General features: G+C 26.0%; 2 protein-coding genes across 2 annotated transcripts; both read right to left on the reverse strand.

The window, feature by feature from the left end:
• Positions 1-21,362: 21,362 nt before the first annotated feature.
• LOC145832607 (NAD-dependent protein deacetylase sirtuin-2-like) lies at positions 21,363-27,206 on the reverse strand. Its single transcript, XM_082939909.1, has 9 exons — positions 27,086-27,206; positions 25,736-25,777; positions 24,984-25,090; positions 24,379-24,504; positions 23,540-23,663; positions 23,192-23,257; positions 22,754-22,889; positions 21,943-22,056; positions 21,363-21,507 (listed from the first exon to the last, which is right to left on the reverse strand). Exons 1-9 carry the CDS (start codon positions 27,204-27,206, stop codon positions 21,363-21,365), a joined length of 981 nt encoding a protein of 326 aa, XP_082796035.1.
• A 4,239-nt stretch (positions 27,207-31,445) lies between these two features.
• Positions 31,446-33,122, reverse strand: LOC145831362 (katanin p60 ATPase-containing subunit A-like 2). Its single transcript, XM_082938601.1, has one exon. It carries the CDS (start codon positions 33,120-33,122, stop codon positions 31,446-31,448), a length of 1,677 nt encoding a protein of 558 aa, XP_082794727.1.
• Between the last annotated feature and the right edge of the window lie 38,967 nt (positions 33,123-72,089).

Here is a 72,089-nt window from a genome sequence, read left to right on the forward strand (position 1 = left end):
AAGGCTTAAGGACCAGCATTGTTTATTTTAATTACGAGAAGCCGAAAGAGTTTGTTGGTCAGGAAAGCATGAAAATAGTCCATGAAGAGGTTAAAAGTTTTTTTTATGAGATTGACGAAGAGAAGACACTAGAGGCAATTTTCCATAAGAAAATAGTTGACCGTAATTCGGAATTTATTGAAGCTTTTGGTTGCGCTCTTGATAAAAACATTATGCAAAAGAGACTAAAGGCTTTTATTGAAAATAAAGTAGATCCTTTGCGTATTAAAAACTTTCCAACTGTTAGATTTAGTAAAAAATTGAATGAAGGAAGTTGCAACATTTGTTTAAGTGACTTTAAAACGAATGAGAAACTGTTTAGAATGAAATGCGGCACCCTTTTGCATAGTAACTGTCTGAAAGACTGGTTAAAAAAATCTAACTTCTGTCCTTTTTGCAAAGAAATCCTTTCTTAGACGTTTCAAACTAGATAAAAAATACATTTTAATGAAAATATTGAAAACAGTTTCTCTTTTTTTTATTGCTATATTTATAGTTAAAAAGTTTTTGAAAATAAAGTCTTATACTAATATGTTGAGTATATTGTTCTAATGTGAACGTTACTATTAGTAATTCGTGAATAAACTTGTTAAAACTTAAACAAAAACGTTGTTGACTACATAAAAAAAGTTACTTTGAGTCTAATTAATGTTTGAAGATTGTAAAATGCTTAATGTAACAAAAAGTTATATGTGTTAAATACTTCAATTTGATGAAAACAAAACCTAAACGTATAATAATAGTTAATATTACAATGTATGTTCCAATTTACACATTCTAAGACTCTAAAATTTTATCCATCATGTCAAGTTTTAAGAAGGCTGTTTAAAATTAAATAAATATTTTGAACACCACGAAAATTTTTCAATGTCAAATTTTTAAAAGCGCTGTTTTTTGTCAAATCGTCACTTTTGCTTGAATGACAGTTTTGCAGATTTAACTTTTTAAAATTAAGGTATCTATTATATATCTAAGTTGACGAAACTTATTTAACTACCCTGAAAAATTTATTACTAAACCAAAATTGTGTTACTATCACATCGAAACAAAGTAATTAAACAAAGTAATTTGTAATTTAAGTAAATATATGTTTTGATTTTTATAAAAAAAATAATGAGATCTTAATTACTAGAGGAGAAATAGTGTATATTTTTATTCTTTCAAGACCTTATTAAGCAAACTAAGTTTCTTTCGAAGACCTTGTTAGTGCTTAAATGAAAAATCTATAAAAATATGTAACAGTCGTCGTAAACAGTACTTCAACAGTTAAATAGAAACTAATCTTTACTTAAAACAAAACAAATTAAGTTAAAGTTTTAAGATTCAGTTTATAGTAAAAATTAAATTTAAGTTAAGTTTTGAAATCAATGTAATAGTTAACCTATATGTTGGTTTCTTAAATTCTTTTAGTGAGTTTTTAAAATAAACATTGGTTGAATAAAAATTTAATTAATAGTAGTAAAAGAGTTTTAAGTTGAAATACATGAAAATACATTTTAATGTAGCTAATTTTGATTGTGACGGAACTTATTTGCTTGTATGAACTGGAAAAACCATAATTCTGCATGTATGCTTTTTATGAGTGATCTACCAAAACCAAGATTCGGACTCTGATATGGACGAATCTGACCTTTTTGGACTCGGATTCGGCGGAATTCCAGTTTCAAAATGAGATTCGGTTTCGAATCCGAGTCTTACTTTGAAATTTAGGATTCGGCCGAATCCTATTTTTTTGTCTGAAGTTAAATGAAATGTATTACTAGTTAATAAATTCACACTTGAGTGGAAAAAAAAATGGTTTCCACACTTATAAAAGCCTCATCAATTTTGATTTAGTGTTTTGCACACAGTATAAAAAATATAATAAATTATTTTTGTTAAACCCTCAAATAAATTAGGCACATAGTTAAGGCGTTTAATCTCATCTTTTTGCATAACCGCTCTTTTTATTCATCATATGTTTAGTTTTAATGTTTTATCGTTGTAATGAACTGGTGCATTAACTATTCAAAAGAAAAAATCAATTTAAATATACAACATTCAAGAACATGATTGCATACTTTAAGCTAATTACTTTTTTTTAATATTTTATTATTTATAAAATTGATAATTTTAATTTATGACTTATATGTTATAACCTCAAACATTTTAATATTTTATTTTAAAAACAACGTTCTAAATAAAAAAATAAATCTGTTAACAATAAAATATTAATTAATTTGTAATGATCTGCTGCAACTACTCGCATTATTCATTGCTGAACTCTGAATCTTAGGAGAATATTTAAAGCTGTTTGCAATTAAGAGAAATAAGGCTTAAAATCAACGATGCAAAATTCATCAAAAAAATTTTGTCTTTTAATTAAAGAAAGTTAAAAAAAATTTTTTAAGCAGCTTATATTTTTTGAGTCAGAAATTTTATAATATAGTGTTTGGTTCTTTTGTATAATAGATACACCGAGCTATCTTGTTTAATTTATATAAAGTAGTCTAGAATAGTCTTTAGTATTAATAGATAAGATTCACTGATACATTATAACAAGTTAATGTATAACGTTTTATATTTATTATGTCTAATTTAAATAATACAAATACCAAGTTACCCGCAGAGGATCCTAAGCACAAACATGCTAGAAAGTCACCCTGTCTGTAGAAAAATTATGGGAAAACGGGTCAGGTTTACAATCTACGAACAGGCAGTCAACCAGACCCAACTAAGACTTTAGATGTCGTTGGTAAATTTTTATTTTATTTAATAATGTATTTTTGGATTAAAAGATAGTTATGAAAACTAAATCTTAAAGTAATTGAAGTTATATCATTCTCTTCACAGGGTTACAAAATAACCTAGAACCTTTGAACTTGACATTTTAGACTAAAATTATGGAATCTGGAATTTGAGAAATTTTGAAATAAAAACCTGGAATTTTGTACAAAAATCACTAAAAAAACTAGAACTTTAAGCAATTTTAAATGTTAATAATAACACTTTGATTTGACACAATTGAATCGATCATATAGACAAAAAATTCAGTCATCATCACAGTTTTTTTTATTCAAAAACTATAGTGGCTTCTAGTTTCTTTTTAATGTTTTTATACTTTTTTTATAACCAATTTTGTTAATAACTTGATACTTATTGATGGTAAAAAGATGTTAAGTTTTTTCTAGGGATTTGAAAATTCTCGAGATGACTCAGGACAGTAAAAGGTTACTCAGAGCAGTTTTTTTGACTTAAAGAATGACAACCCTGACTAATGTAAATGTTGTTGGTAGTTTATTTATGATCAAGGTAAATTTTGATCACGCACGAAACAAAACAGAAAGCCTTGCTTCTTGTTCAAGATGTGATTACAAGGTGGAATTCAACATATCTTATGCTAGAAAGTCTAAAAAAGCTAAAATCAAGTGTCCAGTACTATGTGGCTAACTATGAAAAAGGTTAGGATTCGAATACTACACCTGAAGAATGGCAGCTGGTTAATGACATTATTCTACTGCTCGAACCTTTATATTTTGTAACAAAAGAGTGTAGTAAAAACAATGTATTGTTCTCAAGCGTAATCCCACATGCAAAATCACTGACAAAACTTGTTAACTTTTATGGAAATTCAGATTAAGTATTAAATGTTTCTAAAACTTGGCCAAAATATAGGAGAGTATTACGAAATAAGGTTCTATACCAATAACAACAGCTTAAACCTGGATGAAAACAAATTACTGATAGTCATCACAGCTGTTAATCCATCATAACGACTTTCAACTTTCACTTCTTACCTCAAAAATAATGTTTTAGAGCTGATAAAATTAGATGTTAGAAATCAAATCTGTTTCGAAGGTAATCAAGGTGGTAATTCTCCTATATTGCCACCAGAGAAACTAAACCCACAACACTCTGTAAATTTTGATCCGAATAAGTTTTCAGCATACTATTCTTTGTTTAAAATAGATTCAAACACAGCTACACAAGTGGACTAGCAACATGATTCTATTGATGAAGAAATATAGCTGAAATAAATGTTACCCAAATCTTGTCAGTTGTGCAAGAAAATATCGTGCTGCACCATCATCTTCTGTGTATGCTGAAAGATTAATTGCTGAATCTGGGAAGTTGTACGAGCATAAGCGCAATCGATTCCTTTCAAAGACCGGCTAAAAGTTTTTATTTATCTAACACAACTTGAAAAAACAAGAGTACTCTTTTGTAGTATAACAGAGACACCTTTAGCGATTGTAGTTCGTTTTATATATTTCAACAGTTGCTTAAGTTTCTCTGTATTTATTTTTAGTTACGGTAAAAGTTAAGTAAGGAAATTAAAAAAGTTTTACTACAAGTGTAATTCTTACTCTTTTTTCAGGCCTTTACTAGATTTGGTATAATATTTCAATTTATTACAACTCAATGTTTTCCAATTTCACTTTGTTTTATAATTATGAACACAAAATTTATGTTCTAATTCGTTCATGGACATAATAAGAACTAACTGTTAAGTTAAACGTAATTTGTTTTTTTTTTGTGATTCGTTTTCTGTTTTAAGCATTTATTTAAGCATAGAAAATTTATTTATTTTGCATAACAAAAGTACAACTAAATAGTTAATGATACTTGCATGGCCATAAAAATATTGAAACTATGTTTTTGTATGTAGCTTAATTTTTTTTTCCAGTAAAACAATATTTTTTTGTTCGCTTTTAAAATAAATTAGTCTAAATTAAAAATTTATTTATTTACTAACACGTTAAAAATATTGTTTAAACTGTTTTTACGAACTAAGTAATAAAATATTAAATAATCATCATTTATAAACATAAATATAACAAACAGATTAAGCTTTCGGATTACAACTGTTAAAACATTCGGACTCGGATTCGACCGGATCCAAATTTCAAAATTGAGATTCTGATTCGGCCGAATACCAGTTTGAAAATAAGATTCGGCCGAACCCTAACTTAAGTTTAAGACTCGGATTCGGATTCGGCCGAATCCAAAATTTTTTGATCACTACTTTTTATAAAGCCTTTTAGTTTAAAGAAAGTAGTAGCTATATTTAAACTTTTTAAGAGCATGCATAAAACCTATATTACAAACAGTTTAAGACTTAAGTTTTGAAATGTAGGTTTTGAAGTGCGAGAAGGAATGGAAGAGTTCGTACCGTTTATCTATGTCATCCTTTCTGTTGGCTTTGGCAATCGCGACATTTTCTAGTATGAAAGTACTGCAAATATTTTGTGGATTTTTGGCTTTGCCAATATGGTAGATTGTTTTCCAGCCTTTTTTATAATTAGTGTTGTTTTAAATTAGCAGATGTATTTTGATATTTCTGTGCCGTTTTCTTTGTTCTTTTACAATCACTGATATATTGAATTTTTTTTTTGAAAATCCCACCGGTTGAGCCCAAATAGTTTTTTGTTTTGTTTTCTGATCTGGTTGATACTTTTTATAAGAAATTTTTAATAAAGCATTTGTTATTGAGAGGACAAATATTTTTTGTTCGACAGTTACAAAGTGTTTGACTATTTTCTTGATACTACAAGTTTTTATATAAAGCATTCAAACAAAATTTTAATAGTTGTTACAAGCATTTAACTCTTTAAACTTTTAATAATTACGTCTCAATTAAAACTAGCTGCATTAAAAACTTTCTCAACTTAAATCTTATTTAAACTATTAACTATATCTTTATTTAAACAATGTTTGTTTTGAAAACTCACTAAAAGCATAAAGAAGCATACATATAAGTTTTTATTATAAATTTTATTATTATATTGATTTAGAAACTTAATTAAAACTTAAGCTTTACCATAAGTTCAACCTAAAGATTAAAATCTCATTTGTTTAGTTTATAAGTAAAATTGTTTGAATACTACTTCCTATGAATTCTACATATCTTTTTAGATTTTTTATTTAAGCACTCACGAAGTTTTTGACCGAAACTTAGTTCACAAAATAAAGTTTTAAAAAAGAAAGACATTGAATTGTATATATAGAATCGTTCGAAGAAAAAAATATTTATTTAAAATAAAACATAGTTTAAGTAAAATAGAAGACAACAAAATTTATTTGTTGAAAAAAACAAGTACTATTTTATTAATTGTTTTGTTTGACTTACGGTGCAATTAATCAGCTAAATTTAATGTTTTATAGACATACAAGCCTCGATACGTTTAAAAAATTAAAATACTTTATTTATTCTATTGCACATTAAACATCTACATACTTAAAGAAAATGATAACATTTAACATCATACATTATTAATAAAAAATTATAATTTCTCTTGGGTTCTTATACTTTGTAAAAGTCAAGAAGTAAATTTTTATTAAATATAAACTAATCTAAACACAAACAAAAAAAGTAGGTATTTAATCAAATATACATTAATCTTAAATAAAAAATATAACTATTCGCATTCTAAATTATACAATACATAACCGTAAAAGTTTAATGATTTCTAAAATTTTTAGTCTCATATTTCATTTATATTTATTTAAGTTTCCAAGTTACAGTCGAACTAAAATTCTGAGAACAATAAACCAAGACATTGTAACAACCACTCACTACATTTTATAATTCGTTTTGTCTATCATTTCAGAAGAGTTAAAGTTAAAGAATTTCAATGTTTTAAGTGACGTCACGATTCGTATTGATAAAAGAAAATTAGAAAAAGAAGCGTGAAATGAAATTGAGAGAAAGAGTTTGAAACTTAGCTTGCAGACGCGAGTCGGATTATTGACGGGGGAGAGAACGCACACAACGACGTGTTGACGATAGGATTGCGAAGCGTATGAAGAACAATCGGGTAGGGTTTTGTTGATTGAATGTGGATAGAAAGCTTTATCGTCGAGTCTGTTTTGTGTCGTGTCAACAAAGTCTAGTATTTAGTAAATGTGCTTACTAGGCTTTTTTTAGAAAAGATTGGTAACACTTTTACTTATTTCAATTATTTCACAACGTGTTTATCAACCTTGTATATAAAGTAAAAGCACTAATAACTAACTTTTTAGCATCATTTTTATAGTAAGTACTAGTATATAAAATTAAGCCGGTGTTCGTTCTGAACGTTTGTATTACTTTAAATAACCGTTATTAATATTCTTAATTAAGAGCAGCTTTATCCAAAACCTTACCTAACATTTTCGTTATTGAGGACGGTTACAACATAATCTTAATATATTTTATTAAAATTACCTTCAACGTAAAACTTTAGCTTAATAACAAAACAAAGCAAAAGTGAGCAATCTTATCTGTAGATATAATAAAAACTTTTTTATCTCTTCTATCGTTTTATTTTGTTTTAATTTTTCAGCAATTCTTCTATAACAGGGGTCGGCAAACTGCCGCCCGCGAGCACGTTTATTTTTTGAATGGAATGCGGCCCGCGAAAGAAAACTTTGTGGCCCGTGAGCATGTAAATGTGGCCCGCTGAGCAAAAATGTATTTTAATTTATTTATTTTTTGGTAATCTGGTTTAATTTGATAAATTTCGTTTTAAGTTCCTGTATAAAATTTTAAAATAGTTAATAGACTTTACTGCTATAGCTTAATATGTGAAAAAGACAAATTAGCAGTCTAACAAGGTTTATTTCTCAGTTTCAAAATAGCTTTTTTTTTACAACAGCAAGTAGTTATCTGAAAAAAAAAGTTTAAAGAGGGCTTTGTTTTAGTAAGTTAATTATATAAAACCTATTTAGTAAATAAATTTAATACAAATGATTTCCATCTGACATAAGTGATGCACAGTAATTAACAAAAGTTTTATTTCTTTACAATTAAGGTATTTTGTTAAACATTTATTTTATACCTAAGTTTCTTTTATAGATATCTCATCACTGTTAGTTAATCTTGAGTGTGCATAAAAACATTTAAAATGACAAAATTATAAGAAATAAAGTTTATTTTATTATAGTCTTGATACATTTTGATCTTTTAAAAGTTTTATTTGCACTTTAAATAAATTCCTATGTACACCAATGAACTAACATGCTCATGTTTAAACCTAAGTTAGATTAAATTTAGTATATAAGTTTGTTTAATTGTGATCATCGCCTTAGCGTGAAATAATTGTTAAGTAATAAACTCAATATAACTTTTGTCTTAATTCTAAGTTTAGTTTATGCATAACTTTCTAACATTATTGTTTCTACATGTAATGGCTAAGTGTGTACAGATACATTGAGAACAATGTGTATTACATAAATTAAAATAGTTTTTGTTAGGCATGCGTTTTTATTTTTCAAACAATGTTTTATGGCAAATTAAGTTAATTTGTTTGCGTTGCATATGCATACTAATATATACAATTGCGGTTTTTTGGAAATACCTGTTTAATAAAAACTAGTTTTAGGGATGGTAATTTTATTAAGTTTGTACATTGTTAAGAAATAAAATAGACATTCAAAACTATTTAAAAATTTCAAATCTCAGGCCAATTTAGTCTTTTTTTTTTTAAGAGTTTGGCTTGAACTACTTTTTGAATACAAAAATATCAGAATAGTTTTTTCTCAATCAGGCTGGCTTTTTTGCTTTAAAGCTTTAAAACAAATTAAACTTATGATTTATGTTTTGTTTAACTCACTGTGTGGCTTGAATTAAAATATATGTTAAATTTTAAATTTTGAAGCTGATATAATTTGAAATATTATTAACATTATTGTATACATTTAAGTTAGTAAAACTAAAATCCCAGAAAAGCTTGGAATTTGAAAATTTATGCTTAAAAAATCTGGAAAAAGCTTGAATTTGAAAATTTTTGAAAAAACCTGGAGTTTTAAACACTTTTTACATGTAAAGTAATGAAATCTCGATATGAAACAAAAAATTCACCATAAAAATGTTTTTTTCATTAAAAAACTTACTTAATTAGCTTAACTTTATCTTTTTGATACTGATATATTATATAAGGCAATTTAATTTTAACTTTTAATTTTATTTTATATTAAAAGCAGTATAAAAAATTGTACTTTTAAGAACTTTATATTGGTTCGTTGCACCTTTGCTTTTAAAATGTATTGTTGTGCTTTGCATTGGAATTAAACCTAGAGATTCATCTAAAATGTCAAAGTTAGTAAAAACACCTCTATATAAAATTCTTAGATAAGCAATATTTGTTGTATCAGTGCTCTCACCTTAAGAGACTAATTAAAGTCCTAATTTTATTTATTCAGCTTTAAAATATTCAGAATTTTTCTTAACACGACTTCTTATTTTCATTGATAAAAAACAAAAATATTTCATTACCAGAACACAAATTCTTTAAAAAATAAAGTTCTAAATGGTATATATATAAATAGTTTTGCTGCCTCATAGCTTGCCTTAACAGTTTCTTCAATCATTAGTTCTTGATGAAGATAATCATGTGTTTTGTTGGAACTGACTTTAGCGATTTTTTTTTTTTGGTTTCTCGCAATAACTCCTAACTAACGTTTTTTAATTCTTATAGTTTGTCTTATATTTATCATGTACGCTTTTAAAATGCAATATTTTTATCACAGAATAATTGCTATAATGCTCAATAAAATAAGTTTTTCTATTTCATTAATGGCTTAATAAACTTTTATACTTTTGTTAAAAATTTTTGATAAACCTATTTGTCCATTCAAACTAAATTATAATATTTATTTGCTATATATATTATTCACTGTTAATAAGTTCGTTATTTCTTTATTTCAAATAAAATTGCCAAACAAACAGGCATATTTAAAAATTTGAAAAACTCAGAATAGGCTAAATCTGTTTAAGACATTTTTTTAAAACTCAGGTTTGTGTCATACTTTTATTTTAAACACTTTGAATAAGTCTTCGAATTATCAGAGTAGTTTTTATGACTGTAATGTAAGATACTAGTTATAATTTTTTTTTTGTCATCTTAAATATTGTGAACTTTATTATAATGATGATAATTTAATTAGGTATTTAAGCTTGATTAACAGCAAGTTTTTAGCTTTTTGATCTTTTAATAAACTTATGATTGTTTAATATCACTTAAATATTTTTGCTTTTAAAGTGACAACCATATAACATAATAGTTTATTACTAACAAGATGTTTTATAAAGTATTCGAGAATTAGTTATGTTAATATACTTGTTTTAGCTTTCTACAATACAAATAGGTGTTATTTTTTTAGTTAGCTAATAAATAAGTTTTTTAAAGAGCGTAAGCTATTTGAGACCAAAAATAAATAAAAAAAATTTTAGAAATATGAAAAAAGGGTTAAAAATATAAAAATTGTATAAAAGTACCCATAAATGTTTTTCAAGCTCGGTTTCTATAGAGAACTAGGTTGTAAGTTAAATTACAAAAATATTAAGTTTAACTTAATAAGTCCTTTAAAAAGTACATAGTTTATTAAGACTTAGGGATATTAGTCAACGTGAGTTTTATTCTAATAATTCATATAATTCAAATAGGCATTATATGTAAAGCAAAAAGTTATTTAGAATAATAAAGTGATTAAAAGTAAAACTTTCTCTAGTTTTACTAAAACAAAATTATTATTCAAATGTCACTAAAACTAAAACTGCGGCCCGCAAAGACTTTGGAAATTTGAAATTTGGCCCGCGAGCACCAACTACCTGCCGACCCCTGTTCTATAATAATGTTCTATTAAAAGAAAAATTGAGAAATTGAAAATATAAGTATTAGAATACTACATAATTTTTTCATCATTTTTGATTTTGTTGATAAGTAAATAAATTATTTTTCATCAAATATGAACAGTTCAAATTAGTATTCAAAAGTAATTTACAATAAATATTTATGGTAAAAAATTAGAACAAAACTACATTTGTATCATAAAACGTTTCAAAGTAATACTTTCATTTAAACAAAAAAAAATGTTTAGAAAATTTTATGATAACTTAATAGAAACTGCTAAATAAACCAGACTAGGAAGAATGTATCTTATATAGCTTGACTCGCAGGATAACTAAAATAAAATTGTAAATGTCATTAATAAAAAAGTTTTTGAACTACTTAACAGTATATAAGAAGCAGGCGTATGAACAATTAGGTGAATAATTTTACAATGAGAAGATTGGCTTGAGTTATTTGTTAAAAATCACAATGTTGTCAAGAAGTTTGACTCCTACTGTTTTTTTCGTGGTTTGTATGTCTTGCATCTGTTCATTTCATTCAGCTTTTAAATATCGAGAAGACAGTTTAAGGTATGTTCACTTTTAAGTATGAGCTTACTAAATTCGTAAATTTTTGACAAAATTAAAACAATTATAGTTACTAAATTATTTTTTTATAGTTTTTGTAAAATAAATACTAGTGAAGTTTTATTTTGGCTTGTTTATAAGTTTTTAACAACTAAAGTGAAACAAATGTTTACAAAATACATAGATAATTTTTCCTATTAAAAGTAACTTTAATGAAAATATTTAACTAAGTATTGTTTAGCTTTTTTTAAAGTTATGTTAACCAAAATTGCTTATGTTACGTAAGTCTCACAATAGTTTTTGTTAAAATGACCATATTATTAAATTTTTGTTTTAAATTTCTTATATGTATTAGCAAAGTTTATATTTTAATTTGAAATAACAGTTTTTTATAGTACACTGCATACTTAATATATCAGAAGCTTAATCGTGTAAACAGTCAATTTTTATACTGATGATTTTATATAAAACAACTATTAGATACAAGATAAAGTGTCAAGGGGCACTGGAGAATGTTTGTGACCATATAGGATCTTACTGCCATGCAGAAATAACTTCATATGGAAAGAAAAGATCCGTATTTCATGGTAAGTTTTAAAACAGTAAAATTGCAAACGATAATAAAATACTTAATAGACCTTTTTTATGGATTAGGCTAATCTTTTAAGTGAAATATTATATCGTTACGAAAATGGCATTTTTTAAATGTTCTTACACAAGAAAAATATTACCTACAGTATAAGTAATATCCAATGAACGTTTTTATTCTCTTAAATATAAAGTAATACTTTCTTTTCAGGTGATAAACCAAGAAGATTGTCACACAAAAGGCGAATATTAGTATGGAGAAAATTGTTTTCCAACTACCACAGATGTGATGTCTGCGAAAAGTTATGCTGGACATGACGTCATAGATTATGATTAGTTTAAGAATTGCAAAGGGCGAACGTGCAATGACCTCATTTGCTTAATTATTATTATTATTTCATATCGGTCATAAAAATACGTTTTACATAAATTTTTCAAGCTTGTATGAATCCGTACTTCAAAGAGACTTTAATGAAAACTTTAGCTTACTGCTAAAAATTGTTTTTTGATACTTTTGTTTACGGTATGCCAAGTTGTAAGCGTTTAAAAAAAATATTTTATCATGTTTCTAAAAAGTTGGTAAAACTGTATTAAACGACTAACCGTACATGCTATAGTAGTATTTAAACTTTTTGTATTTGTATTTTTACTACAATGTTTTGTTATTTTATTTGAACACAAGGGACTATTCTATAGTTTTGTTTTGTTCACTTAGCTTAATGATTCTTTATTTTAAACGTTAATGTAAAGTTAAACTTGTTTACTACTTTTATATAGTAGGAGTTTCACCGTTTTTAATTTTTATTTGTTAGCTTTTAAACTTTTTAATTATATTTTAAGAATTACAATTTTTTGTTTTGTTTTATTAAAACACTAAATTTTAATAAAACAATTGTTTGTGTACAACACTTTTTATTTATATACTTTAATATACAGTTTTGTATACATGAAAATTAAATATTTACGAGAGCAAGTTTCTTCAAAACAGTACTTTAAAATTAAACTATTTTTTAAAAGCTACTAACTACTAACTACGTAAAATATTTTTTTTTGAATAACATTCAAGGTTCAGATTATCTTAGTTCACTATATTGGTATAGTATTTTTCAAAAAAAAGATTGATCAAATTTTTCTGACGTCTATGTTTATAACCATAATTCTCTTTGTTTCGAACAACAATTCTCTTTTAAAGTTTTAAACAAAGCAGTTACACTAAAAAAGCTGACCCACTTCAAATGATTTACAAAAACCGCTAAACCTTTTTTTTTTAGTTCTTCTGAATCATAAAATATTTTTGGTTTGTAGTTCAGTCAGAAAAAAAAACTATCAGCTTCAAGAGGAATCAAACTTTAATAAACACCACTGAAGGATTTATCTACTATTTCCGCATATAAATGAGCTGTTTTTGTTCTGTGTAGCTTACCTCAAATATAATTCAAAAAATTCGTGAAACAAAATATTCTTAAATATTTATAAAAAAAACATTACAATATCAAGTATATAGAAATAAAGAATAGTTTTAATGTAAGAAAATAATCAACGCTTAAAAATGAATTTAAACTTATCAAAATGTACATGTTTGAGAAAAACAGAGATAAAAATTCTTTTAAAAATAAACATCATTAAAAGGTTTAACTATTTTATTGTTCTTATAAAGTTTACCCCAAACTATTCAGTTTTGTTAGTTCATTAAAGTTTTCCATATCTTAGATAGTTAAAATATAATGTCTTTAAAAACTTTTATTTCAAAAGTTTAAACTTGACATGTGCAAAATATGAGGTCGAATTTTTAAGTTTAAACTTTAGAAAAATACAAACTCAAGTAATACTTGAAAATATTCATTAAGTAACAATATTATTATTGTTTATTGAACGAAAAAAATAGCGCTTAAATATTTGGTCCAAAGACCTGATGTACGAAAAAACCTTTCGGTTATCGAGTCATACACCAGGATACAATTTAAAGTCATGTCCAAGACAATAAGCTCTGACATGCGTAATTACGTAAAAGTTGCTTAATATAAAAAAGTTTTAAAGTCATCACTAACTACTAGTATTACTTATTTAATTTAGTTATAAAAAAATAATTTAAACTAAATTTTTATAATGCTTAGAAATAAAAAGAGCAAAAGTGTTTTGACTTTTCAGTGAATTACTTACAATTTAATGACTCTAAATTAACATTATTTTAACATGAGTTCCCTTATAAAAGAAATATGAAATATTATATGTAATATACAAAAGAACTTTTTTTTTTTAAATAAAAACTCTTAGTTAGCTTGAAAGACAAGGAAAATAATTGGATTTAAAGTTTGGAAATTTATTTTTTAAATTTCAAAATATGCTAATCGAGCTAAGTTAACGCATGTGATTAAAACTACGACGTTATAATATAAAACGTTTAAAATATTTAAAAAAAAAATTACAATAGACTAAACAGTTAACAATATGATTTTTAAAAAATAAGACTAACCATGTATAGAGTAAAGCTAATAAATCAACTTTCACAGTTTCAAGACTAAAATTACTAAATTTTCTTTTTTGATCATTCTATACGTTTTTTAATTATTTATAATTTGCAATAAAACTTCGCGCATTGAGACAACGTAGCTTTAAATAAATATTTATATGTTAATTCTTTATAACTATGCACGTAAACTTAACATTGTTAATTAATTAAGCGAGTTTAAATTTCGTATATAACTGATTGATATTTTACAGAAAACCTTAGTATCTGTTCATTTATAGAATATATAAGACATAGGTGATTTCGATTTTTTTTTTATTAACAACTTTCAAACAATTAAAAAAACTATACGCTAAAGTTATTAGCTAAAGAGTAGTTGCTTGCGCAATTAATCAGTAAAAGTTTGCTATTTTATTTGTACTATATAAAATAGAAAGTTTGAGTAAAGTCATACTTAAAAATATTAAACAAAATCAAAACTTTAATAAACTTTTAATTTTGTAAAAATATACTTGTATAAAAGCTGATTAAAAATAGTTAAAATACTAAATTTTAAATGTTTTTTTTGGATATTAGAGATCTATTGTGTTTATTTCAACGAGATTTAAACTATATAAAGTCTTATTATTAATTTAACAAAAATACGTACTTCATTTTAATAAAACAAGTAATTTGCAGTTATTCTTAATGTGTTGTTTGGAATTAAATAACTAGTTAAGGATAAACGAAAATTATAAAAAAGTTGAAATGTTGTTAAAATATCGTTTGTATCTATGAGAAACTTTAGAAAACTTCATACATTGGTTATATATATATTTATATTTATTAAATAAATAATTAAATAAATTAGATTCTATTGAGACTTATTTGTTTCATTTTTATGTTAACTTCATTTTATTTTTTTACATTTTTTAACAGGTATATCATCACACAGTTTAGAAAAAATATAGTTTTAAAATTGAAAACTAAACTTTGGTTATTTCTGTAACTAAACTGATATTGAGCTATAAAATTTTTAATTTGAATAAATTTGTAATATTCTAGTCACATAAATAATATAATTATTTAAAGTTTTTATGTTGTTGAAAGACCTTAATACTCTACCAGGCACGTAGCTTGGTACGTTTCTGCAAATTTTCAAAAACGTATAAATTTTTCGAAAAAATAAAACGCGCTTTTGTTTCAAATCTTCAGCTTTAAAATACCCTGCTTTCTTAGCTTTTAGTATTTTTATACTAATTTTTGCCCTCCTGATAAATAATTTTGAAGTATAAACACTATTTAGCATTTGTAAAGTTTAAAAAATAAAACAAGTTAAATAAATTTAAATTACATACTTTTGACTTAGATCAGATTATTAAAAAAAAAACAATGCATTGTAAAAATCTTTTTGAAAGCAAAATATTTTTTAATGTGAAAGAATGTGAATTTAAATCATGATCTTACCTTGTTAAAAACTCACTATAATGCGATAAAAATATGACGGACAGTGACAAATTGACATTAGCAGAGGCAACTCGAGCAGGGAAAACTCTAGCAGGACCAGAATAGTTTAACTTTAAAAAAATAAGTACTTATAGCTACTAAAAAAAATGTATTTTTTTACATAGTTTTTAACAGTTACTTTGGTTTTTTTAGAAATATATTTTTTGTTACGTTGATGTATATGTGATAGATATTTGTTTAATCTTAAATAAAAGATTTAACTTTAAAATTTTTTAAGTTCTCCGCAGCTCCTAACAAAAATACCACGCAACTCCACTGGTGTGTAGCAACATAAACTGCCTTTTCTATAGTTATTTCTCATACATTAAAATTCATACATTTGTTTTTGAAGTTTAACGTAACTGATTATTTTGATATGAAACACAATAACACTAGATATACAAAACTAAGTTAAAAGCTTACAATAACATTTCAAAAGTATAGTCTTAAATATAAACAATATAGTTTACACTGTTTCATGTATTTTAATAAAATTTTTAGAAGCATAAAAAAAATAAAAAGCAACTATTCTCTTTACTCCTAATACTTTTCTGTTTTCTTTTGAAATGTTATAAGCTTAAATCTAGCATTTTAAAGTAAGATCTTATTACACGGTGGCCACTCAACCTGGAATCCTGGAAAAACCTGGAGTTTGGGAATTAAGGCTAAAAAAACCTGGACATGGAAAAATTTGAAAGAAATTCTTGGAATTTTTTGAACGAAAAACACTTAACATACTGAAATTTTTAACAACTTTTACATTTTGAGTAGTAAAATTTAATTTGATAAAAAATATTTTACATATAGATCAAAATAATTGTCATCATCAAAAATTTTTATAATAAAAAACAATATTAAAGTAGCTTACACTGTCTTTTTAGTGTCATTAAACTATTTAAAATAGTTATTTTATCTTAAATATAAATTTAAATTAAAAATAGACCCAAAAACGTGTATTTTCAAAAACCTGGAAGAAGTTTCTAAAACTAGTTGCCTTCCTGTTATTACAGTTCTGTATTATAGCGAAGCTTTTATATTGCTGAAACTCAAACATTAACGTTTAAAAATGATTTTTTATCAAAATAGCAAACAGCATAAGTTTTAAGTGTCTAAGTTTATATTTACTTTACTACTGGATCACCTTATCAAAAAAAAAAGCTGTTGAGTTTTCTTTGTATTTGAACTTCGCTCTATTTTGTTTTACAAAATAACTTTTAAAGTTAAAGTTAACATTTTCAAAAACCCTTGCGTTCCAGCAAGTAATCAATTCAAGATGTAAAGAATGTAAGTAAACGAGTAGCTTACAATATCATTTTTAAATTCTTAAAATAATGGCTGAGTTATTTACAAGTAATTTACAATCTTAATTTATTAATAATGATAAAAACCCAGTAGCATTATCCTACAACTTAGTAATTAATACTAAAATAATTTAATAAAAACGAAATACTAAACGCAACTTCATAATTAACTAATGTCATTAAAAGTTTAACCGCTAATGACTTCAAACTTGGCAGATATTCGTTATTAATTTTAATGGAGCTCAATTTTTATTGATTTCATAGTTTTTGGTTAATTTTTTTAACTTCTTTTAAGAATACTTTGCAAATATTGGTTGTAAGTTCCACTAGGAAGTATAAGTTTGTTCAACAATTTGTCTCTAAATTAACACTATTCACCTAAACAAGGTACATCAGAGCTTCTAAGTGACAATAAATAAAGTTGAAGCACACACAAAAAACTTTCTAAACAAAATTTTACTAGACATTTTAATTCATTTAGCTTTTAAAGTTTATATAAACAGGAAAAATTAAAATGTTACCGTTTTTTCATATATTTGTTCAGTACAAACTGATATCTTTAAAAGTTTAGTCGCAAGTTGATTGAACTGAAAGACAATAAACCAGAAAATGTTTATCTATCTTTAGTTAACTAATAACTTAGGAACTGGCAACGTGCGGCCAATTGGCTAGACTTGGCTTGCAAAGCAGGAAAATTTGGCATATTACGCAGTTTTCATCTCTAGAATAAAGCTTGTGCAAAGCAACTAATAGTTATTTTTTTTTAAACAAATAGGCTATCTATCTATTTGAGTTTTCGTACTTATTTCAAAATAATTTTGTAATAAAATTTTTTTTTATGTTCGGCTTTTCTGGTAAGTAACAACCGTCGAACAAAATGATTATCTTCAATCTACCAAAAGTTTAAAGTAATTAAAAAACTTTAGAACTCCAGTTCACCTTAAAGTTCTAAGCTTAGTAGATCTGACCGGATCTCAATTTGAGAAAATACCCGGATTCGAAACTTGTGGATCGTTCAGACCGTTACTTGCAATTTAGCCGAAACAAGTCCAAGTTTTTGATTAAATTAGGTGTGTAATTTCAAAGAAGTTTGTGATATTTAAACTTAAAACTATGTTTTGTAACTTGATATTTATAAAATTGAAATAATCAACTTGAACATAAAAAACTGACTGTTAATACCTAAATATTATAATTTTATTTTCCAAGTCTTCAAAAAAAATTTTTAAATAAGTTTTCTAGACTACTTTAGATTTTTAAATTTTTTACCAATTTTACTTTTTTATAGAATATCTTAGTTTAAATTTCTTATTTAATAACATTAAAAATATGTATTTTGCTTATTTGTATTGAAAAATAGTGGATGAGTCATAAATTTCTTAATTAAATATCAATTAAATTTAAACCATAAAAACAATATTTTTTATAGAAACAAGTTTACATTAGCTTTTTAAGGGTAAAAAATTTCATTGTCAAATGACGATATTTAGAATTGTAGTAACTACTCTAACTAAAATAAATGTTATAAACCTTGAAAGAAAAAGGTTTTCAAAAATGGTCGAAAATTTTATAAATAAAATATTTTTAAAGAAGTACAAAAAGAGTACAAAAAATTGTTTGCAATATTACCAAAAATAACAACACTTTTGAATAGTCGTATATTTAAACTATATACAAAACAGTTATAAAATTTTCAAGTGTAATCATAGAAAATATAAGTTTAAACACATTTTAATACTTTATTTGAACAGCTATTTTTCGATGCATAACTTATTTAAAAAATATAACAAAATACATTTCATTTTTTATATTTATTTTAGTACTTTCGTAGTAAGACTCATCAGAAATAGTATCTAAGTTTGAATGATAACAAGTTGAAATAAATTCGTAATGAAGTTTAAAGTTTGAAAATATAAAATGACGTAATAATCAAATAAGTGCTTATGCAATATACATTTGATAATTTGGTATACTGATAAACTCGTTAGAATTAAAACAATCTAAAATAAATAAGCGATAAAAATTAAAACTGTACTTTAAAATAAAATTTAACAAAAAAATAGTTACTGTAAAATTACTTATTATAAGGATTTAAAAAGTCTAGTTTGGTATACGAACTTTTTTCTGCTTACATAAACTGGGCCTTAAAGATTGAATACATAAGGCTTCCAGAATATGCAGTTGAAAAGAGTTCTCCGCTCTCACTAAGACTGAAAAATCCTCCTTTTTACAATTTTTAGCACACTCAGGATTGTCCAACAAATGTTGCCCAATCGCCGAGAAGTATTTTTTCGTTGGTCTCTCTGAACGGCCATCAAACGAGCTTTTCAAGACTTTTGGAACATGCTGATCGATTTTTACACGAAACCTTTGAGATGGTTTTCCCACGTAATCACTACCACAGTGAAAACTAAATTTATAGATGATGTTACTTTTTCATTGGTGGGAGAAAAATCTTTGTAAATTCCATTTAGAGGTCGATCAGTATACAAAACTGTTCTTAAATGAACAGAGCTTTAAACCTGGTTCATTTTCTCTGAAATTTTCTTAGAAAACCTCTCAGAAATTTTTCCAAGGTAAGGAAGTTTTAAGTATACTGGACACTTCTGAGGGCCAAACATCTTTAAAGCTGTTGAACTTCTAGCTCTTGTTATAACTTACGAAACTAAGTTACTTGGATAACCAAGGGAAAGGAAAGTATTTTGAAAAATTTTCAACTCGCCTTCAAGAAAACAAGGAGAACAAAGTCTAGTGAAACGCTTCACGTTAAAACTCTTAACTTCTGCTCAACTGGATTAAAAGATGCCCACGGAACATATAATGCAACTGAATTTAATTTACGATAGATTTTAGTTTAAAGGTCTTCCTCAACTGATCGTTGGACACAAACATCTAAAAAATTAAATGAATTGTTGAGTTCTTCTTCTTTTGTAAAACTGAGGTTTTTGAGAAGATTGTTTAGGAAATTTAGAAAACCGGAACTTTCTTTTTTATTTTCAAACATGACAAAAGCGTCATCCACGTATCGAAGATACATAAGAGGACCGTGTTCAAAAACAACTCACTTTCTAGGTAACCAACAAAAATATTAGCAAAGATAGGACCTGAAGGTGAACCCATTGCAACCCCTACTATCTGTTTGTAAATTTTTCCATCAAAACTAAACACCTAAAAAAGCCATGTGTAACATTTCTTTGCACGCGAATTACCGCATCAGAGGGTGTTTTAAATCTGAATGATACAAAACCTTTAAGCCAATTTCAATAACCTCCACTACAGGAATATTAGTGAACAAGCTTTTGATATCATATTAAATCATATAGCTACTTTTGACTTTGGAACGAGGAATTAGATTAATTTTTACTATAATTTAAAATGAATCTATAAGAGTCTAATTTGAAAATTTCTGTAAAACTGGTGCAGGTGTTTTTACCACGAATTTTGCCAAATCATTTTGTGGCGAACCTATATTTGATAAAATTGGCCTAAGAGGGCTATCATTTTTATGAACTTTAGGAATACCATAAAGTTTTGAACGTTCCACCTACCGGTCTGATGGATTTATACGTAGTTTCACTAATGAATTTATTTTTGTACAAATCCAACATCTTCCTTTGATAAGAAAGTTCAATACGTGCTTTAAAATCAAAAGAGTTTACAGAACCTATATGTTTGAATTTAGTGCAATCGTTTAATATATTTTCCATTCTGCTAACATAATCAGAAGAATTTAAAATTTCAACACCAAAAACTTTATCCGGTTTTGTGACAATGATGTTTTTTTCTCATTTTTAAGTTGTTTAAGCTCTTTTATGCAACTCTTAATCATTCTGAAATCACCTAAATTAATTCGTGTACCACTATAACAATTTGCGCAAAATCATAAATTTTGGCGTCTAAACTGCTATGAGCTTTAGTACCTACTGGCTTATGATGGTTTAACTGTGCTGAAAAGATTCAAAATTACTAAAGACTACCTCACGACTTATGTGTCTTTTTGGTATTGAAAACTTTAGCCCCAATTTTAGAACGTTATTTTCATTTGTATTTAAAGCTTTAGTAGATAAATTTATAATGTTACCAATATTATAATAAGTCACACCAAATCTTTTCTTTTTCAAAAATCAATTTACTATTTCTGATGAGCCTTACTACGAAAGTACTGATATAAGTTTAAGAAAAATAAAATGTATTCTGTTATATTTTTAAATACTTTATTTAAAGTTAAAAAAAAATAAAATAACAGTGTTTAAAAAACTTGGTATCATAAATTTCCTAAATTGCACAAAAACAAATAAACATAAGGTTTTAAAATAATAAAGTTTTAAAAACTTTTATTTAATGCATTGACATTTAAATTATCAAGTCTATTAAAATCGGCAACTAGTTGTTCGAGTTCTTTTTTCCACCCGATTTTCTCGCACAACTTGGTTATTACGTCATCACAATTGCCCAACAATGCTACATCCCTGCAAATTGTTAAACATTTGTAAAATTAAAAAAAAAATTACTTAACTTGACAAAAGAAAATCTATTATGTACTAATGCACTTATAACTAAACAAAGGAGTGTTTATTAGTTTTGCTGAATACAAAAAAAAAATAATGTAATATAACATAACTATGACGTATACTTAAATGTTTATGAACAAAAGTGTAATAAAATCTTTGTTTTTTGCAGTAAAAGTATTGCGATTTAGTTAAATTTTATATTACGAGAACAGAATCCTGATACAAATAAACTAAAACTTTATCCAAAAAAAAAATACACATGACTTTTTTGACATTAAGTTGACCGAAAAAACATCACTAATAAACTTAATGGAAAATGTTTTCATTTGTACAGAAAAAACAGAAAGAACTTGGAATTTCATAGATAGATTAATTTAATTATTACAAATTAACCTGTAAGCTTTTTCCGAGTCAAAGTCGAATTTGGAGGATCCGTAAGATAAGAACTTGTTTGAGTGATTGCATTTGACTCGGTTGATCAGCACTCGAGGCGTGTTCATTTCCACACTATAATAATTATATAAATTTAAAAACTAATAAATTGATTAGTTGTTTATAAATTAAACATAATATAAAAATAATATAAAAATATAAGAGCTGTAACATGAAATCAAAGATTTGTAAGCAAGTGTTTGGAGTTAAGCTACAACTTGCTGTCAAAGGGTTTAAAATATACAAGTATAAAATGTTAGAGATTAAAGTATTTCAAACAAGGCAAGGAGCTGTTACGATGCTCTAAGACTGGGAAATAGGTGTTTCTAAAGAAATTAACAGAAAATAGTATTGTAAATTCGAGTAGCCAACATAGATAAAAAAAAGTTCTGTAACACTAATAACCTTTGAGAGACTGTGTAACAAGAGACTTAGTTAAAAAATATTTATAAGTCAACAAAATAGAAGCCTTGAAGATAAAAATTGCTATTGTTTGTATGTTTCTATTCGTTTGTGAAGTATTAAAGTTAGTTCTAAATTATCTTTTATTAACAGTATTAAAAATATAAAATCTATGCCAAAAAAATTTATAATTTTGTTTCTTCCACATAAAAAATAATCGATTCATGCAAAAAAATGACAATTTAGGCAATTATACATGTAGAGGTAATAAACATGCTCTTCTAAATGTTTAAACAAGAATAATTAGACAGATTAATACACATTAATTAGACAGATTAATACACAATAAGTAGTTAAATATCAGACTAACTGTCCGATTAAATTAGGAAAAGGTTGTACTGTCAGAGATGTGCCAATAACAAACAGTAAATCACAATCGCTGAAGTCATTTTGATGAAAGTTGTTGAACTTATCTGGTAACTTGTCCTCACCGAAAAATACAATGTCTGTTGGAAAATTTTAAAATATATTTGTTTTAAAAAAAAGTTTTATATTTTTAGTACGGGAAAAATTTTTGTTGACTATTTATATAATTTAAATAGTATACTAAAGCAAGTTAGTAAACTATTTGAATTTTTTATTGTTTTTTTTTATAGTGTTTTATTTTTTGTAACGGTGGTATAGTTGTATTGTGTCCGAAAATTAACTTAAAACTATTTATTTACAATTGAAACTAAACAATATAATTCTCCAAAAAGGTTTTTACAGCAAGCATGTTTTAATACTTAATAAAACAATGTTCAAATACCTGGTTTAACATAAGCATCCTTTCCACAGTTAGTGCACACTGGTATTTCATCTTTGATTATTTTTTCTAAAACATATTTTCATAATAATTTTTTACATAAAATAGAGGTCTAAGCCAAATAACAGTAAATACAAAAAACATATACAAGAACTAAACCTGCTAATAGAAAACTTTAAATATGTAACTGAAATTTAATGGTTTGTTTAGCTTAAACCAACATATTACAATTTTAGTTCTAAATTCAAATTAAACAATATTACAAACAAATTCACAAAACACTTAAAAGTTTATAAACCTAACTTAAGTAAAATAAGTATTATTTAAAATTATATAATTTAAAACACTAACCTCTCACCCACTGTTGAGAGTGAGCCAGTTCACATTTGGTGCATTTAGCAGTGTGGAATGTCCCATGAGCTTCTATTAACACTTCATCGCTGATACCGGCTTGCCTTTCTAGTGAGTCTATGTTCTGAATGAAATGTTTACGAATAAAATTAAATAAGTAAGTATGTTTAGTAATTCCAGTGAAAAATAAAAAACACAGTTTTTCAACAATTGGAAAAGCTTTGAAGAAAGTATAATTTAAAAAAACCACAACCAGAAATGTAGTTAGTAGACGAAACTAAATATTGAAAAAAAAACTTTAATAATTTTAGAATCGTTAATGTTTTTATAAGTTAAACTTATATATAAAATTTATTCACATTACTAAATACTAACACACTTAAATATATTTTGGAACTTACTTCACTAAAACATTTAATTATTTCAATTGCAATTGAATTGCAAATAGATATTTATAACGATCAATAAAAGTTTCAACAAGTTTTATTAAGTGGTACTTGAGATTAACTTAAAATCACCCGCATTGATGTTAAATACAATAATTTGCACTTAAATAGTTTTAAAAATATAAACTTGAACTTAACATGGTATAAAGGATATGAAGGATTTCAAATATTTAGAAAAAAAAAACAGCGTATATAGCTTAAAAAAAATACAATGGGTTTATTACAATAATCAGCACCTAAACTGTTTTAAAAAAGCTAAAATAAACTTTTTATCAAAAGCATAAATGTGAATTAATTAAAAAAAACAACTTAAAAAGCTGTTTAACTTAACAACAACTGAAAAACAAATTAAAAAAATCGAACAGTTATAAACAATTAAACATTACAACTTACTTGGGTATAAACACGTTGAAGAACATTCTTTTTTTCTAATAGTTTCAAAAAGAAATGGCCAACTGTTGGTTTGTAGTTTCTAATGTACAGCTCTTTCATTAATGTGTACAACGGTTTTGGATTTTTCTGAGTTTAATAAATAAAATAAAAACATAAACACAGTTGTATACTAATTAAAAAAGTTATAAAAAAGAACTAAAAAAATGATACATGATAAGCCTGAATGCATTTAACTTTAAAAATCTGATCAGTATTAAACTATCGTAATAAAATTTAAAAAAAATTAAATGTATTGTTAACAACCAAAAATAAGTAAGTAGTAAATTACCAGGTACAAAAAATATATTTGTTATTGTTAAACTGAAACACTTCAGCGTATTAAATTATAAAACTACTTTTTGTATTGTAATAAAAGTGTACAAATAAAGGAATAATTCTAATTATTTAAAACTTCTTTAAGCCTTTAAAAACAAAAAAAGGTCATCAGGTAACCTACAAACTTAATTATAACCTAACTAATTTATAAAATTAAACTATTTATTAATTAATTAAAATAATGTTAAAAATACAAATATACAGCTATTGCACTCACAAAATATATCAACCTTGAAAAATTCCATAGTAAACACAGCTTCAGGATTGGGCAGGTTGTATTTTTGTAGGTTGTCATAGAGACCGGTTCCTGGACTCCTGAAATCAGGAATACCTGCAGCTAGGAAATTAAAAATTATTAATAAATTATATTCTAAAGATATTATTTACAACAAAACATATATAATACTAAAACAAAAAAAAAAAGGATTTTTTTTATAAAAATAATCAAAACTTAAACAATAAACACTTAATAGAGCTTATAGAAATCTATAAAATGTTTTTCTTTATAAAAAATATTCGTGATCATACAACTTATACCATTCAATCAGAACTTAAAATTTTCTCTTTAATTTCTGTAAGATGAAAAACAAGGTAAAATATTTGTGTAAAAGATCAATTAAAACGTTATGTATTTTAATTTAGATATTTTTTAATCACAATAAAATATCAATACATGAATTTGTATCAGTAAGTTTTAATTTAACTAAAAATTATTTTAAAAAGTTATAATGATATTAAAATAAAAATAAATGAAGCTTTTATTATGTACTTTTTCTACAAAAAATGTAGAAGTGATACATCAATGCTACAAAGTTCCAAAAAAATTGTATATATGATTAAACTATTTAAATAGTTTAACTACTTTTATACTATGGTAGCCATCACTTAAAACTAATTTTACATGTTAACAACCATAAAAATCTATTAATTTTAACAGTACTAAACACCAGGACTACATGAAATCAATAACTTAGTTACTTACCTGTAGAAAGACCAGCACCACATACTACAACAATTTTCTTGCCTGTTAAGTATAAAATTTGTTATAAATAAAATATTTAAGGCCATAGGGGTGGTCCAACATTTTTATTTACAAAAATTAACTTTGGCTTTTATATAAAAGCTTCAAGTACAAACTAAAAATCAGTTTTTATAGAATTAAAAAATTTCATTTAACTTTTTCGATACTTTATAGTAAAAAGTTTCCGATACAAACGTATGGACTGCAAATTTTTTGAGGTCAATTTTCTTGGAAGTTTTAAAATTCACTGAAAATCTATTTCCTCCTTCATTTTTCAAGCAATCTTCTTTAAATTTTTAGGAATTGTTCCTTATATTATAAATTAAAAAACGTTACTTATGAATTTTAATAATTTTGGAAAAACAAAAATTTTATGACAAAATTAATAAACAAAGTCTTTTTATTTTGAAAAAAACAGTATTTTGATTCAACACTATTCAAAGTCCAAAGTAACATTTATTATTATTTTGATTAGACTGTAAAAGTTTGAAAAGGATTGTTTGAAAAATTTAGGAAATAGATTTTAAATAAAATAGTCTTTTTTCGCTGTTTTAATTTCCCCCCCCCCCATAGGGTACCTATTAGCGGCCCGACTTTGACTTGTCATATCTCAAAAAATATTTGAATTTTTAAAACGGAAACAAGCAACTGAACTTAGTAAAAACATGGCTTACACCCCTATCGCCTTAAAACTTAATTGTTACTGGAGTTACTTTAAGTATGCTAGTTGGAAGTTATAAAAAACAAAACTTTGAGTATCTATCAGGACAGATTTGAATAAAAAGTTATTGTTTAAAACTTTAAATACATATGCATGATTTTATACAAGTTTGTAAAAAAGTTTTCGCTGTAAAAAACTGACCTATAATAACACATACTCAGGTGTTTTGGGTATTAACAAAAATTTATTGCAAAATTAATAAAAAAACATACTTTGATGTATAATACTTCCTTTTTCATGATATCACTTATTAAATATAACACTAAAGATTTAGAAAATAGGTAGAGCAACTATTAATTGTTTATTATATAACTTTAATATTTAAACATTTTCTATTTTTTATTATAAACAGTTTAACTGAAAAAAAAAGTGAGTCTGCTACAAAAAAAATTAGGCCTGCTAAATAGGTAACCTTTTCTCGAGTCCGAAGACAGTTTCAATGATTAACAACTTTATTATTAAAGCAAGTTTTTTTACTATGATTTTAATTTAAACTATTATAAGATAAATTCAACAAAAATAATAGAAACAGACTATTAACTAAAAACATTTTAATCAGTTTTAAATTTACGGCTTTAAATTATACTTACATTTATCAGATTGTATAAAGTTTGCGACTCCATCCAAATCTAAGCTGTTTAGAAGTTGTTTTGGTTTGTGTGAGTCAAAACCACCTGATGAAAACAAATTATTCGTAGTGTCACTCTTCATTTTAAATACTTACAATTATTTAATTCTGTAATTATTAGTAGATTATATTAAGAGTTGATAATAATTAAAAAAACTTCATTGTTAAATTTCACTGGGTATAAACAGCATAATTTTACTTTTTCATAAAAAAAAATTATAATAATTGAAAAGATTTATTTTTGTAGTATCAAAATTCTAAGTTTTCGAATTTAATATTTTTAATGTAGAATAATACAATTAAATTAGTTTTATCAAGGAATATTAATAGAAAAATTGCCGTTTTTTAAAGTAAAAAAAAACATTTGTCAGCCTGAGTTTATGACAAAAATTATAAGATATTTTTTAGCAGATCTACTGGCTATTTTTATTATTTAACAAGGACTTACAACTATTACTTTTTGTGCATTCAAACATACACTTAAAAAAGTCTAGAAAAAAAAGTTAATTGTAATTGTATTTAATTATTAAGTAACAAAGTTTATTACGACTATTCAAATAACTACTCAAACATGTATTTAATATAACAATTGATAATACTATTTATGCACACAAAACTTGAATGACTTGTTTGTATAGGACACGCTTAAAAAGTATTTTTAAAAGTTGAAATATTGACATAAAAACACTTTTATATCATGCACCTTTTGACGGCAGAAAATGTCATTTACAGTCGAACATGTGTCATACTGTAAGTTTTAGGGATTTTTGTGAGATTTTATTGATTGAAAAACTTAAAATAAAGAGATCACCTTCTCATTTTTACAAAAAATTACTTATACTTTACTATACAAACAAACTTTAAATAAACTTATTGAAGACAGTTTTTTTTAATGGTGGATTCAAACTATAAAAAAAATCTCAAGCACTGTATATATAAAATTTACAAGTATTTTAAGTTAACTTTAAATAAAAAAATCAATAAATAAGTTGTAACTTATTTATGTTTTTTAACAAAACTATTAAACCAAAAAGAAAACAAAACTTAAACGGCTTTTAAAAGTAGCACAAATTGTTTTAAATAGCTTTTGTTTTACAGGGTTACCACTGGTTATAGAAAAATTTTCTCCAGGTTTTTAGAAGTACACGTTTTTGGGTCTATTTTTAGTTTAAAATTAAGTTTAATGTAAAAAAACTGTGTTAAATAGTATAACAGCATTGAAAAGATACTGGAAAGTTACTTTTTATAATATGTATTTTTATTTTTTGTATTTTTTATAATAAAAATCTGTTATAAATATTTTTTTTTTAATCTATATGATTGATTTTTTGAGTCAAATTGAAATTTTACTAGTTAACATTTGAAAATTGTTTAGATTTCCAGGTTTTTTAGTAATTTTTGTTCAAAATTCTAAATTTTTTATCAAGTTTCTCAAATTCCAGGATTTTTAGCCTAATTTGTCAATTTCCAGGTTTCCAGATTCTATGGCAACCCTGGACTTATCTTAGTTTCTAATACCCTATTACTTACAAATTCCAATACAAAGTTAATACTTCTAGATGATTTAGAACTAGTAAATTACAAAAAAAAAGTACTTCAGCTATGGATAATTTGATTCAAGACAATTTTCGTACAACAATATAAAAATTATCATATAAGTTTTATAAAGCATAGCAGTAAAATTAATTAAATTTATAATAATAATAGCTTAAAAACTTTAAAATTACCTTCACCAAAGTCTTTAATACAAAAAATTAATGAAGAACAGTAATTTAAAAGAATTAAAATACAGTACTACAAAAAATAATACTTTAAAACATATTGGATATATTTTTTGTTACACTAGTTATTTCATTAAAGTATATTTTAAAAACAGTTATTCACTTACTTAAAACTAAATATTGACAACCATGATTCCTATAAGATATTAAAAAAAATCTAAATTTCATGTTATAGATTTAACTTTTAAGACTGATATAATAAAAATAATTGATGTTAAAACTTTTACGAAGCCTCATTAAAAACTATTTTTACAAGCTTTTAGAAAAGTTAAATTAAAAATATGATTAAAATTAAAAAAAGGTTAAATTGTATCAATATACATTAAGATACTTATTGAAATGGCGCAGTTAAGTTTTTAGCTCAAAAAGTTTTTACATTTTGAAAATACAACAAGAGCACCCTGTGCAAAGTTTTAGATAAGCTAAAGATACATTCATGTTAGCAAATATTTACATTCTTAAAACCAATGTAAATTGTGTAGGATACAAATAATGCAACCTCAGAGTTTTAAGCTGTAAAAGTTTTGTACATATGGCAATTATAACATAAACATGTTGTGCACAATTTAAACCATTTAAAGAGGGTCTTATGGAGGCATTTCTTGATTTTATGTAGTTTTTATCACTTTTTGTAAGTTTTCTTAAATATCAAGTTTTTTTATCAAGAAGTGCCTCCATGAAACTTTCTTTAAACTGTCTCAAATTGGGCTCAATGTGCTATTGTGATAATTTCCAAATTTAAAAAAATTTACGACCAAAATTTCTAAGGTTACATTTTTTTGTGTCTCATACAGTTTGCATCGGGTTGGTTTTCAGAAAGTCAAAATTTTCTAGCTTAACCATTATTTTCAAATCATCTTAAACTTTGCAAAGTGTGTTTTGTGGTATTTGCCCAATTTAAAAAAAAAAGAGCTGAAAACTCAAAGGTCAGCTTTTTTATAAGCAACCCTAATGTACATATGCACTAGTTATAAAACTTTTAAACAACATATAATATGTTATCATTGAATATAAGCCTCAAAAAGAAGTATATAAAATACAAAATTTGTTTATAAATAATAAATACTTATATAGATTATAGGTTTGATAATTATTTTTACTAAATAGTTAATACAAACTAAGCATAGTTTCAAAACTGCAAGTATATTGAAGACTTAATTGGTGTTATTTGCCTCATAGTTATAAAAAAATTAACTAAAATAATGTTGAAAAAAGAATTCTATTAAGTTGGTAATAAACATATCAATAACAAAAAGGTGTGCACATTTTAATTTAAGTTAAAAACATCTGGTGTTTTTCAGTAAGTTCATAAATGATTTAAGCAATAATGTTTATTTTTGTGTTTTTATAACCATGAAATTAAAAAAAAACCTTCACTTTTTTTTCAAGTACATTAACAAAGAAATACCTTCAGGATATTTTTCTGAACAACTGTTGCTGGCCAATTGTGCAAAGTCAAATCATCAGTTTAACAAACACAGGTTTTGATTTCCATAACTCACTTTTCTGTTACACTAAGTGTTAAACGTTTCTTCACCAAAATAAAACTTTTTAATAAGGAAGGTATGTAGAATAAGTTTAGCACTAAAGTCTGTAATTAAAATAAATAATGTTAAGCTTAAAAAAGTATACTAAAACAATTTTATTGGTAATGCTGATTAAACAAATTATTAAAGATTTAATTATTGTAATAACAACTATTTTTGCTTGAGGTAAAAATAAATTTGGAATTAAGTAAATTATGGTTCAAGTATTACAAAAACTAACAAAGGCTTTTAAACAAAAGATAAAAACTAAGTTTAATCATTTGACCTATGCATTAAAACCAAGTTAAAAATCAATTCACAGTAAATTAAAAATAAAAGGTAAAACTAGCATTCACAGTGCTAAAAATAAAAAATAAGTCACAGTTTTTTAGACACAGTCAACAGTAATTTTATAAATATAATTCATAACAAAAAATGTTTTAGAAACTTATTTACATTTTGTAACAGTTGATTAAAAAAGTAAAATTAATTTTTCATTAATATAAAAAATATTTTTGTAAGGTTTGAAAAACTGTTGAAAAATTTTATTATTCTTAAACTATGCTGCAATAAATGATAACATCTATATTTAACCAAAAAGCAGTTATAAAGAGTTATATCTAACATTTAAAGTTCTTCTGGTACAAAACAAGGCATATTTGTGATAATTATGAATCTTTTTTACTATAACCTTTTTAGGATTATGGTCAATTAACAAAATTAGATAAAAGTGAGATGAAATTATACACTAGAAAAATTCTTGACTGTAATAAAAGGCTTTTTCAAAAATATGGATATTTCAGATAAAATGATTAAATTTGCAAAACTAAGGTGTTTTCATTGATGTACCCTATCATAAATTATATAAAAAAAACTTTGAACAATGTAACAGTTTTAAACAGTATTTTTAATGTAAAAAACTACTATTAATTAAACTATTACAAAGCAATACACTAAACAACTTTAGTAAATTAAATAAAAACAGTTAATGTTCATATTGAAAGTTAAAAAAAAACTAAACAGATTCATACTTATTCTTCCAGTCCTGGTACTTCTTCTTGTACTTGTCGGCTGACGGCTTGGTGTGGTTCAGCACATCCAAAACGTCCTCGGTCCTGATCTCGTCCAAGTGGAAATCAGGGAGCTCCTCCTCCTCCGTGTGGCTCTCCAGGGTGTCAAATATCTTCCTCACCACCCTCATCGCCGCCTCCTTGCTCACCAGCTTCAAATCAGATCCCGAGTACCCCTCAGTCCTCTCTGCTATCAGATCATAGTCTAGTTCTGTTTTTATCACCAACCCCCCTTCGCTGTTGCAGCGCGGTAAGAATTTCTCAACCATGCACTTTCTGGCCTCGTGCGTGGGCAGGTCCACCAGTATTCTCTTTTCCAATCTCCTTAGCATGGCCTGGTCCAGCTCCCAAGGCAGGTTGCTGGCTGCCAACACAAACACAAGGTCATCAGATTTTGCCAGGCCGTCCATCTGGACCAACAGTTCAGTTTTCATCCTCCTGCTGCCTTCGTGCTCACCTCCTGGGGAGGAAAAAGATCCCCTCTGGCTCATCACGCTTTCTAATTCATCTAAAAATATTGTAGAAGGGGCGTGGAACCTGGCCAGTTCAAATAAAACCCTGACAAGCTTTTCTGAATCTCCCCTCCACTTGCTGACAATGGTTGATGCTGATATGTTGAAGAAAGTTGTGTTGCACTCAGTGGCGACTGCCTTTGCCAGCAGAGTCTTACCATTTCCGGGCGGACCGTACAAGAGTATGCCTTTCCAGGGCGTCAGGATTCCCGTGAAGAGTTGCGGGTACTTTATTGGGTAGATGACTGCTTCTTTCATGAGCTTTTTGGCGTGGCTCAGGCCTATTATGTCGCTCCATTTGACGTTTGGGTCGTTCAAGTAAATGTCTCTGCTTATCACCGATGCCAAGTCGCGCATTTCTTGGTTGTGCCCGGCAAAACCCCCCAGTGGTTTCTGAATTTTGTCATTCAATGAATGGTTTTCAATGTCCCCGGAAGCTCCTTTTATTGCATCGTGTAGCATTGCTCTCACATCAACAATTTCTCTTTTGAATCCTTTCTGCTTGGCGGTGTTGTTTTTGGTAGCTGATGCCACGGTCAAACCCAGTTCCTCCGTTTTCATGTGCGGAAACTCTCCACTCAAAATGTTGGGCTTGCTGTCATTTTTGAAAAGTGTTGTGGTGGACTCAGGGTGTACAGTAGGCTTGTTGATGGCTCTTCTCTGTTTCCTGAAAGAGCTTGGCCTGCTCCTGCCTGCAACGGGAGCAGATCTTGCCTGGGCCTTGTCCTTTTTGCCAATAATTTCAGGGAGTGCAGAGATTTGCTGGTTGTTGTAAGACTTGGACTTACTCATTCTGGTATTTTTAAATTTTGGATCATTTGCATGGTTATCAATTTTTTTGACAATTTTAGGTTGCTTTTGGAACTTTACAAAGTAGTATGATTCATACTCTTGCACAATGCTGTCCAAGTCCACATTGTCACACACCTGCCACTTGTTAAAGTTGATTTTGGACTCTCTTTCAAGAACTTCCTTTGTGTCCAAGTAGCCATGGTCAGTTAAGTATGATGAAATTAGAAGCAGCAAGTTTCTCTTTCTGGTCTCAACCCTCAGGTCTTCAGACTCCCTGACAATGTTGGCTGTTTTAAGTGATTGGTAGCTCAACTCCATTACATTAGTAGTATGACAAACAAACTGAAATTTTACTTATGATAAGTTTAACATATTTTTAATAAAAAAAAACTTGAATATTTAAGAAAATTTTATAGAGAGGGAGCAGAAACCATTTGTATTAAAGTTACCTGAAATTTTTAAACTTTTAAGTCTATTGAGATATAAGCCATCATAGTAAAAGAGTTTAATAGGTTCTTAATAAAAGACATATACTAAAAATTTTTAATAAAAATCATTGTTCATATAAGTTTTCTATAAAAATATCTTTTAGTATTGGGTATAGTTGCAAATTGGTAATGAGCAAATAACCAAAAATTACTCAAGCATGAAATTTCACTCAAGCATAAAAACATTTATTCAGTAATCAAAACTCTTTAGTTCTAGAACTCTGGCAACGCTGGTATAAGGTGGTTGATTTAACTGGGACATGATATAACTGGGCCATAATAAAACTTTGCCAATAGATGAAAAAGACAAAAAGGTAAAACAGTGGTCCTTCTTAATATGGTCTTCAAGGTATGTAAGATTACTTGTAAAAAATAATTCAGCGCAGTCAAAGTTAGTTTTAGTTTAGCTATTTAATTTATTTTTTATTTTGAATTTATTTAAATCAACTTGAATAATGAGTAAAAAATATTATGTTCAATTATGTTTAAATAACTCAATCATAAGCAATAAAAATATTATTATCATAATAAATTTATCACTTAAGTAATATTAAACACAAATGGAATGATGAGTGAAAAATATTATGTTCTATTTATTAAATAACAAGTAACAAATAAAACATTATGTTGTTACTAAAACTGCAGAATGCAAAGAATTTTTTATAGTTAGCCTAATGCACAACAAAATGTCAGCTGATCACTGTATTTATTCAATTGCTGGCAGCCAGAAATAAAATAATTTAAACACTTGAAAAAACTTAGGCTTCAAATATCAAACTTGGAATAATATTTTTTGTTTTTTATAAAATGTACAGAGTTGCCACACTTTCAGGGAATTTTCAAATGATAGAAAATCTCAGGGAAACTCAAGGCAGTTTTTATTTTTTCTAAAAACCTCAGGGAATTTTTTTTCTAGATCTAGAATGAGATTTAGTTTCAATATTTTGGGTAAAAAATGTTAATTTAATTTATTTTCAAGTGCTAGTTAAAAAAATTTTAGATTTGCAGCTAGTTCTTTAATATTCTTAGAATAACCATAATAATTTTTTAATAAATAATAAAATTATTAAGAACTGGAAAAAACTCAGGGAAGTTTGAAGTTACTCAGGGAAGTTTCTGGTCACTCAGGGAAGATTTTTATACTAAAAAAGTGGCAACCATGAAAGTTAATTCCCACACCACCATATGAATATTTTTGCATCTGATTAGCAATTTAAAACTTTTATTCACCAATAGTCAGGTATGTACTTCAATCTTATAAAAAATAAGGAAATTCTTTATTAAAATAAAGTTGAACTCCACATTGCATTTAGCTGAAGATTTAAAAAGTCTTTTTGTGAATTTAAAAAAACTAAAAAGGTGCTGTATATCTTTTTTTTGTGGTTTATTCTTTTGCAAAATTTATTAAGGCTATAAAGTGGATAAATATTTTTTAAATTTAAATTTAATAATAGCTATTATTTCAAAGCCTAAATTTATACACCATAAAAAAGAGATGTATAAGATATAGTTTTGTTATCTAGTCAAACTTGAACATTCTACATGTAAATATTGTTAGAATTAAAGATTTCCACGAATTTTTTTTAATGTCTCAAATTAATGGTTGTTACTTTTTTTTGCCTAAATTGTCAAATTCAAAAATTTTCAGAATTTTCTAAAATTTAAAGATTTTGGTAATGATGAACATTTGAAGCACACTATTTTATCTTTAATTTTCTTAGCAAAATCACCAAAAATTATAAGTTTTTCTTTTTTACAGTGATCTCAATTTACCTAAACTATTTATGTCATATTAACTTATTCATAGTTTAAATATTTTTATTTTCATAATAATGATAAACATACCATTTGTTCAAAACTGGCTTAAAATGTTATAGGGGGTTCCAACATTTTTTATACAAATATTAACATTAACCCTTAATTGTAAGCTATAACTTTAAACCATGAAATTCTTTTCATAGATTTAAAAATGTTAACTAATTCTTGATAGTAAGTTGTGTAAAAATTTTCAATAAAAACAGATAGATGAATTTTTTACTACTATTGATATTCTCAGAAATTTAATAAATCTACTAAAAATCAATATCCTCCTTCATTTTGATTGGAATTAAATTTTCAGGTAATGTACTATTTAATTTTAAGAAAAAACCATACTGAATTTTTAGAAAAAATCAAAACTGCCTTAAGTTTAAATAAAAATCAAAATTCCCTGAATTTCCCTTTGATTTTCTATAATTTTAAAATTCCTTGAGTTCCTTCAGTGTGTGGCAACCCTGTAACTATCAAAAATATTTTTTAGCCCTGGTAAGGAAAAAAAAATAGTCAAAAAAGTAACTGTGAAAAGTTCTAAATTCTGTTGAACAATTGTTGTCTCTTTAAAATAGATTTCAAATTTTGACATATAAATACTTACCAATACAAACACTGGAAAAGTTTTTTGAAAAGTTTTTTAAATTTCTTTAGGATTTTGAACAATTTTTTTGTCCATTTTTACTTTAAAGTTAACTAAAAGCTAAAAACTGTCTTAAATTAATACTTAAAAATTGCTTGATTTTTTCTTTTCAAATAACATTCTAAATGATACAAAACAAAATGTATATGATATATTTTTGTTCTTTCATCATAACTTCAACATTTTACATGTAAAAATTGATAAAAATATAAGGTTTTCCAGGATTTTTTTTCAAAATATCTCAAACTAAGAGTCTTTCCATTTTTTTGCCTAAATTGTTAAATTACAAGATTTTTTCAGGTTTTTCTAGAATTAAAAGATTTTGTCAATGCTGAACTTATGACGCACACTTTTTTATATTTTACTTTCTTAACAATATAGCTTAAAATATATTTATTTATTATTTTTCAGTAAGAGACCTCAAATTTTTAGCAACTCTTAATTAGCTAGTTATAAATCTTTTCATTGTGGAATTTCTGTTAAACTCAAAATTCAAATTATCATAGATACTGAAACTATTTTTGTAAAATTTAATCAAAATTTTATCAATTTCTTCCAGGTTGTTAAAAATCAAGTGTTTAGGTCCTTTTTTAATATAAAATTAAACTTCAATTAAAAAAAAGCTGTTACTTATAGTATACCAATATTTAAAGCTACTTTAAATGTGTTTTTTAGTAAATAATTTTTTTCAGGATGCAAATATTTAAATTTTTATGATCAACTTTTTGCTTTTATAAGTTGAAATTTTGTTACTTGGCATGTAAAAATAGACTAGAACTCTAGGGTTTTTCATGATTTTATTCCAAATTATTATATATTTTTTCTCTAATTCCAGGCTTTTTGCCTACATTATCAAATTCCTGGTGTTGTAAGCAACCCTAAAGTATATATATTCAAAACAAAAACAGGGTATTATTTTTACATTTCAATTCAAAATTTTCTACAAAAATTTTTGATATTAAGCAAAGAAGTTAATTAATTTCAAAGGATATAGTTATAAAATGAAAGAAAATCTATGTTTAGTAAAAAGTTTTATTTTTTCTTATCTAGTTTCTATAACTATCAGATACAATACATGCAACTTTACCAGGAATTTGACAACTTAGGCAAAGAAACCAGCTAAAACCTGGAATTTGGGAAAAAAAAAACTTGAAAAACCTACTATTTTGAGCAAAAAACACTAAAAAATTCTAGAATTTTAACAATATTCTCATTTTCAGTAGTAAAATTCCAATGGACTCAAAAAATCTATTATATTAATAAAAAAATGTAGAAATCATCAAAAATTATTTATATTAAAAAACAAATTTAAAGTAGCTTTTCAGTATCTTTTCAATGTTTTTATACTATATAAAACAGTTTCTCACCTTAAACTTAAAATAGACCAAAAAATGTGTACTTTTTAAAACCTGGAAGATATTTGGTAAACCTGGAAAAAAATTCCAAAAAACAAGTGGCAACCCTGGATACATTAAGTAACTTTTAAAATACTGAACATATGAAGCACCTTTTTTATATCTTAAATTTTCTCAGCAAAATCACTAAAAATTTATTTATTTTTCTGCTTTTGACTTAGACCTCAAGTTTTCAGGAACTCTTCATTAATTAGTTTCAAATGCTTTCAATGTTGGATTTTTTTTAATTCGAAATTTCAAGTATTATAGTAAATTAAGTTTATTTTTGTAAATTTCTTTTCAAATTTATGATTTCTTTCAAATTGTTAAAAATCAAGTGTTTTGGTTCTTGTTGAGTATAAAATTAAACTGTTACCTGAAATTAATAAACTTTTAAGTCTATTGAGATATAAGTCATCGAAGTGAAAAGGTTTAATAGGTTTCTTAATGAAAGACATAAACTAAGAATGTTTAATAAAAATCTACTGTTTCTATAAGTTTTCTATAATATCCTTTAGTATAGGGTGTAGTTGCCAGATTGGTAATGAGCAAATCGCCAAAAGTTACTCAAGCATAAAATTTCACTCAAGCATACAAATATTTATTCAGTAATCAAAACTCTTTAGTTCTAGAACTCTGGCAACGCTGGTATAAGGTGGTTGATTTAGCTTGGACATGGTATACCTGGGCCATAATAAAACTTTGCCAATAGATGAAAAAGACAAAAAGGTAAAATAGTGGTCCTTATACCATTGGTCTTCAAGGTATAACAAATAACTTGTAATAAAATAATTCAGTGCAGCCAAAGTTTTAGTTTAGCAATTTAATTTATTTTGAATTTATTTCAAACAAAATAAATAATAAGTAAAAAATATTATGTTCTATTTATATTTTGATAACTAAATCAAGAGCAATAAATAATTTATTATAATAATAAATATTCACTTAAGTAATATTTAGAACAAATTGAATGGTGAGTGAAAAATATTATGTTCTATTTATATTTTATTAATTAAACCATAAGTAACAAATAAAATATTATGTTGATACTTAAAGTGCAGAATACAAAGAATTTTTTTATAGTTAGCCTAATGCACAATAAAATGTCTACTGATCACTGTATTTATTCAATTATTGGCAACCAGAAATAAAAAAATTCAAACACTTGAAAAAACTTTGGCTTCAAATATCAAAAATGGAATAATGTTTTTTTGTAATTTATAAAATGTACAGGGTTGCCACACTTTCAGGGAATCCAGGAAAACTCAGGGAATTTTCAAACTATAGAAAAACTCAGGGAAATCCGAGGCAGTTTTTATTTTTTCTAAAAACCTTATAAGTTTTTTTTTCTAGATCTAGAATGAGATTAAGTAAATCTAGTTTCAATATTTTGGTTAAAAAATGTTAATTTTATTTATTTTCAAATGCTAACAAATAAAAAAAATTTAGCCTTGCAGCAAGTTCTTCAATATTCTTAGAATTAACATTGTAACTTTTTAATAAATAATAAAATTTTTAAGGACTGGAAAAAAACTCAAAGAAATCCAGGAAAGTTTAAAGTTACTCAGGGAAGTTTCTGGTCACTCAGGAAAGATTTTTAGACTTAAAGTGTGGCAACCCTGAATGTAGATTCCCTGACCACTTTATGAATATTTTTGCATCTGAGTAGCTATTTAAAACTTTTATCACCAATAGTTAGGTATGTACTTAAATCTTATAAAAAATAGGAAATTCTTAATTAACATAAAGTTTAACTCCACACTGCATTTAGCAGAAGATTTTAAAAGTCTTTTTGAAAGTTTAAAAAACTAAAAAGGTGCTGTATATCTTTTTTTGTAGTCTACTATTTTGCAAAATTTATTAAGGCCATAAAGTGGTTAAATTTTTTTTGTATTAAAATTTAATAATAGCTATTATATCAAAGCTTAAATTTATACACCATATAAAATAAATAAAAAGCTAAAATAGTTAAAATTATACTAATAGTCAGAGTTAATTTTGACATAATTAATAACTATCAAATTTTTTTTTTCAGCCCCGGTAAACAAGAAAAACAAATTTTAAAATATACTTGTGAAATACTTGTCAAAATTCTAAATTTTATTAACGATTTTTGTCTGTTTATCTATAGTTTCAAATTTTGAGACTTAAATACTTTCCTATTCATACACTGACAAAAATTTTATGAAAAAAAAATCAATTTTTTTTAAATTATATAAGAATAAAGCTAATTAGGAATAAAGAATAATTTAGGAATAAATAAATTATTTAGAAAGAAATTAAGGAAGTACAATTTTTATGTCCCATTTATTTAAGTTAAGTTGAAGCTAAAAAAAACTGTCCTATATTAATATATCAGGGTTACCACTTTACCTGAAACAGGGAAAAACCTAGAATTTGACAATTTAGGCAAAAAAACCTGAAATTTAGAAAACTAGAAAAACCTGGAATTTTGAACAAAAATCACTAAAAAAACCTATATAAACATGAAGTTTTTAATAATTTTATTAAGTTAGGTAACAAAACTTCAATCTGATACAAAACATCAATCATATGAAAAAAAATATTTTGTCTACAACAATTTTTATTTTAAACACATTTAAAGTAGCTTAACAGTATATATTTTTTTTTTATACTATTTAAGACAGATTTTTATTTTCAACTTAACTTTAAACTAAAAATAGACCCAGAAAAGTTTACTTTCAAAAACCTGGAAAAATTTTGAAAATACAAGTGGCAACCCTGATATATAAAAATTGCCAAATTTTTTTTTTGTTTAATTAAATTCTAAATGATACTGACAAAAGATGTACATGATAGAGTTTTGTTATCTAGTCAAACTTCAACATTTTACATGTAAAAATTGTTAGAATTTATGTTTTCCAGGATTTTTTTTTAAATGTCTCAAATTGCTGGTTGTTACTTTTTTTTTCCTAAATTGTCAAAATCAAAGGATTTCCAGAATTTTCTAGAATTAAAAAATTTTGGCATTACTGAACATAGGAAGCACTCTTTTTTATCTTAAATTGTCTTAGCAAAATCACTAATAATTTTTTATTTTTCTGCTTATGAGTTAGACCTCAAATTTTCAGGAACTCTTCATTAATTAGTTTTAAATACTTTTTAATGTTGGATATTTTCAATTGTAAACTTTTAGTATTCTGGTTACTAAAGGTTTTTTGTAAATTTCTTCAAAGTTATGTGAAGTTCTTCCTTATTTTCAAAAATCTAAAAAAAAAAACAATTTATACAGTAATCTTCCTTTATTGTACCAACATATGTTTCTGTGTGTTAACTAATCAACACACTTCAACTGGGTTCTGTAAAAAAATAATTATTGTAATATGGGAATAGAAGCATAGAATAAAGTAGGTGTAGATTTTTTAAAATCAAGTTTTTTGGTCCTTTTGAAGTATAAAATTAAACTTCAAGTAAAGAAAAAGCTGTTACTAATAGGATAACAACATTTAAAAGATACTGTATAGCTATTTTAAATGTGTTTTTATTAAATAACATTTTTAATGATGTAATTTTTTTATCATAAACTTTTTGCTTTTTAAGTCTAAATTTTTTATTTGCAATGTAAAAATAGATTGAAATTTCAGAATTTACCAAGATTTTTGTCCTAAATTCTTTTTTTTTCACAAATTCCAAGTCTATTTCGCCTAGATTTTGAAATTCCTTGTTCCTAAAAAGTATATTTATACTAGACAAAAACAGAGTTGTTTTTTGACTTTTTTTTATCCACAAATATTTTTGAAAACAAGTGAAGAAGTTAATTAAAGATCAGAGGAAATTGTTTTATAAGAAAGTAAAATAAATTTACTTTTCAAATTTTATACCTATCAGATGCATTTTATACCTAAAAAACAAATAACTATTAAAATGCAAATTAATAATAAAACTCCAATTAGGAACTTATTAAGCTTACCAAATTTGATCCTTTTTATATCTTAAAAGTTACTTGAAGTTTTTTACTTTGTGAATTGTATCTGATAGCTAAGGTAAAAATTGACAAAATAAAATCAAAAGTATCTATAACTTGAAGGTGGCAGCAATTATTCTATAGTATTTATACTTCATCATTCTTTGCCAGGGATTAAAAATATTTTTTTTTTGTTCTAAGTGATGTCTATAAACCTATACTATTCATTTTAACTTTTTCATAGTTTTAAATATTTTAATTTTCATAATAAGAATAAACTTACAATTTATTCAAAACTGGCTTAAAATGTAATAGGGGGTTCAAACATTTTTTTACAAATATTAACATTAACCCTTAAATGTGAGCTATAATTATAAACTATGAAATTCTTTTCATGGCATTAAAAAACTGTAATTTGACAATTTAGGCAAAGAAACCAGAAAAAAACCTTATATTTTGAACAAAAATCACTAAAAAATCCTGGAATTTTAACAACTTACTTGTTCAGTAGTAAATTTTCCAATGGACTGAAAAAATATATCATATTAATAAAAAAAATGTTGACATCATCACAAATATTTATATTTAAAAAACATATTTAAAATAGCTTTTCAGTACCTTTTCAATGTTTTTATATTATATAGAACAGTTTCTCAACTTAACTTTAAACTTTAAATAGACCCAAAAAATTGTACTTTTAAAAACCTGGAAGAAATTTGGAAAACCTGGAAAATATTTCAAAAAACAAGTGGCAACTCTGGATACATTTTACATCAAAAAACAAGTAACTTTTAAAATACTGAACATATGAAGCACCCTTTTTCATATTTTATTTTCCAAACAAAATCACTTAAAATAATTTTTTTTGAGCCAAAGACCTAAAGTTTTCAGGAACTCTATATTAATTAGTTTCAAATGCTTTCAATGTTAGCGTTTTTTTAAATTCAAAATTTTAAGTATTATAGTAAATTAAGTTTATTTTTGTAAATTTATTTTAAAGTTTATGTATTTCTTTCAGATTGTTAAAATTCAAGTGTTTTAGTTCTTGTTAGGTATAAAATTAAACTGTTACCTGAAATTAATAAACTATTGAGTATATAAGTCTATTGAGATATAAGTCATCAAATTGAAAAGGATAAATAGGTTCTTAATGAAAGACATAAACTAAGAATGTTTAATAAAAATATACTGTTTCTATAAACTTTGCAGCATAAGTTTTTCTACAAGTTTTCTATAAAAATATCTTTTAGTATAGGGTATATTTGCCAGATTGGTAATGAGCAAATCACCAAAAATTTCACTCAAGCATACAAACATTTATTCAGTAATCAAAACTCTTTAGTTCTAGAACTCTGGTAACGCTGGTATAATGTGGTTGATTTAACTGGGACATGATATAACTGGGCCATAATAAAACTTTGCCAATAGATGAAAAAGACAAAAAGGTAAAACCAAAAGTGGTCCTTATAACTATGGTCTTCAAGGAATGTAAAATTACTTAAATAAAATTATTCAGAGCAGTTTAAGTTATAATTTAGCTATTTAATTTATTTTTTATTTTGAATTTATTTAAGACAAATTTAATAATGAGTAAAAAGTATTATGTTCTATTTATATTTTAATAACTAAATCATGAGCAATAAATAATATTTTATAATAAGAAAATTTTCACTTGAGTAATATTTAATAAAAATTTAATAATGAGTGAAAAATAGTATGTTCTATTCATATTTTATTTATTTAACCATAAGTAACAAATAAAATAATATGTTGTTACTAAAACTGCAAAATACAAAGTTTTTTTTAGTTAGCCTAATGCACAACAAAATGTCTGCTGATCACTGTATTTATTCAATTGTTGGCAGCCAAAAATAAAATAATTTAACCGAATAAAAAAACTTAGGCTTCAAATATCAAACTTGGAATAATGTTTTTTTATATAAAGACAATTATGTACAGGGTTGCCACACACTCAGGGAATTTTCAAATTATAGAAAATCTCAGGGAAACTCAGAGAGATTCAGAAAAAGTCAGGGAATTTTGATTTTTTTTAAACTCTGGGTAACTCAAGGCAGTTTTTATTTTTTCTAAAAATCTCAGGGAATTTTTTTTCAAGATCTAGAATGAGATTTATTTAATCTAGTTTAAATATTTTAGGTAAAAAATGTTAATTTTATTTATTTTCAAGTGCTAATTTAGAAACTTTTAGCCTTGCGGCTAGTTCTTCAATATTCTTAGATATAACATTGTAATTTTTTAACAAATAATAAAATATTTAAGGACTGGAAAAAAACTCAGAGAAACTCAGGAAAGTTTAAAGTTACTCAGGGAAGTATCTGGTCACTCAGGAAAGATTTTTAGACTAAAAGTGTGGCAACCCTGAATGTAGATTCCCTGACCACTTTATAAATATTTTTTGCATCTGAGTAGCTATTTAAAACTTTTATCACCAATATTTAGGTATGTACTTAAATCTTAGAAATAATAGGAAATTCTTTATTAACATAAAGTTTAACTCCACACTGCATTTAGCAGAAGATTTAAAAAGTCTTTTTGAAAGTTTAAAAAACTAAAAAGGTACTGTATACATTTTATTGTGGTTTATTCTTTTGCAAAATTAATTAAGGCCATAAAGTGGTTAAATTTTTTTTTTCAATTTAATTATAGCTATTATATCAAAGCTTATATTTATTCACCATAAAAAATTAAATAAAAGTTAGATTAAAAGTAGAAATTACACAAATAGTCAGAGTTAAATTGACATAATTAATACCTATCAAAAAGATTTTTTTTTCAGCCCTGGTGAAGAAGAAAAAAATGTTTTAAAAAATACTTGTGAGAAATTATAAATATTGTTGAACAATTGTTGTCACTTAAAGTCTTTGTTATCAAATTTTGAGATAAAAATTTTTTCCAATACAAACACTGCAAATATTTTTTGAAAAAAGAAATTCAAGTTTTTTAAAATTATATAGGAATAAAGCATAATTAGAAATGAAGAATAATTTAGGAACAAATAAATTATTTAGGAATAAATTAAAGAAGTACAACTTTTATGTCCCTATTTATTTATGTTAACTTGAAGCTAAAAAACTGTCCTATGTTAATATATCAGGTTTACCACTTTACCTGAAACATGGAAAAACCTATAATTTGACAACTTAGGCAAAAAAAACCTGGAAAAATCTGAAATTTGGAAAAAAAAAAAACCAAAAAAACCTGCATATTCCTGGAATTTTTAATAATTTTATTAAGTTAGGTAGTATACAAAACATCAATCATATAAAAAAAATATTTTGTCATCAACAATTTTTAACACATTTAAAGTAGCTATATTTTTTTGTGCTATTTGACACAGATTTTCATTTTTAACTTAACTTAAAACTAAAACTACACCCAGAAAGGTTTACTTTTAAACCCTGGAAATGTTTTGAAAATATAAGTGGCAACCCTGTTATATAAAAGTTGCTTAATTTCTTTTTTTTGTTGAACAAAATTCTAAATAATACTGAAAAAATATGTAAATGATAGAGTTTTGTTATTTAATCAAACTTCAACATTTTACATGTAAAAATTATTAGAATTTAAGTTTTCCTGAATTTTTTTAATGTCTCAAATTGCTGGTTGTTACTTTTTTTTTTGTCTAAATTGTCAAATTACAAGATTTTCCAGGTTTTTATAAAATTAAAAGATTTTGTCAATGCTGAACTTATGACGCACACTTTTTTATCTTTTATTTTCTTAGCAAAATCACTTAAAATATATTTTGTTTTTCAGTCAGAGACCTCAAATTTTCAGCAACTCTTCATTAACTAGTTTTAAATACTTTCATTGTGGAATTTCTGTTTAACTCAAAATTTTAAGTATCATAGTTACTAAAGTTTTTTTTTTTTTAATTTTTTTAAATTTAATGAGTTTCTTCAACCTGGAAGTTGAAAATCAAGTGTTTTTGTCCTTGTGAAATATAACATTAAACTTCAAGTAAAAAAAAAACTTCAAGTAAAAATTTATAGTATACCAACATTTAAAAGATATTGTAAAGCATATTATATGTGTTTTTTAGTAATTAAATTTTTTTAGAATGCATTTTTTTAAAAATTATATGACAAACTTTTTGATTTTAAAAAATTAAATTTTGTTACTTATGTAAAAACAAATTAAAATTTTATGGTTTTCCATTATTTCATTACAACTTTATTTTTTTTCTCAAATTGCAGACTTTTTGCCTACATTTTTAAATTTGTGGTTTTGCGGCAACCCTATAGTATATGTATACATAACAAAAACAAGTAATTTTTTTGACATTTTAATTAAAAATTATCTTTTAAAATTTTTGATAACAAGCAAAGAAGTTAATTAAGTTTCAAAGAAGATAGTTATATAATGAATGAAAATCTATTTTTAGTAAAAAGATATATCTTTACTTATCTAGTTTTAATACCTATCAGATACACAGGGTTGCAACTTAACCTGGAATTTGACAATTTAGGCAAAGAAACCAGAAAAAAACCTGAGATTGGGAAAAAAACTTGGTATTTTGAACAAAATCACTAAAAAATTCTAGAATTTTAACAATATTCTCATGTTCAGTAGTAAAATTCCAATGGACTCAAAAAATCTATCATATCAATAAAAAATTTTGTCATCATCAATTTTTTTATTTAAAAACATATTTAAAGTTGCTTTGCAGTATCTTTTCAATGTTTTTAAACTATTTAAAACAGTTTCTCACCTTAAACTTAACTTTAAACTAAAATTGGACCCAAAAAGTTGTACTTTTAAAAACCTGGAAGAAATTTGGAAACCTGGAAAAAACTTCAAAAAACAAGTGGCAACTCTGGATACATTTTACATCTAAAAACAAGTAAGTTTTGAAATACTGAATATATGAAGCACCCTGTTGTATATTTTATTTTCTTAACAAAATAACTTGATTTTTTTTAGCTAGAGACCTCAAGTTTTCAGGAACTCTTCATTAACTAGTTTTTAATACTTTCAATGTTGGATTTTTTTTTAATTCAAAATTCAAAGTATTATGGTAAATTAAGTTTATTTTTATAATTTTTTTTTAAGGTTCATGAATTTCTTTCAGGTTGTTAAAAATCAAGTGTTTGGTCCTTGCTAAGTATAAAATTAACTTCTTGTGAAAAATAAGCTATTACTTTAAGTATACCAACATTTAAGGGCATAGGGTGGTCCACCTTGATTTTTACAAGTTGATCTTATTTTATAGAGTTTTATCCAAGGTATCAGATATTTTTAACCGTTTAAAAAACTCAAAATATTTTTTGAGATATGAGCAGTCAAAGTCGGTGACCTCAATAGGTTCCTAATGAAAGGCACAAACTAAAAATGCGTGAAAAAAAGACCATTTAACTAAAAATCTATCTTCTCCTTCATTTTTTAAGCAATTTTCTTCAAATTTTCACAGAAAGTGTACTATTAAATTTAGAAAAGATTGAATGCAGGAATGTTTATAATTTAAAAAAAAAAAATTATCAAAAAAACCACCTATTTTTTTTGTTTTTTTTTGATCTAAAATATTTTTGTTTGATATTTTTAAAATCCAACATTTAAAGTCTTTTAAACTATAAAAGGAACGTTTCTTGATAATTTTAGGTCTCTATCTCAAAAAAATGAAGGATAAGATAGATTTTTAGTGATTTTTTAAATTTCCAAGAAAATTGACCCCAAAAAACTTGTGGTCCATACATTTGTATTGGAAACTTTTTATAAAAATATCAATATCTCAAAAGTTAATAATATTTTATTTAATTCTAAAAAAACTGGCTTGTAATTTGTATTTTAAGCTTTCATATAAGATCCAATGTTCTTTTTAGTAAAAAAAATTGTCGGAGCCCCCCTATGCCCTTAAATGATACTGCAAAGCAATTTTAAATGTTTTTTTTAGTAAATATTTTTTTTTTATATCCTTTTTTTAATTTTTATGATAATTTTTTTCCTTTTGAAAAGTCTAAATTTTGTTACTTAGCATGTAAAATAGACTAAAATTTCGTGCATTTTTGCCTACATTATAAAATTCCTGGTTTTGTAGCAACCCTAAAGTATATACAAAACAAAAATAAGGCTATTTTGACTTATTAATTAAAAGTTCTATATAAAAACTTTTGATAATAAGCAAAAAAGTTAATTAAATTTCACAAGAGATAGTTATATAATGAATGAAAGTTTATTTTTATTGAAAATAAATATTTTTACTTATTTAGTTTTAATACCTATCAGATACACAGGGTTGACACTTAACCTGAAATTTGACAATTTAGGCAAAGAAACCAGAAAAAACCTGGAATTAGGGAAAAAAGACTAGAAAAACTTGGTATTGTGAACAAAAATCACTAAAAAATCCTAGAATTTTAACAATATTCACATGTTCAGTAGTAAAATTTCCAATGAACTCAAAAAATTTATCATATAAATAAAAAATATTGTCATCATCAAAAAAAATTTTATTTAAAAACATATTTAAAGTAGCTTTGTGGTATCTTTTCAATGTTTTCAAACTACTTAAAACAGTTTCTCACCTTAAACTTTACTTTAAACTAAAAATAGACCCAAAATTGTGTACTTTTGAAAACCTAGAAGAAATTTTGAAAAATGAGTGGCAACCTTGGTAATAACAAAATTAAACTATAAAATGTTAATGCTAATTATTTATTGAAAAAAACTTGAATATAAAATGTAACCTAGTTTGCTTGTACTAATATTTTATAGTTTGTGTCAGCAAACTTTTAAATTAACAAAAAACCCATTTGATTTACATTAAATAGTCTAATATGGTTGCAGTGGACAAATTAATTTTTGTTGTAGCGTTGATGGCAATTTGCACAATCAGCTGCTGTTAAAACACAAAACTTAACTAGAAGTATAGTTTCTTTAAAATAATTGTTTTAAGAAAGGTTTGAACAAATATCCTTGCTCATATTTTCTTTTGTGAATTTCCATGGATAGTTATGTTTTAAATCAGAAAGCTTTAGTTAAGCATATTTTAACTATAAAATTCCCTTAAACAAATAACAACACAGCTTGGTTAAAATTTTGGGAAAACAGCTCATTAATTTTATGTCAAACTGAAGTTTACTACATAAGGTTAGCTCTTACTAGTAAATAGAAAAAGTAATTTTTAGTTAGTTTTTTGAAATCAAATAATTTTTATCGTTGATTTTAATTATAATTTAGTTACAATTAGTGAGTGTGGCAACTATGGCAAATATTAATAATCATCTACAGTTAAATATTTCATCAGTGATGAAATAATTTAAATTTCTTCAATTTATAAACTAATTAATTAATTTAAATTCTTACACGAGGTGACACTTTTGCAAGGCGACTCTTTTGCACGAGCGTCACTTTAGCACGAGGGGACACTTTTGCACGGAGTCACTTTTGCACGAGGGGACATTTTTGCACGGCGACTCTTTTGCACGAGCATCAATTTTGCAAGAGGAGACACTTTTGCACGGTATATTATAAAACTTTAGTTTTCATTTTCTTTTTATGTTACAGACTTGGTAGTAGCTAAAAAATATTTTAATCGGCCTGCATGGCAAATTGATTTTTCGTGCAAAAAAGTCATCGTGCTTAAATGTCGCTGTGCAAAAATTTCATAGTAAAAATCTGACGTTGTGCAACAATGCTGCCGTAAAAAATTGTCATTATGAAAATATGTCGCCGTGCAAAAGTGTCACCTCGTGCAAAAGTGACGCCGTGCAAAAGTGTCACCTTGTGCAAAAGTGACCCTCCGTGCAAAATTGACGCCGTGCAAAAGTTTCTCCTCGTGCAAAAGTGACCCTCCGTGCAAAAGTGTCGCCGTGCAAAAGTGTCCCCTCGTGCAAAAGTGATGCTCGTGCAAAAGAGTCGCCGTGAATAAATGTCCCCTGCGTACAAAAGTGTCCCATCGTGCAAAAGTGACGCTCGTGCAAAAGTGACACTCACCCATTCAAAGGACCTACCTTATATATGTTTTATTTATATTTGACTCAGGATAATTGAGGACAAGTCAGAGTAACTTGGGACAGACTAAAATTTATTAAGTCCGACTTATTCAGGACAGTTTTCTTGTCTGTTAAAATATTAAAAATGTTTTTGAAAATCTCAATTAGTTTCTTTGAAATCTTAGGTATTGTTTAGGTGATCTAGTTCCAATAAATTCCCAAAAAGCTTTTAATTAATCAGTTTTTAGTCATGGTTGCCGTCATACCTTTAGTTATTGATAACCTGGTATTTAACAATATATAAGCTAAATATCCTAGAAAAACCTAAAATTAGTAAATTCAAAAAGAAAAATTTGGAACACAATACAATTTTAAACATTTTAAAAATGTTAATCAGTAGAATTTTGATTTGACACGAAAAGTCTATTACAACTAAATATTATAATAACTAAATACTTATAACTAGGTGCTAGTTATTATTAGTAAAGAAAGTAAACCAGAGCAGAACTGTCATGAAATAAAACAATAAATAAAGACAAAGTATCATATTGTGTCAGATGCAGCTAAAACAATCAGCAGTTACATCTTCATTTTTCTAAAGATAAAGTTTTGACTAAAGTTTAAAAAAATCTTTCTAACTATTTGCTTGTTTACTTTGAGGTAAATATGCAAAGATCAGATTAATTAATATCCAGTTCTTTAATTGCTGTATTCTATTAAATCTAACAAATAAAATTACATTTTTTACCACTTTATAAGGTAACCCTTAACCCTTAATAAGTTTAAATGAATTTAGCACAGCTAAAATCGTAAAAAAATATTTTTGCGTTATTAGCTACCTTTTATATTTTACTCTTTAAAATTTAAAAATTTAATAATTTTACATGATTTTAAATCTTTATTGTTATAATTGTTTAAGATTTTTTTTTTAATTTGAATTTTATAACTAACACAGAAAAACTTAGCGAGCAAGTATTTATTCATATAACTATAAGTTTTCAACGTTTAACTTTATTACAGACTTAAGTAGAATAAATATACATCAATTAATTATGGTAAGCAAGGCGCAAAGGCAAAAGAAGAAAAACGAGGCACAGAGGAAAAGAAAAGAGGAACAAAAGAAGAAAAACAAGCAATTGGCTGAAGCCAAGGCCGCTTCACAAAACAACAACAAGGCTTCCGATGAAGCGGAACGTCAAGTGGTAGAAGAGGTCGTGGAGCAGAAAACAGAAAAATGCTCTGTACAAGTTGACAAATCTGCCGAGACAACTGTGCCCATTGCATCGGAGGAAGCCAAAGCAGAAATTGAAAACTCTTTTGTTAAATCCAAACCCGAGGAGCCTCTCAAGATGCAAGAGAAGGTAAATGAACCGAATGAGGAATGCGGAGTAGCTAAAGAAGCCACTAAAGAGCAACCAGTAGCTCCAACAGATTCAACTCCTGCACCTGCAACCGAGAGTCCCGAACCTATTGTACCTGCAACGAAGGCTCCAGAAATTACTGTACCTGCAACGAAGACTCCAGAACCTACTGAACCTGAAACGAAGACTCCAGAACCTACTAAAGCTGAAACCAAGACTCCTGAATCTTCTGAAGCTGAAACCAAGACTCATAAATCTCATGAAGCTGAAACCGAGATTCATGAACCTAAAACTGAGACTCCTAAATCTCCTGAAGATAGAACCAAGACTCCTGAGTCGACTGGTAGCGATGATGCCAACAAAGATCCTTTCAGTGACGAATTTTTCGAGGTCGGAAAAACTGCTGCTAAAGATGAACCAGCACCTGTAGTGAACGTGGTACCAAAAGAGGCGAACTTAAGAATATATACCAGGAAGTTCTTGGAAAAAATGCGCCAACACTTGAAGGATACGAAAAAGCCGAAGGGTTGCAACATTCCCCTTGAGGTCACGGCAGGTTCGGAAAGAGGTCACAACCAGTGGAGAAGAGGACCAGCAAGAAACAACTTCGGCGGAAACAACAACAGCAGATATGAGCCGTCAGTCAAGGATCAGGGATTGAACTGGACGAGAGGAGCTCAGAAGCCGCAGAGGCCCCAAACAGTCTATACCATAAAGGGTAAGACTGCACTTGAAGTTGTACAAAATTCCATACGGAGTGTCTTGAACAAACTAGCCCCTGAAAAGTTCAATGAACTGATGGGAAAGGTTGATCAAATTGTTCTCGATACGAATGAGAAAATGTCTTCTGCAATCAACATCATTTTTGAAAAAGCCTTGGACGAGTCAAAGTTTGCGGAGTTGTACGCCAAGATGTGCCGCCACATCTGCTGCCAAAAGAAAAACGCCGGCGAGGCGTTCAGAAAGGCAATTCTCCTTAAGTGCCAGGATGAGTTCGAATACACTACGAAGTTGCACGATAACCTCAAAAAGTTCGACGAACAGATGGAGAAGGAAGCGGACGAGGAAAAGAAGAGCGATATGAAGGAGGAGAGCGAGGTGAAGATGCAGACGTTCAAGAACCGAATGAAGGGAAACATCAAGTTCATCGGTGAGCTGTTCAAGCAGAGGATGCTCCACATGAATGTGATGAAATACTGCATCAACGAGCTGTTCAAAGGAGGCACGGACGAGCACTACGACACCATGTGCAATTTGCTCGCAACCATCGGCCATCAAATGGAAAATGTAGATACCAGGGAATACTTCGACGATTTGTTTGCCAAGTTCGCGAAAGGGCTGGAAAGCAACGCGTTCAAAAGCAGCAGGATCAGGTTCATGTTCCAGGACTTGATGGACCTGAGAACGAAACACAACTGGGTTGACAAGAAAAAGAAGGATGCAGCTCCGAAAAAATTGAAAGACGTTGAAAGAGAACACAACAAGGAAAAGTTGAAAATTCCTAATAACAGCAACAAGTTCAACTCGGGAAGCTACCGCGATCCGAGGAGCAACTACGGAAGTGGTTTTTCCAGAGGGGTGGGAAGAAATAATAACAGCACAAATGTTAAAAAGGAGTCCGATCAGTGGAACGTTGTACAAAAATCTGCAAGACAGGAGAGAAATAAGAACAACAAAAGCACTTGGGGAATGAACAAAAACGAAAACTATCAAAAGTACGACCCAAGCAGAATGAGGAATTTCGGTAGCAAATCATCTAATTCTGATGTCAGGCTGGGACCACCTAAGAACAAATGGAACAACAACAAGGCCAACGCATCATCAAACGGCAAGTTTTCAAAGGGTCACAGTGACTTGACCCAGGTCAAGAACAGGTTCTCAGCGCTTGTTGAAGACCAGAGCAGTCAACCCGACTCGACGAACCTTTCAAACAAAAGTCTGCCTGCAAAAACTAGTGCTAATAGCAGTTCGAGCACCGGATCACCCAAGAAAAATGAAAACGTTTCCGAGCCAAAAAAGTCTTCACCAAGGAAACAACCAGAAGAAGTGAAGCTGAGCCCGAAGGAAATGAAGAGGAAAGCCGCGGCGGTGGCGGAAGAGTTCATTCAGTTGCGCGACGCCAGCGAAGTGGAACAATGCTGCAAGGAGATCGGCATGCGGGCGAACGGAGCCGCTTTCGTGTCGAGCTGCGTCAATTACGTCGTCAAAAAGAAAGTCGAAGACTGCCACCTGGTGGGCGACATGCTGAAGCACCTGATGGAGAAGAAGGTGGTCACCGCGGAGCAGGTGGAAGAAGCGCTGACGTCATCGGTGGAGGGCGCTATAGAGGACGACCTGTTCTGCGACAATCCGCAGCTGTGGTGCCTGATGGCGCACGTGGTGGTGAAAATGTACGAGCAGCTGACCATGAAGCGGGTTGTCACCATCGCGTCGAGCGCGACTTACGACGACGGAGACTTCAGGCTGCAGATCATCGTCAACGTGCTTCAGCTGCTCAAGGAGAAACACACGATGGAGTGGGTGGCCGGGGAGTGGAAGCTGCACGGTGATTGGTCCAAATTCACCGGTGACGAGGCTGCAGGGAAGTTGAAGGGAGATCAGCTAGAGTTCTATCAAGAATTTAAACAATATTCCGCTTAACTTCGTGTAATATTATCCACTGCTTTTTATATCTAAAAATAAATTAAGTTATATTAGTTTAATTAAAAAAAACTTTTTCATATATGTAAAATTTTCATAGGTTTGTTGTTTTCTAGTTAATTTATTAAATACATGATGATTAAAAGTAGGGTCTTAAAGCAGTGTGAAGAGTTTAGTTAGTTTTATATATTCTTAAATTTATAAAAAACTGTTTGTGATGAAATATCGTATTAATAAAATCCTTAGTTGATAAAAAAAAATAAAAACTAGTTATGTTTTTAATTATATAATATTAAAACTGGTGTTTATACAACTTTAGAAATATATTGTCTATCTAAAGAAAGCTTCTATATAATATTGAAAGTTTATAAGTTGATAAAATTTAAATTTAAAACACATTTTAATTTAGTTTTAAATAGTTGATTCTTTTAAGTAAACACTTTTTCCATTAAATTTTATATTAAATACTAATGTTTTCAGTTAAATGCAAAATATATCAGCAACTTAATGTAAGTTATAAATATAATAAGTAAATAAATGTAACCGACAAATCGTCCGTATCTTTAACCTTAGGTTTAAACTAACAATAGACTCAAAAACAATAATTTTAAACAACCTCAAAGAAATTTAAAAACCTAAAAAAAGTTTGCCAAAAGTCAATGGCATCCCTGGTCAGGGGTAAAAGTGATAGTAAAAGACAAAAAAATCCACCCGTACAAAAGTGTCTTCGTGAAAAATTGGCCATTTCGTGTAAAAGTGTACATTCTCGTAAAAGTGTCCTTTTCGTGCATTTTTGGCATCTACTTATTAATAAATTTAATAATTTTGAGGTTTAACTTGAATGGATGCAGATAAATTAAAAATTTCAAAAAGTATTTAAATGTTAACAGAAGTCAACAACTTCCAAACTTGTTAATTAAAATTAAGCTTTCAAAATGCAAAGACTAAAATTGCCGTTATAAAAGAACTAGTTGCCAAATTAAAAAAATCTATCATCAGCTTGATAATCGAATTGACCTTTTTACTTCGTTTTTATAACAATACTTATTTTTTAGAGTGGTTAAATACGTATTGTTATTTCGTGTTCAATAAACTACATAATATAAGTTTATAAGAAAATACAACACATTTTTGTTTTCTTACTGCATAAGGTTTTAGGTTTAATAAAAAAAACATTATAAAACATTATCTACGTAAATAGGGTAAAAATATATTTTCATTCTAGAATTGATGTTTAACTTAGTAAGTATATAGAAATAGGTTCAATAATTAGTTTTAATAGGCAATAATGTAGATTGCTTGATGGCTTAAAATTTAAATTTATGTTTGAAAACCTTGATCAAGTGTAAGTTTTGAAATTTAAAATGATTTTGGGCCGCGTTTTACCTTTTTTAAGTGACATCCCATTTGTAATGAATGCATTTAAGCGGAACGCATTTTTACCTTTGATGTACTTGCCGATTCTTAAAATAAAGTATAAAATAAGTAATAGAGTTAAATGTGAGTAACATAAGTAATTATTCGATGTACACTTAAAAACTTTATAATATACATAAACTAGTCAAGGTAGAACTAAACTTGTTGTAGATTCTATATGAAACTGTTTATCAGCTTTACCATAAATTGTTTTATTTGGTAAATCAAAAATATCAATAATTGAATAATTAAAACTACGCTTACGCCAGGCAAAATAACGTCAGCTTAGCTATAAACAACCGAATGCTTTTTCTGCCACAATATTGGATTTAATTTAACAGTGTCACAATATCCGCAGTAAAGGAAAAAGCCGCTGTTTCAGTGCAGACCCTTCAAACTTGAAACCAAAATTATAAGGTAATCAAAAACATATTTATATTTAAAAGTTTCGAGCCTTTTTACTTAAGAAGGCGCCATACATAAGAATTTCGTCGGTTTGCTTTTAGAAATACATATTTTAGCATTACAATTTTCAGAGATTCTTGCTCTAAAAATTTTAATTAACTTAGTGTAACAATTTCAAAATTTGTAAATATATGATTTGAATTTTAAGTATCGTAATATTTGTTTTAATTTACAATTTTGAATAGATATTTTAAAAGAATTATGCTTAAAAACTTATAAAATTGTTTTTATTATTTTTTATGTAGAACTAAATTTTTAACGTTAACCTTAGAAATTAAAAGATCTTATTTATACCAAGATTTATACTTTATTAGGTAATTAACTACATAAATTTTATTACGATTAAGTTAGTTAAGAATTGATTTAAAATTAACCACATAATTTGAGGGTTCCTTACCGTAGTCTTTGTGAAAAATACTAAATATTCGAAATATCTTATGTATTATTTTGTAATTTTTTAAAACTATATGTATATATTGTATGGAACCAACTAGTTTATAATTAATTAGTTGATGCTAAGAAAATATATTAAAGTTCTTCGTTCTTAAAATGTAAAAATTAATTTTTTTTTTGAATTATTACCCCACTTTGCAAATAGTAGACTACATCTCTATATATATTGACTACTATTTTCTTTAAACGTATGCTTTGAAACGTATAAAAAATTTAATTTTTGCTTGGATGCTTTTTATAAAAACCTTTAGCTTCAAGAAATAGTAGCTGCATTAAAACTTTTTAAAAGCATGTATAAACCTATATTACAACAGCTTAACACTTAAGTATTGAAGTGCGGGCAAAAATAGAAGAGTTCGTACAGTTTATTCAAATTATTTCTTCTGCCGGCTTTGGAAATTGCGACTTTTTCAAGTACTAAAGAACTGCACATATTTTGTTGGTTTTTGGCTTTGTCAATATGGTAGATTTTTTCCCAGTCTATTTTATAATCAGTGTTGCTATTTTTAAGTTAGCAGATGTATTCCGATAATTCTGTGCCGTTTTCTTTGTAGTTTTTAATATCACTGATATGGTTGTACCTTTTTTTTTTTGGTAGTACCACTTGTTGAGTCCAAATAGTTTTTTGTTTCGTTTTCTATCTGATTGTTGCTTTTTGTATGAAATTTTCAACTAAGCATTTGTTATTGAGAGGACATTTATTTTTTGTTAGACAGTTGCAAAAAGTTTCGATTTCTTTATCATTTCTTGTTTTTACTTATTAATTTTTTATTCTATTTGAATAAGATTTATTTAACAATGACGAGGTCTTTGATCGAAACTTTGTTTGTAAAATAAGTCTTTGAAAAAACATATTCATTTCTCATTTTTAAATTATTTGTAAATCATTATTGTTTGTCCTAGCATCAGTCATGAACATTTATCTTTAGCAGGTGTCGGCAAGCAGCTGGTGCTCGCGGGCCAAATTTCAAGTTTTTAAATTCTTCGCGGGCAACAGTTTTAGTGATATTTGAATAATCTTTTAGCTTTAGTTTTGGTCACACCAGAAATAGTCTTACTTTTATTTACTTTATTACTTTAAGTGACTTTTAGCTACACATAGAATGCCCATTTAATATATAAATATCTATTGGAATAGAGTTTACATTGTTTAATTTACTTAAGTCTTAATAAAATATGTACTTTCTTAAACACTTAATAAGTTAAATTTAATAAAATTTTTTATTGTTTTACTTACAACCTAACTCTCTATAAAAACCGAGCTTGAAAAACATCTTTGGGTCACTTTTATAATTTTTTATATTATGAACCACCTTTTCATATGTTAAAAATGTTAACTTTCGAAAATATTTTTGCGTCTTAATTAGTTTGCATTCTTTAGAAAATTTAATAGTTAGTTAGTTTAAAAAAAATAATATCTGTTTATACTGTAGATAAGCTAAATCAAATTTTTTAACATAATTAACGCTGGAATACTATAATAAAATACCTTATTAGTAATAACTTAGTCTTTTACACGGTTGCCACTTTAAAAGCAAAAATGTCCGAACTATATTAAAAATTTACTAAAAGTTAAAATATCTAAAAACTTTCTGTTAATCAAGCTTAAATACAAAACTAAATTATCATTATTATAAAAAAGCACAAAAAGTAAATAAACAAAAAAAAACACAATTAGTGAACTACACTAAAGTCAAAAAAATATTCTGAGAATTCGAAGATTTATTCAAAGTGTTTGAAGTAAAAGTTTCAGATACACCTGAGTTTAAAAAAAGTTTCTTAAACAGCTTTAACCTAGTCTGAATTAAATTTTTTTTTAAACTAACCTGTTTGTTCGGCAATTGTGTTTAGAATAAAGTTCACAAAATAAAGAAATATGGAAGTTTGTAAGCAGTGAATTAATTATATAAATAACGAAGATTATTATAAATCTTGAATTAACAATTAAGTTTTTAATCACTTTCAACAATTGTATAAAAGTTTATTAAGCTATTAATGAATTAGAAAAACTTATTTTTTATTAATCATTATTCCATTCTTTATCTGCAATAAAAATATTGCATTTAAAAAGATCAAACTTGAATTATAAGACGAGCTATTAGAACTATAATACGTTAGTTTGGAGTTATTGCGATAAACGAAAAAAAAAATTGCTTAAGTCAGTTTAACAACGTACATGATTATTTTTAGTAAGAACAGACTGATCAGAAAAACTTTTAAGGGAAATTATAAAGTAGCAAAAGTAATTACTAAAAAAGATACCGCTTAGAGTTGAAAACTTATTTTAATAATTTGTGTTGGGGTTAGTAAAATATTTTTGTTTCTTTCTTCAATATCAACATGAAGACTATAAAGCTGCATTTACCAAACTAGGACTTAAATCAATTTGTTAAGATGTTAGAACTGATACAACAGATATTGCTCATTTTAGAATTTTTATTACAGGTGGTTTTACTAGTTTTAACATTTTAGAAGAATTTCTAAGTTTAGTTTCAATACAAAGCACAACAATAGGTAAATAAATTTTAAAAGCAAAAGTGAAATTCACCAATTTGAAATTTTTAGAAGTACAACTTATGCTTCTGTTTTTAGTATATAATTAAGTTAAAAGTAAAAAAAAAACTGTCTTAAAAATAAAGAAAAACTTGAAAAATACTGTAAAGCTACTTTATATGAAAAATCAAAAAGCATACCTAACAAAATATTTTCAATTTATGTCACATATATATTGTTTTAAATGTGTCTGAACAAACTTAGATATTGCATGTAGAAACAATAATGTTAGAAAACTATGCATAAACTATACTTTATCTCGTTAAGTAAAGTGGTTTAAAATATGAGCATCTTTGTTCATTGGTGTGCATAGGAACTAATTTAAAATGCAATAAAAACTTCTAAAAAATTAAAGGTGTCAAAAAGCAATAAAATTAACGTTATTTCTTATTATTATTATTGTTATTTTGAATGTTTTTGTGCACACTAGAATATAACATTTAGTAATAAAACATCTGTAAAATGAACTTAGGTATAAAAAACTTGTAAAAAAACCAAACTGTAAAGAAATGACTTTTTAGTTTATTACTGTGCATTACTTTTGTCCAAAACAAAAAACATTTGCATTTAATTTTTACCAAATAGATATTATATAACTATTTTACTAATTCAAAGCACTTTTTACACTCTTTTTTAGAAAAAAATTTGATGTTATAAGAAGAAAGTTATTATGAAATTGAAAAAAACCTGATGAAATTCTAAACTGTCTTTTTCACATTTTTAAGCTAAATCACTAAAGTCTTTTAATTATTTTAAAATGTTATACAGGAACTTAAAACAAAAAAAAATCAAACAAATTTAATTTAAAATTAATTTTTGCCCTGCGGGCCACTTTTACATGCTCGCGGGCTGAAAAAAATTCTTACGCGGCCCACATTCCATTCAAAAAACTAACATGCTCGCGGGCCGCAGATTTACCCTTTGCGGGCCGCATTTGGTTCGGGGGCCGCAGTTTGCCGACCCCTGATCTAAGACCATAGAATTTGCAAAAACTTCACAGAAGTAAAAAACGAAGATATTAAAGTAACAGAGCATACATGTAAAACAGTTACACTTATGATAATATAACCTGGGTAAAAAAGACAGTAAAAGCCAATTTGATGTAACAATTGCTTCATTATTCTGCGTGGAACTTTGCCACCTAATAGATCTGTAAATATTAAGCAAACTCAGGCACTTATATAAATATAAATGTATCAGACTTTATAGTGATGACGGCCTCGTAATAATAAGCATAAATAGTAACAAGAGCTAGAAAGATAAAAAACAATTTTAAGTTTTAATAAACTCGGTTTAAAATTAACGAAAATATAGGCGCGACAAAATGTAATTTCCTAGATATATCCCTAGATACTGCTAACAACACTTTTAAACCATACCAAAAGGAAAACTCAAGCATCATTTATATTAACAATTATTGGAGTAAAAAAAAACATTTCTTTCTGCTTCAATTTCTTCATCAACAGAATCCTGTTGCTTTAAGTCAAAAAAACTGCTCTGACTAACCTTATACTGTTATGAGTCGCCTCGAGATTTTTCAAATCCCTAGAAAAAACTTAACATCTTTTCAACATCAATAAAAATCAAGTTCTTAAAAAAATTAGTTATAAAAAAAAGTATAAAAATATTAAAAAGATACTAGAAGCTATATTTAAAGTGTTTAAAAAAAAAAAACTGTGATGATGATAATTTTTTTTTGCCTACATTATCGATTTAATTGTGTCAAATCAAAATTTTTCTACTTAACATGTAAAATTGTTTAAAGTTCAAGTTTTTTTAGTTATTTTTGTACAAAACTCTAGGTTTTTATTTCAAAATTTCTCAAACTCCAGATTCCATGATTTTAGTCTAAATTGGCAAGTTCAATAGTTCCAGTTTTTTTTTGTAACCCTGTAAAGAGAATGATATAACTTCCATTATTTTTAGATTTAGTTTTCATAACTATCTTTTAGTCCGAAAATTAGATTATCAAATAAATAAAAAAATTACCAACGATATCTAAAGTCTCAGTTGGGTCTTGTTGAATGCCTGTTGGTAGATTGTAAACCTGACCCGTTTGCCCGTTTATTTTTGCAGACGGGTGACTTTTAGCACGTTTGTGCTTAGGATCCTCTGTGGGTAGCTTTGTATTTGTGTTATATAAATTAGACATAATAAATGAAAAATGCTTATATACCAACTTATTATAATGTATCAGTGAATCTTTTATATTAATACTAAAGACTATTCTAGACTACTTTATATAAATTAGACAAGATAGTTTGGTATATCTATACAAAAAAACCGAAAACAACATTATAAATTTATTACTAAAAAACATATAAGCTGCTTTTAATTTTCTTTTAATTACTAGGCAAAAGTTTTTTGATGAAATGTTGCATCATTGATTTTAATCCTTGTTTCTCATAACTGCAAACAGCTATAAGCATTCTCTTAATATTCAGAGTTCAGCATTAAATAAGGCGAGTAGTTGCAGCAGATCATTACAAATTAATTAAGATTTTGTTGTTAACAGATTTATTTTTTCTTCAATAAAATTAATATATTTTAAAATTTAAAAGTTTTTTTAAAATAAAATATTAAAATGTTTGAGGTTATAACATATAAGTAATAAATTAAATTTATCAACTAAATAAATAATAAAATATTAACAAAAAGTATTTATCTTAAAGTATGCAAGCATGTGCTTTAATGTTGTATATATAAACTGCATTTTTCCTTTAAATAGTTAATGCAACAGTTTATTACAACGAGTAAACATAAAAACTAAGCATATGTAAATAAATAAGAACGGTTATCCGAAAAGCTAAGATTAAACGCCTTAACTATGTGCCTAATTTTATTTGAAAAATTAACAAAAATAATTTATCTCGGTTTTTATATTGTGTGTAAAACTCTAAATCAAAATTAATAAGGCTTTTATAAGTGTGTAAAACCATTTTTAATCCACTCAAGCGTGAAATTGTTAACTAGTTTTACATTTCATTTAACTTTGGACAAAAAATAGGATCTAGTCGAATTCGAGTCCGAGTCTTACTTTAAAATTTAAGATTCGGCCAAATCCGAATCCGAGTGTTATTTTAAAATTTAAGATTCGGCCGGATCCGAAACGGAATCTCATTTTAAAACTGGGATTCCGCCGAATCCGAGTCCAAAAAGGTCAAGTTCGTTCAAATCCGAGTCCGAATTTTGGATTCTGTAGATCACTCATAAAAAGCATACAAGCAAAAATAAAGGTTTTTTCAGGCATTACAAGCAAATATTTCTCTAATTTTATGATAGTTCCGTCACAATTAAAATTGGCTAAATTTAAATGTTTTTTATTTTTAAGCTTTTTTACTACTATAAATTACATTTTTATTTAGCAATTTTTATTTTGAAAACTCACTAGAAGAATTTAATAAGCCAACATATATGTTAATAATTATATTGATTTCGAAACTAAACTTTTATTTAAACTTTACCATAAACTAATCTTAAGACTTAAATTTAATTTGTTTTGTTTTAAATTAAGATTTGTTTCTAATTAACTGTGTAAATACTGTTTTCGACGACTGTAACATATCTTTTAAGATTTTTCTTTTAAGCACTAAAGAGGTCTGTGAACGAAACTTAGTTTGTCTTGAAAGAATAAATACATACTATTTTTCCTCTAGTAATTGAGATCTCCTTATTTGTTTTCTAAAAAACTAAACATATATTTACTTTAATTAGAAATTGAATTCAAACTTTGTTTAATTACTTTGTTTATATATGATGGTAACAGGGGCGTCGCGTGGGGTGTTGCACTGCCTTGAAATTTTGTAAGAAAAAAAAAAGTATCTATAACGTTTTCGTTATTTTTTAGAACGAAATCTCTTTTAAAACTTCAGTTTTGAAAACGACCATTTAGCCCACTTCACTGCCGCAAACTCTTAGCTGACTGCCGCAAATGAACTCAAAAAAGCAAAATTTCTTCAAGAATTACCGCAAAATCAATATCTTGCGGTAAGTAAGCTAAGTTCAAAATTCCCTAAAACAGGACTGATTAAGTATCATCTACAAGCTATTGTAAACATAAAATAAAAACAAAGCTAAGCTACTGCAAAGGATTAAACTTGAGTTTATGTACCCACATGATTTTTAAAATTTAACAGATCACTTCTATTAAAAGATTTGCCATAAATTGCATATTTTGAAAAAAAGATAAAAACCCTAAATCACCAAAGTCTTAAAAATTTGATTTTTTATTTTAATCTGCATACATAAACTTAACTATAACTGATTATTGTTATCATAAAGTTAATAAAATAAATAATAAAACTTAAGTTCTGAAAAAAAGAATTAAGAAGTTTATTATAAACTTCTAGTTCACTTTTACAGAAAAATATTTTAGGTTTATATTAAATAAAAAATAGTATTATTTAAACAGTCACATATTTAAATAAAGTAAATAGCCTTAACTTAGAAACTTTGATTACTTAGAGTAGTTTAACATTTTAGGAAAATTTAGTCTACTTCTACTTTATATGACTTTTGGTTTAATTTTTTCATAAACAAAGCAAAAAATTTAGATAAAATTGTTGAAACATGGTTGCCTTGCCTCATAATCAGGATAACTTAGAAATGTTAAAAACTCAAGATGACCGAAGATAAATTAAAACAGACCAAATTAGAAAAATATTCAGGCTGACTAAAGCAGTTTTAATTTTTACTCTGAAAATAACAAGCTTATTTAAAATTAAAAAAATAGTGTTTTACTCCTATGGCCACATGAAAACTAACTAACCAAATTTTTACTTCTATAATGGTTACATATTTATAAGTTATCTTTAAAATTCATGAAAAGTTCAACAGCCTCACAACTAAACTTAAAAAAGTTGAGCTCCTGACAAAAATACTGTCATCAAAATGAAAAACAAATTAAAATTATTTAAAGAAAAGATACCCTTAAAAAACTATTGAATTTTAAAACTCCAACAAAAGACATTAAAATTAGAAAAAAAGTTTATAAAAATTTTAATGTTTTTAAAAAAATGTGCAAATTAGTGAGGGGTAAGGGGGGAGGGTGTATAGGCACTTTTTTACATGTTGTTCTTATTTTAACTTTTTCAGAAAGCTAATAGTTACTCTTTAATAAACTTGAAATTTCCAATTAAACTTTTAGTTACAACCAGTCAAAGCCAGAGAGTACAATGATTTATTATACAAGGAGCAAACCAAAACAGCAAAAAATACAATTTTACTGAAAACCTATATTCACCATCATTTTTAAAACAATTTTTAATTAAACTTTTTCATCCTAATTTTTATAAAATTTTATACTTTTGTTGAAGAGAAGTTTTAAATTTTTAAGTATCAATATATATTTCTATATATACAAAAAAAAAACTTTTGTTATAACTTTTTTTTTTGGTGTTTTAAATATCTATTTTAGCATTTTTTTTTTTGTTTTATAAAAAAAAACATTTAAAGATTTTGAGGCTAACTTATAAAAAAAAGATATGATTTTAGTGATTTGATTTATTTGTTGTTTGAGTTTATATTATAAAAATAAGGATTCATTTGTACCTCTGACTGTGAATTAGCATATCTCAAAAATTTTAATGAATTTTTAATATTGATAAAAGATGACTTGTAGTTAAATTAAAACTGTATAAAATAATTTCAGTAAAATAATTCTAAAGTAGATGTTAAGGGCATAAAGGGGAGGAGGGGGGGGGGGGGTTAAAACATTTTTTTAAACACTGTTTTAGTTTGTGCCTCCCATTATGAACCTTTTGTTGCCTTTGACTTTGACCGGCTTATCTTAAAACATGTACTGAATTTTTAAAATCTGCAAAAAGCATCTTGTAGCTTAGTAAAAACTACATAACAAAAGATCAAATTGTGAAAGAAGTGTTTTATCCCCCTATGCCCTTAAAAGCAAAGCTTATCTTCAGGTGTAGCAAAAGTTCAGTTGTTTTCAAACTTGACAGTAAAAATATATTTTTATTAAAATAATTGATTTTTTTTAAATTCTGCACCACCTAAAAAAAATACCACGCGACGCCACTGGATGGTAACACAATTTTGGTTTAGTTATTATTTTTTAGCGTAGTTAAATAAGTTTCGTCAAACTAAGTAAAATTTGCTAAACTGTCACGCATGAAAAGTGACGATTTGACAAAAAACAGCGCCTTTAGAAAATTGACATTTTCTCGTAATGTTCAAAAGATTTATGTGAATTTTTGACAACCTTATTAAAACTTGACATGATGGTTCAAGTTTTAGGCTCTTAAAATGTGTAAATTAGAACATACATTGTTATTTTAACTATTATTTTACGTTTGGTTTCGTCAAAGTAAGGAATTTAACAAATATAACTTTTTGTTACATTAACTATATTAGAATCTTTAGACATTTGAAAGAGTTGAAGTAACTTTGTTTTTGTGGTCATTAATCTTTTTGTTTGAATTCAACAAGTTTATTCACGATCTACTTAAAGAAACGTACATATTAGAACAATATACTAAAAGAAATTAATATAAAACTTATAATTCTAAATTTTTTAAACTATAAATTAAAAAAAAACATTAACTGTTTTCAATATTCTCATCAAAATGCATTTTCTATCTAGTTTACAACGTCTAAGAAAGGATTTCTTTGCAAAGTGGACAAAAGTTAGATTTTTTCAACTATTCTTCTAGACAGTTTCTATGCAAAAGGTTGCCACATTTCATTCTGAACAGATTTTCATCAGTTTTGAAGCTACCTAAACATATGTTGCAATTTCCTTCATTCAATTTTTTACTAAACCTAACAGTTTGAATGTTTTTAATATGCAAAGGATCTACTTTTTTTTCAATGTAAGCCTTTTGTCTATTATGCATAATGTTTTTATAGAGAGCGCAACCAAAAGCTTCAATAAATTCCGAACTACAGTCAACTATTTTCTTATTGAAAAATACCTTTATTGATTTTTCTTCGTCGTTCTCATAAACAAAATTTTTAACTTCTTCATGGACTTTTTTTATGCTTTCCTGACCAACAAACTCTTTCGTACTATCGTAATTAAAATAAACATTGCTGCTTTTTAATTCTACTTTATTTATAGAAACAAAATAAACCGAAGTCAGTTCAATCAAATTCTTCCACTGGGCACAAAAGGAATAAAGTTCTGACATCACTTCATCGTACTTACGTTTAAAGGAAAGATTAGTTGGATCATTTTTAATATCTTCAAGAAGATTGAACATAAACAAAATGTGAGAATGTACAATTTTTAAAAACAAGGGGATATAGTTGTCTAGCTGTTCTTTAGCCTTTTCTCCTTTTATTTTTCTCGCACCTTCAACACAGCTGTTTTGCGGTCTGTTTCTACCAGTTCTAGAAACAGTACTTTCCATTTTTCGTTTAAAGTTAATTTAATTTTTATTAAATTATGTAAATTTTCTGTAATGGAAATGGTAGTTTATCAAAACTTATAAATAGTAATTGCTACAAGTTATTGATTTCATGTGCAATTGAGTTAATATATGCAAGTAAAAGTATTTTAAGTAAAAAATAAAACAAACATTTATCTTAAAATTACAATTGAAAGGTTTGAATGACAACTTAACCTTATAGTTCTACAAAATAATTAAAATTGATTAGTAGTTAACTAATTAAAGTGATCCAAATAAGGGAGTAGGTTACTTAAACACTAAACGGAATGGTTATAAAATAATTACAATCAAATTATATACTATAATAAACTATAGCAATATTAACATAACTAATGATGATATTATTAATAAGGCGACTCTTTATAAAACTAGGCAGGAAAAATGAATGAGTATGTTTTATTAAAGAACAACTACAAACACTAACAAAAATATAAAGCAGATAACTTTTTAAAACTAATTAAGATATGGTCAAAATGTCTACACAGGAAGTAAATATATCAAAAAATAACTTCAAGATTGTATAACCAAATTAAGATTTAAGTACAAAAACATTTATAACATAAACTGAATTTTAAATTTATTATTTGATTTCAAAATTAATTAAATAGTAAAACTTTAAAAAGGCAACGATAAGAAAATAAAATATTTAGAAAAAAAGGTTTTAAAGCTTTCACATTCGAATAGAATATTAGTACTCGAAATTCTCTAAAAGCCTTTTTCAGAATATATATTTAGCAAGAAATTTCAACAACTATTGTTTATTGAACGATAAAAAAAACTCTCGAAAAATATGGTCCAAAGACCTGGTGTACAAAGGAACCTTTCAGTTATAAAGTCGTACACTACATGCTTATAATTTTTTAAGAAGTAATTACAAATATTTTTTCTTCAATTAAACACTTAAATATTTAGTAATCAAACAATCAATCAAACAAAATAACAAAAAATTACTGATTTTAAAATGTAATTAAAAACTTTTTTAACAACATAAAAACTAAAATAAATATATACAATTTTAAATTATGTAATAAAAGTAGATAAACAAAACTAATTGCAAACATATTAATACTTAAATGACAGGTTAAAACTTCTTTTAAGAAGGGAAAAATGTAACATGCTGAAACATTTTTAAGTTAAATTTTATCAGTTTTTTGTGCTGAAACTGTTATTTGTATTTATATTTGTTAATATTACAAGAAAGCTTGAACAATATAAATAAATCTATTTTTGAATAGATAATTAAACTGCTGTATAGTTTTATAATAATATTAAATAAGTGAGTATACAATTACTAAACCAAAGTTTTATAAATGAAAGTATTAAAATAAGTACTGCAATATTTGCATTTATACGAAAAATAAGACAATAGTAATGAATAATAATATAATAAAAATATTTATAAGAACAACAAACTTTCTACTATTTCGGAAAACACTTTTTTAATATCTAAAATACTTGTCTAAGTCTTTAGTTGTAATAATAAAAAGTAAACAATATTTGCAAACAAAAAAAAGAAGTTTTTTGTTGATTTGATTTGAAGAAGATATTTGTAACATAAGTTTGCATGAAACAGTATTCTCAGGTTACTATTTAATACTTAATCTACTGTAAAATTAACTACATCTAAAACATATTTTTTTACTTAGGTGTGCTAAAAAAAACTAAAACGGAAATTTTTTTTTTAAGTAATCTAAACTTAAACAAAACAGTAATCTTAAAAAACGATCAAAAGTTAAACCATATAGAAAATTCTGCAGTCTAGACTTAATCACTGTTATTAAAACCAAACAAATCAACTTGTACACAAAAACTAAATGTTAAATATTAAATGACAAATACTATTCATTTCTTAAGCAAAAGTAAATATACGAGTAACAATTATCACTATCTAATAGATAAATTTTAAGTTCAATGTGGTACATTTGAAAATGACTTATATTATTTTAACATACTTTTTAAACATAGCTAGAAAAAAAAAAAAACATCATCATTATAATCGTATAAAAAAAAACATATAAAAAATTAAATTAAATTTTAAACTTATTAAAGTGGTAAACTTTTAAGAAGATCCAAATAAGAAAAAAAAAATCAACTTTCAAAGATGGCTTAAAACCTCTCAAACTTAATAGAAATAATGAGTTTTCAAAATCATTATTTTTTTTTTAATATTCAAATTGTAAATTATTTAAAAAACTTATTTATGAATTAAAAAACATTGTTAGAATATAACAAAAACGACTTTTACAAAAACTAATTTGGTACAAGTTATTTATTTTAATTTTAGTTGAGTTAATAGGTGCGAGTAAAAGTATTTTAAGTAAAAAATTAAAACAAACATTAATTTTAAAATTTAATGTTTAAAGGTTTGAATGATAACTTAACCTTATACTTCTACAAAAATAAATCATATTGATTAGTGATTAACTAATTAAAGTGATCCAAATAAGGGAGTAGGTTACTTAAACATCAAACAGTACTGCTTTAAAATAATTACAAATCAAATTAAAGACGATAAAAAATTATAACAATATTAACATAACTATTATTAAATGAGTATGTTTTATCAGAGAACAATTACAAACACTAACAAATATATACAGAACTTAACTTTTAGAAACAAATTTAGATGTGGTCAAAATGTTTCCACAAGAAGTAAATCTATCAATAATTTATTTCAAAATTGTATAATCAAAATAAGATTTAAGTACAAAAACAATTATAATATATACAAAATTTTAAATTAAGTTTAAAACTTATTAAATTATAAAACATTTAAAAAGGTAAAATAAAAAAATAAATAACTTTAATAAAATAGTTTTAAAGCTCTTACATTTTATAAAAATATCATTACTCGAAATTGTTTAAAAGTTTTTATAATAATATTTATTTAGCAAGAAATTTCAACATATATTGTTTATTGAAAGATAGAAAAAGCTCTGGTACATACCTTTAGTTTCAATACGAACAAGTACAAATAATTTTTTTTCACTGAAATACCTAAATCTTTAGTTTTAAAACAATCCATAAAACAAAACAAAAAAATAAAAATTAACTGAATTTTGAGTTTAAATTGTACTTAACAACTTTTCAAATAACATAGAACTTAAATAAAAATATATAACTTCAAATTGTGTAATAAAAGTAGATAAACAATACTAATAACAGACATGTTAATACTTGAATGACAAGTTAAAACTTCTTTAAAGAGGGGAAAAATTTAAGACGCTGAAATATTTTTAAGTTAAATTTTATCAGTATTTGGTGCTAAAACTGCAATTCTTATTTATATTTGTTAATATTGCTTGAAAGCTTGAACAGTATAAATATTTTTACTTTTGAAAAGATAATAGAACTGCTGTACAGTTCATAAAAATATTAAATAAGTGAATATACAGTAACTGAATCAAAGTTTTTTAAATGAAAGTATATAGATAATTACTGCAACATTTAAGCACTTAATACGAACAAAAAAAAACAATAGTAATGAGTAATGACTAAAATACTAACAAGAACAACAAACTTTCTTCTTTTTCGAAGCACTTTATTTACAATTTTTTTACATGTCCAAGTCTATAATTGTAATAATAAAAAGCAAACAATATTTGCAAACAAAACAAAAAGCAGATTTTTTTGATTTTATTGGTAAAATAATTTTTAACATGAGTTTGCATGAAACAGTAATCTCAGCTTAAAATTTAATTAACTAATCTTTGTTATTAAATACATCTAAAACATTTTTTTTACATTGGCATGCTAAAAAAATCTAATAAGGAAAAAGTTTTTTAAGTAATCAAAACTTAATTAAAATAATAATCTAAATATAAACCAGATATAAAATGCTGCTGTCTAGACTTAATCACTTATTTTAAAACCAAACAAATCAATTTTTGAACGAAAAATAAATGTTGGGTATTAAATGACAAATACTATTAACTCCTTAAACAAAAGTAAATATACGAGTAACAATTATCATTATTTAATAGAAAACTTTTAAGTTCATTCTGGAACAATCGAAAATGACTTATATTATTTTAACATACTTTTTAAACATAGCTAGGCAAAAAAAAAACATCACCATTATATTCGAACAAAAAAAAAATTATAAAAAATTAAATTAAATTTTAAACTTAATAAAGTGGTAAGCTTTTAAGTAGATCCCAATAAGAAAAAAAAAATCAACTTTCAAAGATGGCTTAAAACCTCTCAAACTTAATAGAAATAATGAGTATTCAAAATTATTATTATATTTTTTAATACTCAAATTGTAAATTAATTAAAAAACTAATTAATAAATTAAATGATATTGTTAGAATATAACAAAAACTAATTTTAATAAACTAATGATAGTAATATATTACTCTACTGTTATGCTTATGTGAACCCATTGGCGTAGCTTAGTATGTTTGTTTAGGGGAGCTTATAAATTAATTATTTCAAAAAAATTCTCTGATTTTAAGAGTTGTTAAAAGCTATATAGAAACTTTTATTTAAGTCTTACAATTAAAATAACTTAACTATATGGAAACGTCAAAATTACAGTTCAAAATGAAAAGTTATTTAGAACATTTTAAACAATTGTAGCCAATTTACTTTAATTTAATTTCGATTATTGTTTTCTGCACTAGCACAAATATTAACTAACCAACATAAATCTAATACTTAAATACTTTTTAATGAACAACTATTTTAATATTTAAATTAAATGATTTTCAAGTAACTAGGAAAACTATACTAAAATTATAAATATCTATAGAAAAATAATTTTATATTAAACAACTAAACATATTAAGATAAGTAGGAAAAACTATATTCTTTGGTAATTGTAACATCTTGTGTTGGTCTTCTATTTTGAAACTTGACCTTTTAACAATAAGCTTAATATACTTTTTTTTTTTAATTTTGCATGTTCTATACAATATCATTTATATTACTTTTTATATTCATTTAATAGAAAATTTAAAAATATAACTAAGATAATTGTGTATTTAAATTTTTTAAACTACAATATACCTTAAAAAAAACAATTTGATTTGAAAATTTCAGGGTTGACACTTTTTGAGACAAAATAAGTTTCCTGAGGTAATTAAAAACCGGTTTAATTTCCTTAAATTGTTTTAAGTCACAATGAGATTTCAAAATTCTAAAAAAAAAGTTTTACTTTTATTTCCTTAAAACTTGAGTACTTTTATAAGATTGTTCATAAATTAACAAAAACTGCAACTAAGTCAATGTATACATATCTCATTAAAGTTCTGTGAAAAAAAACTGTTATAAAGTTTTTAAAAATATATTAAAATTATCCTGAATTTATTATATAGAAAAAAATCCTTAGTCATCCTAAGCTGTACTGAGCAATACTGACATTTAAAAAACTTCCATATATCTCAAGTTATCTTGATTGTCATGTGAATCTTAAATGGGTGACAACACTAAGGTATAACAAGTTTTCTAAAAGTTTCTGATAAGAACAAATAATAATAATTTGGAATAAAATGATGGAAAACCTTGGAATTTTGATCTATTTTTACATGTCAAGTAACAAACTTTAAAGTTTTCAAAAGCAAAAAATTATTATAAAAATTACAAAACTGAATCATAAGGTATTAATTTATCAAAGGTTTATTTACCAAAAAACACATCTAAAATAGCTTCATATTATCTTTTAAATGTTTGTATACTACAACTAACAGATTTTTTTACTTAAAATTTATTATTATACTTCACAATGACAAACACACTTGATTTTCAACAACCTGAAAAAAATTCATAAAACTTAACAGAAATTTACAAAAAAGGTTTAGCAACTATGAAATTTTAAATTTTTAAATTAATAAAAATCCAACATTAAAAGTATCTAAAACTAATTGATAAAGAGTTTCTAAAAATTTTATGTCTCTGACTAAAAAACAAATAAATAAAAATATTTTAAGTGATTTTGTTGAGAAAATAAAAGATAAAAAGTTTGCTTCATATGTTCAGCATTGCCAAAATCCTTGAATTTTAGAAAAACCTGGAAAACCTTGTAATTTAACAATTTAGGCAAAAAAAAAGAAAACCCTTAATTTAGATAATTTGAAAAAAAATCCTGGAAAACCTGATTCAATCAATTTCTACTTTTAAAATGTTCAAGTTATAATGAGAAAACAAAAACTCTATTATATACATCTTTTTTTTGCATCATTTAGATATTCAGATTTTATCAATTTAATAAAAAATATTAAGCAAATTTTATATAATAACATATGACAGTTTTTAGTTTTTAGTTAACTTCAAAGTAAAAATGGACTAGAGTATGTACTTTGAAAATCCTAAAAAAATTTAAAATATTGGATTTTTTTTTCAAAATATTTCTACAGTGTTTGTATTCGAAAGCATTTATATCACAAAATTCAATAACTAAGACTTTAAGAGACAACAATTGTTCAACAAAATTTCGAACTTTCCAAAGGTTTTTTTTTTTAACTAATTAAATTCTTTACTAGGGCTAAAAAATATTTTTGTTAGTAAAAGGGTTGTTACATACTCAGGGAATTTTCAAATTATAGAAAATCTAAGGGAAACTCAGGAAATTTTAATTTTTTTTTAAACTCAGAGAAACTCGGGCAGTTTTGGTTTTTTTAAATTTTCTAAAAAAAATTGGAGATTTTTTTTTATATCTAGAAGAATTAGATTAAGTTAATCCAGTTTCAATATATTGTTCAAAAAAATTATTTATTTGTTTTTAAGTGCTTGTTTAGAAATTTTTTTAGTCTTGCAGCTACTTTTTCAATATTCTTATAG

The sequence above is a fragment of the Thalia democratica genome, chromosome 3 (assembly GCF_965202585.1).
Source record: "Thalia democratica chromosome 3, ktThaDemo2.hap1.1, whole genome shotgun sequence".
NCBI classification, from domain to species: domain Eukaryota; kingdom Metazoa; phylum Chordata; class Thaliacea; order Salpida; family Salpidae; genus Thalia; species Thalia democratica.

What these genes read in the sequence shown, in the direction of transcription:
- LOC145832607 (XM_082939909.1), bottom strand. Translation starts at nt 27,206, where the DNA reads ATGAAGAGTGACACTACGAATAATTTGTTTTCATCAGGTGGTTTTGAC. An exon ending in CTTTATACAATCTGATAAAT is followed by an intron (nt 25,778 to 27,085) that starts GTAAGTATAATT and finishes TATACTTAACAG; the next exon opens with GCAAGAAAATTGTTGTAGTA. An exon ending in TGGTGCTGGTCTTTCTACAG is followed by an intron (nt 25,091 to 25,735) that starts GTAAGTAACTAA and finishes TTAATTTCCTAG; the next exon opens with CTGCAGGTATTCCTGATTTC.
- LOC145831362 (XM_082938601.1), bottom strand. Translation starts at nt 33,122, where the DNA reads ATGGAGTTGAGCTACCAATCACTTAAAACAGCCAACATTGTCAGGGAG.